This window comes from Mya arenaria, chromosome 13, assembly GCF_026914265.1.
Source record: "Mya arenaria isolate MELC-2E11 chromosome 13, ASM2691426v1".
NCBI lineage: Eukaryota > Metazoa > Mollusca > Bivalvia > Myida > Myidae > Mya > Mya arenaria.
This window is the reverse complement of record NC_069134.1, coordinates 53185308-53257396: the sequence shown is the minus strand read 5'-3', so window position 1 is coordinate 53257396 and position 72089 is coordinate 53185308. Positions and strand designations below refer to the sequence as shown.

The 72089-nt window shown below is 35.3% G+C and overlaps 3 protein-coding genes and 1 pseudogene across 3 annotated transcripts in view; 3 read left to right on the top strand and 1 right to left on the bottom strand.

Annotated features, from left to right (window-relative positions):
* The window catches only part of LOC128213314 (uncharacterized), a 10464-nt gene extending 1346 nt beyond the window's left edge, over positions 1-9118 (top strand). The window contains exons 3-11 of the mRNA XM_052918920.1: positions 1-105; positions 796-885; positions 1708-1758; positions 2702-3316; positions 4121-4265; positions 5681-5770; positions 6357-6527; positions 7168-7346; positions 8395-9118. The exon at positions 1-105 is cut by the window's left edge and continues 18 nt beyond it. Of these exons, the coding sequence (XP_052774880.1) occupies positions 1-105; positions 796-885; positions 1708-1758; positions 2702-3316; positions 4121-4265; positions 5681-5770; positions 6357-6527; positions 7168-7346; positions 8395-8611 (1663 nt within the window). The 3' untranslated portion in view covers positions 8612-9118. The remainder of the gene's footprint in view (positions 106-795; positions 886-1707; positions 1759-2701; positions 3317-4120; positions 4266-5680; positions 5771-6356; positions 6528-7167; positions 7347-8394) is intronic.
* An 8424-nt stretch (positions 9119-17542) lies between these two features.
* Positions 17543-35829, top strand: LOC128215368 (uncharacterized). Its single transcript, XM_052922057.1, has 6 exons — positions 17543-17737; positions 19901-20203; positions 20669-21319; positions 27200-27340; positions 34595-34897; positions 35077-35829. Exons 1-6 carry the CDS (start codon positions 17543-17545, stop codon positions 35827-35829), a joined length of 2346 nt encoding a protein of 781 aa, XP_052778017.1.
* Positions 35830-41578: 5749 nt separating this feature from the next.
* On the bottom strand, positions 41579-57378 carry LOC128215367 (furin-1-like; annotated as a pseudogene).
* Positions 57379-68885: 11507 nt separating this feature from the next.
* On the top strand, positions 68886-70009 carry LOC128215366 (neuronal acetylcholine receptor subunit beta-4-like). The gene is made up of 2 exons (XM_052922056.1): positions 68886-69077; positions 69257-70009. Exons 1-2 carry the CDS (start codon positions 68886-68888, stop codon positions 70007-70009), a joined length of 945 nt encoding a protein of 314 aa, XP_052778016.1.
* The last annotated feature ends 2080 nt before the right edge of the window (positions 70010-72089 follow it).

The window sequence follows — 72089 nt, the reverse complement described above, 5'->3', positions numbered from 1 at the left end:
CGGGAAGAAACCAGCTTTAGTCAAGTCAGCTGCACCTGCCAATACGAAATCTGCTTTTCCAGTTCCTGTGAAATCTGCTACAACTGGCAGGACTAGCTTGTTGAGGTGAGGCTAATTGATACTTTTTTTCAACTCAATTGTGTCAAAAGCTGAATCACACTAGGGTATGTTTACTGTGTAGAAACCACTGGTGTCCATTGTTCCTTTATGGGGATCAAACCTACAATATCTAATCATGAGAGGCTGAAACCTGTAACTCTAGTCCATTTTCAGCAACTCTAATGTGTGGTTGATTTCGCTTTCTCTGCTTCAAAAGAGACCATGTATATTGTAGATATTCCTTCCCCTGTTCTTAGAAATAATATGAAATTAAATGATTCTCAGAGTTCATTGGCTATAAACTGAGGTGTTTTATCTCCCAATTGCAAAATTAGCATAAGAAAAAACAATGAATAATATAATTATGTATACATATGAAAATAGCTTGAGAAGGGGCTTTTAGCATTCCTTGTATTAAATTCTGATTAAAGTACACCAGCGATGTGAGGGATTTAACTTAACTCCATAAAAAAAACAATGTTATAAAAATGCTGGATAAAATATTTTTCCAAATACATGTAAAATGGTGAAGAATTGGAATAAACTATTGTTCTTAACTTTGAAAGATCATAGTTTTCTCAGCCAGATAAAAATTGCCCTTTTCGCCCTTAGCACCCGTCCTTTTGAAAACCTTGCTAAACCCCCAATTTTCACTACTTGTATCAAATAGAAACATCACTTTTTTCTAAATTTCAGTCAGACAAGAAAAAGCAAGGTTCATCCTGAGGTAAAACAGTCCCGAAAACCTGTCACCAAAAGAACATCAGAGGATACAAATGCTTTACTGTAAGATCGGCATTTGCATATTCATTGTTATTTCAAACTGTCTCAATTTCTTGATCTACATTATATTTATAGTCAGGTTAGATTTTTATGTGGCTAATATATATATTTATAAGCGCTTCTGTAATAAATTCAAATTAAGAGGCACATCCAACTTATAAAGCTATAATAAGCCTTTTTTATTTTATTTTTTTACATTATGAAAGCATTTTAAAGTAAATATAACATGACAAATATGAAGCACATTTTTAAGAAGCTTATCTTAATACAGAATTATCAAGTCTCTATATATAGTTCACATGCTACCACTTATGTTAAAGTTTGCGTACCACCTCAAATATTTTCAAAGTCCATTAATATATGGCTTTGAAACTTTGCACACTTGTTCACCATCATGCCCCCAACCTGTACGCAGGAGGAAGTCACTGTATCAAGCATTTTGACAGAATAATGCCCCTTTTTCTACTTAGAATTTACGTTTAAGTTTGCGTACCACCTAAAATATTTTCCAATTCAATTGTCATCTGGCTTTGAAACTATGCACACTTGTTCACCATCATGCCCCCAACCTGTAAACAGGAGGAGGTAACTCTATCAAGCCTTTTGACAGAATTGTGCCCCCTTTTTTTCTTAGGATTTACGTTAAAGTTTGGGTACCACCTCAGATAATTTCAAAGTCCATCGACATATCATATGCCATATATTATGGCTTTGAAACATTGCACACTTGCCCTATATTATTAGACTTAAAAATTCTGGTTAAAATTTTGCAAATCTTTATATATATTTGCCATGCAAATCATGTATTGTGAATTGGTTTTGCAGTGAACGGCTAGCTAAATGGAAAGAAGAAAAAGGAAGAAGTGTCAAGAAAGAGTGAGTGTTTGTGGTTTTTCTATATATATTATAATCATTATAATAATTGATTGTTGCAATAGAAGGGTCATGAAGCACTAGTTGTATGTGCAATTGGTTGTTACAATATAAAGGTCATGAAGCACTTATTGTATGTGCAATTGGTTGTTACAATATAAAGGTCATGAAGCACTAGTTGTATGTGCAATTGGTTGTTACAATATAAAGGTCATGAAGCACTAGTTGTATGTGCAATTGGTTGTTACAATATAAAGGTTATGAAACACTTATTGTATGTGCAATTGGTTGTTACAATAGAAAGTCTTGAAGCACTATGTGCACAACTTCTGCAAATATCAGTTCAAGGGGTGAAAATGGTCTAGTGGTATAGGTGTCTGCCTCTCACACAAGAGGTCGAGGGTTCCATCTATAACTTGGCAAAGTCACAGACTTTGATTATAATAATTCATTTTACTTCAAGACTGTTTGAAATTTTGAGCATAAAAGTAATATTCACACAAGGTTTTGATATTTTGAACTTCCAAGCTTTAAACTTTGGAAGTTTTCTTCAAATTATAGAAGTTTTTGTACTTCCAAGGAATCAATTTTGGAAGTACTTGGGAGTAATATACTTCCAAACTTCCTAATCCTTTAGTGGTATATACTAAAATAAAAAGTTTGCATCTAGAGCTTTTAAACCCCTGTGCAACTTGCACATGTACTCGTATCTAGTTGTACATGTAAACATACAAGTTCATGGATGTGTCTTAATGTGCAACCTCTATATAATGTGGACTTTTTCAGTATGAAATCCATAGGCTAGCTTGTTAAGTACACATAAAACTAGTGTTGGGAATCGGTTCCAGTTTGACTATCAATAATTGGTTCCACTTTCTTTTTGTTAAAATGTGGACAATCTACATGCTTGTAACCAATTGTCAATAAAACTTTTTTCATTATTCAGACAACCCAGCTCACACAAGCTGTTAGCAACCAGCACCAGTGCTAAACCAGAAGAGAATAGCAAGAAATTAAAGCCAGTCAAATCTAGACTCTTCGATTACCAAACAAAACAGAAACCCACCGGCCCAAATAAGGAAAATAAACTATCACATATGAAAGACACAAAACTTGATTCAAAAAGACCTTCAAATCACCATGTTATTAAACCTAAACCCGATTTAAAAAGGAAGTCAAGAGATGTTCACACATCTGTACCCGCCAAAAGACGATATTCCGAGGCTCTGAGTAAACATGAAAAATCAAAGCCATTTAGTGGAATTCTGAAGAGAAAATCTTGTGTCGGTTCATTTAACTTTACTGGAGGAGATGCTGCAAAGGCCATAATAACACAGGGGAACGATGAAGGTGATTCCCAAGGTGTGGAAAGCAGACGCCTATCATACACAGTTACACCGGGTAAAGATGATACAGCGAGGAAAACGTTTCCAGTTGCTGCTGTGACCCCTGGCGTGTCTTCTCGCAATGTTCGTTTTCGCACGCCACCTAATAACGGCCTTGGGCAGGAGAAAATGAAGATGAAGAAGACTCCCAAGCCCGCTAATGAATCTGAAAGAAGGTATTAAATCTTTGGTTCTAAGAGTTAAAAAAAAGATATTGTCCAATTGTCTTTCCATTCCTTTACTCTCCATTTCTAGAGATTCATGGATTGGAATTGGTTATGAGTTACTTTTGGATGAACAAGCATGAACACTAGCACAAGCGCTTGGCATCAAATTCTTAACAAGCCCAATTATATAAGATAATGAATTTGAGGAAGACCATGAGAGCTTATTACATCAGTGCAGGGCTTGCCGGTCTGTGCTTAATTTGACCACAGGGTCACACCTCAGTTACCTGGTGATCTGTCGATAAAAAATTGCTAGCATGCTTTCATATACATGTAGTTACATTGGCCCTCTGACAGACGTTCAGCTGTGACTTTTTTATCATTGTTAAATTGATATGTAAAAACAAATGCCTTTTTGTATCTCTTGTATCTTGTATTTAGTTAAAGTGTTAGAAAAGAAAAATTAATTTTGGAAAAGTACCATAAATTTGATAAAACTATATGCCCAATGATCATGATGTACCTTTCTCTCCCGGTTGATTTTCATCTCTATCTATACAATAACATACTGTAATATCAGCATCATTCATGATTCATGTACCAATAAAGTTGAAATCTGGTTTGCATTCGTAATCACAAAAATGAACAAGTCCACAATGTTACTCTTTTCCCATCAGGGAGGCCCTGAACTGGTGCCTGAAGTCTAAAAACATTACTCCAACCCACTTCTTCCACTTGATGTACTTGTACTGACAACTTGTCAGACCTCCTGCATTCCTTTATACATTATTAATGTCACCTTTTATCTATCAGGGAGGCCCTTAACGCGTGGCTCAAGTCTAAAAACAAGACTCCCAGCAAGTTCCGCCACCTGATGTGCTTCCATGCAAAACAGGAAGACAGATCATTAGACCCGCTTACCAAGACCAGCCTCTCAGTAAAGGAACTGTCTTCCCAGGTATATATATGTGTATTAAGTTTGAATACATTGGATGCTATGTGGCGGCAACCTACCCACCTCATGGTGCTGAAATAGAAGCAATATTGCATTGCCTCATGCTGTTCAAACCCAGTGCTCCAGCTAGGCCTAAATAGTCCTGCTTTCCTTTTCCAGCACCATGCTGCCTTTTTACTACACTTTTACTTTTGTTTGACAGTCATTTTTTTTCAAAAATAAACTGGTATAAAAATATTACATATATATAGTTTTGACACTCAAGTAAAAAATAATAGCTAAGGGCTATTCCATTTAAACATATGACCTCCGGGGGGAAGGCACTTAGATATAAATAACTAAAATATACCACCCCCCTACAGAAGCAAATTTACTCTTTCAGCGTCCAAATTAGCAGTAAAAGACACCCACCCATATACTATTTAAATAATTGCCTTCCCCCTTGGGTTATATGTTTTACTGAAATAGCCCTAAGGTATTCATAACAAACTAATAGTATTAAAAGTAGTGACAACCCGAACACAATAAGATTTGAACACTGGCCCTTGCAGGTCCCTATTAAGGCTCATTCAATGCACATCAAATTTAGTGCCCTGTCTGACCTAGCAGCCTGCCCTTTTCAAATCCTGTCTGGAGCACTTTTCAGAACCCAATGTGTTTTATAGGCAATAATTAATGTAAAATATTACAAGTATTGTGAATTCATATATTACTTAGCGTTTATCTTGAATTTATGTTTGTATTAAATAAGCAAGATTTTAAAAAGGCCAGAAGCTGAAGGACAGGGTTCTAAGGGAGAACATTGTATCCAGATGTGAAGAGCTTGAACATTTTTGACAGAAAATGTTTTTGTTCAATAGTGTTGGTCATGTTCTATGCATTTCTTATTGAAATGCCTTTTAGAAGGGTTTGGTTGTCTGATAAAAACTACTTTGATTAATGCCCTTGCCAAGGGTCCTCTGGCTAGATTCCCAGACTGGGTGCAAGTGAATTTGGTTTGTGATCTTTAAGTCAGACAAGTTTGTTTCCTCAGGGTACTCCAATTATCCCCAACAAAACAAGACCACACTCAAGCTTAACATCATGCCAAGAGGTTGATGGAAATTATGTGGAAATAACTTGTTTCACAATCGTTGTAAAATATATAGGTTTAAACTACACTGAATGGCCTTGCACAGTGCAAAAATGAGTTTGGTGGGAGGCCAAAATATGAAATGTTTCAAAAGCTCATGTTTCATATAGTTCTGAGGAATAATGTTTCTCAGGAATAAAACATGTATTATTATGCTTGGTAAATATTGAACTAAATAAAAAATGAAATTCTGAAACATTTTGTATTTTTGTCATTTTTGCACTGTGGGCCTTTGTAAATGTTCCAAATAAAATGGCACTTGTTTTACACACATCTCTTGTTGTAGTTAGATGTAATGGAACGTGAACAAATGATGGCGGCCATGACAGAGCAGATGAATGCTATGCTGGATGAGTGTATGCTACTGTTTGAGGCTGTAAGTTTTATTGGAGTTAAGGATTAAGTTTTATATTGATAAGGTGTTAAAAAGATAATTGTTTCTGGTTCCCCAGCCTTCACTATTTTTTTGCCCGGACCCTTAACCTTTTTTTTATTGCCTTGTTTGCATGTTTGACATTATCTTTTAAAAATTAAAAATGAAGAGGTTGTGGCTTTTAACAATATAAGTGATGCTAAGACTGATTATTTATATGGAGATGTTTTTAAGCATAATAATTATTGAAATTGATAGCTTTTGGTAACAAAAAAATCTTAAGAAACAATTTGCCTAAAAAATAAGATTTTCGGAGTTAGCTTCCCAAATTTTTAGGACATGAAACAAATATATCATTATTTTATGCCTATGGTGATGGATGCTTTTTGCTGTCAACATATTTATTTTCTGCAACATTTGTGGTATTTAATATTTTTTTTTTATAAAAACGAAAATTGTATATAATATCTACTAATTCTAACATGCCAAGAGAATGTTTCCCTGGTGGGGATTGAACCTGTCACCTCTTGGTTGTAAATTGGACACATTTATCACCTGGTCTATCTCAATCTCTTTCTGTGTGTTGCAGGGATGTCCATCAGAGAGCATCCTGTCCTGGCTGAAAAGCATTGAAGAAACGATCCCATTTGCCTGCTCCTCAGCACGATTCTACACATGCAAGGCTGCTGTAGTAAAGGACAGTTTGGACCTGGATATGGTGCTTCAGGTTTTTGAGGAAGCAACCATCAACAATGCGCAGGTGAGAGGATTGGGTTTGGGCATTGGATTTGGTAGGGTGACGGGGTAGTGCTTGTTCTGGCATTCAAGGACAGACAATTTAGATACAGCGCTTCCGAAGGCAAACAGTTAAAATGCACATGTGTGTGTAAATTACCTTGCCTTGGAGGATATTGGGGCCTTGGGTAGGGGCTGATCCTTTTTTATGTACAGTGCTTCAAAAGGCAAACATTGAGAATCAATACATAGGTGCTTGTAAAGTGATGGGCCACAGTTGATGTGGGAGCCTTGGTAGAGGTTGATCCTATTAGCCAAAGGCTGTGGTGCTCTAGAAAAGTGTGCATTTTGACACAGTGCTTCAGGTTTTTTAAGAAGGCAACAAATAAGTAATAAAAATGTTGATGGAATATGGGTGGAGTTATATAAAAGAAAAAGGAGGAAGTATAAGTTCAAGCTAACATTTTATAAGGGTTGTGAGCCGTGTCTAACTGCTTTGTGGTTATATAACACATATGTACTGGTATGTGTCAGTGTCAGAAACTGTAGTCTATTATCTTAAGTTGCTTTGTGAATAAACTCAAATTACTCAAAAAATATATTGCAGTTTATTATATCAGATCTTTTATAATCATTAAGTAACACTGCTTCTTATTTCATATTAGCCAAAAGAGGATATCGCCAAGTGTCTGCGGGAGACCCTGAAGTATGTCACAGAGAGAAAAATACAGGAAGCATCCAGACGAGGTCGTACACCTCGCAGGTCGGAGGTGCAGGCAGAGAATGTGTTCAAATCTTCCAAGGTCGTGTACACAGTGTCTGATGTCACACCATTCAGCGAAGGGTATGGACACCAATTGTAGTTAACACTTTTTAGTTTATGCTTTTCAGTCAGGGCTTCCATTAAGAATTTAACACTGAAAGTATATTGGATTTTTTTTTTAATGAAATGAGAAACCTATAATCTGCTTCCCTATTTTTTAACTATTATGTTAAAATTCAAATAATTTGCAACAATAACTTACCAACTCCACAAATTAATATTATTATAATTCATATCACCTTGACCTTCAAATCTGATTAAAAATATGACCATAAAAGGAACATTGACAACAGGTTTTGATATTTTGAAATGCCAAGCAATCAACTCTGAAAGTTCTCTCCAAAATGTTGGTATAGTTTTGGTACTTCCAAGAAATCAATTTTGAAAGTTTCAGCCCATTTCTAGAGAGTACTATACTTCCAAACTTCCTTTAAAGGAACCACTGTTTCATTGATTAATCATTGATTTCAAACAGTGAATTGTCAAAATTTTGGTGTTTTTCACTGTTTTGAAATTTGGGCCCGCTCTATCAAAATCTGCACACACAGGACTGGGACACAATTTCATCGCTGTGGTTTTGAAAAAAAACAAATTTATATTTACATACAATTTGGCACACTTTTGTGAAACACTTTAATATACTGTCATTTTGTCAAACTGCAATGCTTTTCACAACTTGAACGCCTAAAGCAAATATTCTTGGAGCTTTTGGTGCTCACACAGTGAAATATATTAAGATCTTACCTGTAAACATATAGTTATCCTCTATGTAAACTGAAGGTAGTTAGGTTGTCAAAAGAGGACTGAAGTGGTGGTCATTGCTTGTTTTATGATTGGTTTTCACTATAGAATAGGATTTACATGGTGAAAACTATCAATATAAAAACTTTTGTCTTTTGAGTTGGTCAGTTTCTTTGAAGAAAGGTATTTTTATAGTCTGCATTGTTGTTTATGTCTGCATGATGTTTTAGCATTGAGAATGGGTCACTGAAATGGTATCAAAAAGGTAAAAATAACACAATACTGCTTTGGTTCGAAAATTAACATGTTTCTTCCACCTTCATTTCAGTAAAAAGCGCCGTCGTTCCGCCTCCCAGACGCCCTGCCAGGTGGTAACCCCTGTGCGCAGATCCACGCGACGGAGTCTTCAAAATATGCCAGACTCGCTAAAGGATAGAAAGGCCAGCTATACAAGCATAGAGGAGGTTGGCAGTAAAGATGACATACTGTTCCAGCCCAATGTAGCCCTTGATACCATTTTGGCAGGAGTTGAAGACGATGATTGAACATTTTATTATTATATTGTCTGCAAAATTGGTGAATGGCCTATGCTTCAATGAAATGCTTTTTTCCTGGGGTTGAGTTATATGATTTTAATGAAATATACATGGATTTGTTCCAGATGTTATTTTTCAAGTCAAAATTGCTGGGGTACATGTAATTTAAAATATCCAATAAGGGAAAATAATATTGTTGATTTTTATTTCATTTTTTATCATTTTTCAATTTCTTAAAAATTGTTAGTTGAAATTTTATCAAACACAGACTTTTTATTAGACTCTTGTTAATTGATAGGTTTTTGTTTTATGCTTTGTAACCTCCTTTACATAAAATATATATTATATCACTATCCGGCAATGTAAAAGTATGCTACACTTTGTAACTGCTTAAAGGGGCATTATCGGCTTTGGCATGATTTTTGAACTTTTCAGATTTTTTTTTAAATAAATAAAAGCCCAAACTTATATGCTTTTAAACAATCATTAAGCAAATAAATAAATTGAGGTAACTTGTTTTCAAACTACTTGTTCTTTTACCCTTCCAGTTTTATGATACATTTATGCATAACATGTATGATATACACATATTCTGTATTATAATAATTGGGTTTTAGCCAGATTAGCCAGGAATTGGGTCCTGCAAGAAGAAAAAATATTGAAATATGAAGTAGCCTTCTCACACATTTCTATCAAATCTGCCCTAAATCTTAATACAAAATTATTATTTCTGATTTGGGTTATTTTATGAAAGGCTTTATTAGTTTGGGTTCCAAGTTTACTATATCCAAGATGGCTTCCAAGATGTCCGCCAAAGATTGTGATATGAGAAATTATAAAATAATGGCTGTAATGATATTTTGAAAGTAGTTATTAAACCCAAAACACCTTTAAATATAAATGAACACTAAACAGTGTTCAGATTCAAGGTTACATATATTTTATTTTATTTTTACATAAGGTCAAGGTCATTTTAGAGGGCAAAAGGTTAATTTTGCAGATAAACACACTGCTGGACTTCTATTTATTTTTTCAAAAATTATAACTTGTACAAAATGAACTGATATGTGTGTGCTTTGGTAATTATTTTGAATGCACCCTATATGCTGGTACCATGGAGATATTCAAAATGGCGTACAAACAGTCAATTTTCAGAATAAGCTAAAAATGATAATAACAGATGGCTGCCATGAATTACCAATTCATTATAAATGTAAGGGTAAATATTTTCATGGATATTACTTCTCTCAAAATGTTCTTCAAATTGACTAACAACCTTAAGGCCTAGTTTAAGGAATGATTGGCATGATTATTCCCTGCTGTGCTTCCCTTGTTTATTGCCCTGGTGTCCCAGCAGGGGTCAATTTCCTGTCTTTTTTGTTTATTGACTCGGGCCATTTAGAGTTGGCATTTTTCGAAAAGATAATCACATTCTCGCTTACACGTAACCAATTGTTGTAGATGCAATCTGCATAGCGAATGTATTTATTAATTTGACTGATGGGAAATCAGTAAAAATCAAATAAGATTTAGAAGCGTTTTAATACTTATATAAAGGATATATTTAAATCCACTTCAAATACATAGTCACCATTGTAATACATGTATCTAAATTGTGAATCATCATGGTTAAACATATCAATGGGCTAGTATATATAACATTTAACAGTACTGTTATTCTTATTCTAAAGCATTGTAATAACAATTGTATTGTTATTTGAAAAAGTAAACAAAAAACTATAATACAAGACCATTTGTTTATTTCTATGACAAAACTTCCAGAACTGCACAGCAGGACACTCAGATCTGAAGTCTCATAAAAAGCAGACAACAATTGAGATTGAGATCATTACACAGAACTTGTGTTCAATACACAGATTTTGGATTGGGGGTCACTTAAAGAAGGCTTAAATTAGGCATTGAGCTACTTCAAGGTCAATTTCAGTTCAAGGTCAAATAATGAAATTTCTCTGAAAATTTGGATTTTCCTGTTATACGTTTTTTTTCTCTATATATTTATGTGTTGTTTGATTCAAAAATTAGTGGCAGAATTGCAAATTGAATGTTCTTTCATTTTATACCATAACGTTTTATACAATTAAAGAGTAGCAAAGGTGGTCTCAGTGTTGATATTGCTGTTAAGAGTCTAAATAACATGGACAATCGTGCAAGTGTAACTGTATGCATCTAAGACAAAAGTATATATCTCAATGCACTGCTTGCATCTTTTTCATAATGTGTTTAATGTTTACGGGCATGAATTATCTCTTCAGTGTCAAGGTCATGTTTGTTTCAAGGTCAAAATACAAAAAGATGGGAAATGTCGTCTATGTTTTCTCTTTAAAGTTTACTATGGCATGTTCATTTACAACATGATTGCAGAACTGGTTATCATGAATATAAAAAATAATTTATATAAAGATCAGTTTTCAGAGAAAAGTGTCAGAGTTTCTTAAAAATGTTTGGTGCCATACCACTACACGTTGGCTTTTGAAGTGTAGAAATTGGCGCTCCCATGAAGTTTTCCTGTTTAATTGTTGACTATATACACATGTCGAAATACAAGCAGTTTTTCTATTTTGTAATAAAATTACAAAGTAACCCATAAAACAGACTGCATACAAGCCAAGTTCAGAGTAAAAGGTGGAATTCACTAAAATTGTAATGAATGTAGTAAGAAAACACTATTTTTTTCATGTTTTGCCTGACCGTACAAAAGAAATGCATAATGGACACACTTAAAAAGGATAGAAGAACCAGATGAATCCTAGACACTGGAAATGAAAGATATGGCCGGCATGACAACACAATGTACGGTTCATAGGAACCAGATATGTGTAACCAAGCAATAAAGGTTATCTAAATTGAAAACCCACTCAGGGCTATAAATACCTATCTGCCAACAGTGTAGTAACTTGCACCCAACAGTGCGGTGATTCAATACTGGCAAGTAGGAAAAAACAATGAGATGCTGTACAAATCCGATTGAAAAATGTTTATTTGACACAAAGTGGACTTGAGAAATATTGTCTGAAAGATTTGGGTTCGAAACAGCCAAAATGCGATAAAATAATCCCTGGTTTGGCTTTCTTTGAGTACGTCTCGGGTTTGTTTGATAATGAATGGGCTTGTCTGTTACCATCATTTTTGAGCTCTTTAGAAACCCCTCTGCATTAAGAAAGGTACAAATTGGCTTTATTGCAATTATTCAGAGGGCTGTTGGGGTCCTTTGTGTTATTTGGAATTTGCTTAGAAGGGCACAATTTGAGCCCGTATGTGTTTTGCGGGCATACAGTGAGCTAATATAAAATCACTTTATGGCTTGCTAAGCAGGTATTACACTTAGGACGAACTGAATTTGGGTTGCTTGATACTAAAATATCGAAACGTTAGGTTAGTATAACACTTGATGGACTTAAATAGCATTATTTCAAACTTGATGTGCTAACATATGACTCACAAGAATGGATGTTATGTAGCTGGTTAAATCTACATTGGCTTTATAAGGGACAATTTGTAGTTAACTTTTAATATGGGAAATATATGAAATATGGTTTAAACTGTTTGGTATTTGTAGTGCATTGACTTTCTTTCAAATACAATATAACTGATTTAATAACACAGTCGATATTGAATTTATTTGTATTTCGATATTTAAAAGAGTAAGACCTTGAAGTGAAAAGCTTAGTTTTGTACCGATATTGAAGTCCCTTGGAAACAACACTTTGTGGTGACCGCCATTGGTAACATGTATTGGGACGACACCTAGTTGTTTCCATGACATCTTTAATAATATGCTCTTAAAAGTAGCTGAAAAGAGATTAAAAACAAAGGAAAATATCACGCAGTACTAGTACTAAAACCTTTGCGGTGATCGTTTAACTACACCCTAAACGAGGACAATTATAATTTACAAATCTGTCAACGCTTTTAGAAACATACTTAACGTAAATAAATTTGAAATACCGGAAAAAAACATTAGTTGGGGTATTTTCTTGACCTTGAAATGAACATGATCTTGAAATGAGCTTGAACTTGACATTGTCAGTGCAACACTAGCACAATTTGCCATAAAACGCTTACAGCAATAGTAATATATGGACCCGTCGGCCATTTGTTGAAGTATAAAAAACCTTGGCGTTTTCAACAAATATAAAAGCTGTACCGTAAAATATTTTTTTTTAAGAAAGGAAAACATAATTTCCAATTCTGCCACCACTTTTTGAACCAGACGATACATTAGTGAATTATAAAAGAAGAAAAGTAAACAATCACTTTTTAGTGAGTTATCATAATTTGACATTGAAATGACCTTGACCTTGAAGTGCTTAATGTTATATCTCAATATAAAGTACATTATTATAGAATTAAAGTCAATGCGAATGTTTAGTATTAATTGTGTCGTGAAAATAGCTATATTCGAACATAGTATGTTTGTTGGAAGGGCAATTTATGGCGGCCATCTTGGGCGCCATATTGGATTTTTCCTTTTCGCAAGAGTCGCCAAGTGACCAAACACATTTTTCATAATTTCCAGACTTTACCCCACAATATGATATAAAGATACTTTGTATAGCAGGGGGTGAAGTAAATATCCTTATTTTTCACATTTTTAGCCTTGAAGCCCAGACAATGTAGTGAACAAGAGGTAGCCATTTCCAGTCTGTGCCAGGCCCGATAATGAAATGGTAAGGGCAGGTAACCCAGGCTAAACAAGAGGCAGTTAATTCAGATTAACAGCACAAACTAGAGGGTTGTATATATAACGTCCTAATTAACCAGCAGTTTCGCTCTTTAATATGTCTTCTGACATATTAGAAACTTTCAAATACTCTAAAAATATGGAAAATATGATCCTGGTTGTGATGGGTTTACAGTGTATTTTTATTAGACGTCATCGAATACAATTGGTTGTTTTGTAGTTTAAGCAATGAACCTGCAATGATTGTAGAAACGGCGACATTGCCGAGGAACCAACGTGCATACATGGAATCAGTAATAACAGGAGATCATCTTGCACCTATCCTCGTAAAAACATTTCAGTTTCTCGATTACAATGAACTTTAACGAATGTTTTACCGCTGGTCTTCTTTTCCACAAGAAACTAGCGTTATTCCACCACTAACCAAATGTAACCACCACTTCACCTCGAAATGATTGGACATGGTCGTGCCATTGCTTGATAAATGGCCATCTTCAAGTCCCATTGTTATGAGTCACTTTAGGTCAAATATCATGCCACGGCAATGCGCGTTAAGGGAATTATTTTTAACATTTGGAAATTTATAGAGTGCCCAAAACAAAAACCAAAAACTTTAAAGGACTGATGGCGGTTATTTACAGGGACTAGTTAGCCAATCATCATGAAACAATCCAAGTCCCCCATGCATTAATTTCAACACATTTTCATTAAATATTTTCATTAAATCATATGCGCCAGCACTGATTGCGTCGATGAAATGTCCGAAACATCACGTATTTTTGAAAGTTATTAAGTTCGTATGTAACGAACATTATGTTTGGTACCAGAGATTATATTCGGTCTTCCCTTTAAATCTAATGAAATATATTTCGTTACGGACTAACATAAAAACGGGTCGATACATATGGATTTGTTTTCGGTCGGCGGAAAAACACTGGCAATCGGGGAAAGCGAAACTAATCTATTTTTATTGGGCCTTATTTCATAGTTAGTATTTTACTCAACAAACCACTTAATTCATATAAATGCGTTGCTATATGACAACATCAAATTGTCTCTTTACAAATATTTGAACTGGTGTTTACACTACTGACCAGTTATGATAGCAATTAGTATTTTGTCAATGATTAATGATCGGTTAAACGGATGGACAAAAGATATTATTTTAAGTTTTAATAACTTGATTGTTCTTGTTATCTACGAAAAAAAAACACGATTTCCAATTACAAGCACCCGGAATCAATGGGGCCACAATATCTGTAACGCGTTGAAAATGTTTCAACTTTTGTCGTTTAAACAATCTACTGTGTCGTTTTTGCTCGATACGTAAGTTACTAAATCGTGTTAACGATACCATCTGTCATCATCAAATTGTTTCTTTACATTTTTGAGAAACTGCGTAGTATTATTATAATAAGACTATAATTGAATATATACTTCTTCAAATTCTGGAGGACGCTTCGCAAAACACGCTTTGTTAATGTAGGTTTTCGCTTTTAAGCTGTGTTTTTTTAATATTTATCAGTTTAACGTTTGTAAGTATAACTCTATTTTATCTATATGCATTGGAGAAAATCAATATTGATTTATTGGTGCATGAGAAGAGGAGTGTGAAGTTGGCGCGTAGCTCGTATATCGTACATAAAAATAAAAATAAATAAATTGGTAGACCATGATCGTAGATCGTAGATCGACAATGCATGATTTTTTTTATTCTTATAAATGTCAGAATGATCATATCTCGAATTCCAAACGAACGAAGCAAAAAAGCAACAATTTCATGACAGCAGACATGGTTAACTCCTACACGATGACGATGTCGGTCAATACATGTTCGGATGGTATCGGAAGGGTTTGAAACCTTTGCCATTTTTTCCCGATCGGGAAACAAAACGACCATTTTTCATATTCCTAAGTAAAATTCTCCTGTGCATAAGGATATTTAGTCAACGGAAAATCTACAACTATCAGTGTACTAAACTAATAGATGTTAAATCCTACCAATCAGCTTATTTTGCTATCCATAACTCAATTAACGTTCATGATATATAGATGAAACGTTTCACACTTAGTTTCAGTTTCATTTAATTGGCAATCTCAGCAAAGACATGCTTAGGCAAAAATTAAAATTAAATGCCACAAAAAAAGAAAAGAGAAAATTATCAACATACAAACATATAAGTATTTGATAACTAGAATTTTAAGCTACTCATGATTACACACACATGCTAACGTTCACACATATAAAATACACAAATATATTTATACAATCAAAATGCTACTGTATGTAACTTTTTAAGAAATCAAGAGACAACGGCAGCAAGTACATCGTTTTGTTTGGACATGGCAATAAATACAAATACCGCTGGGTTCCTGATAGTCCTAAAATATAGCTAGATGAGGTCGATACAAATTTTTCAATAGTGTTAAACGATCTGTTTATGTTATATAACTTTCTAAGGTCCATATATAAAGGACAAATACATAAAAAGTGATATTCTGATTCAACCATATTGATATTACATTGTTTACATTTTCTATCTTCTCTAATAATGTTATTGCGTCTTCAAGTTTCAATCTCTAAGGAATCGGCACTCAGTCAAAATCTTGGTACAGCAATTCGATGATTTTTTTTGTCGATGGTATCGATATATTTTACAAATGTAAATTCTTTTTTAAACTTAACATAATATTCTAATTTGCTCGGTGGATTCACAATATCGAACCATGTTTTAACATATCGATCACGTAGCCTTTGTTTTAGCAATGGAAAAAAATCGTAGTTAAGATGAAGAAAATATAATTAAACCCAAGTTCATTAAGTAGATGTTCAACCGCTTTAAAGCTGCACGCTCACAGATATACCGTTTTATAAACTTTTTTATTTGTTGTCTTGGAAAGAGCAAATTTTGCGTAAATATCCGCAAACCAATGATATAAGATTGCTGACAAAAAATCAGATAGTTGATTTTCATATTTCCTTTCGAAAATTAATGATTTATGGCTTAAACCGTTATTAACGGTTAAAGTAAAATGCATAAATCCTAAATTTTTGAATTAAAATATAAAAATCTGCAAACTGTCAGCAGTCTTATATAACTGGTGTCCATTGATTTTCGCAAAAATTGGCTCGTTCCAAGACATAAAAAAGTTGTAAAAACGTTCAATCTGTGAGAGTGCAGCTTTAATCCAACTGAGTTTAATATTCATATTTAAGTATACAATGTCTCGGACATTCGAATAATAAACAGGTCTTATAATAGAGTTTGGGGAAATTATAACCTTACACCAAAATTTAAACGCTCTCTCTTTGCATAAAACAGATTGTGTAGAACAACCAAGCTCATCAAGAACAGCCGCGTTAGGCCTAAAAAAATGTTTGGTTAGGGTAACATCCTTAAAAAAATAGGTAGGGTAGGTAGGCTTTTTATTTTTTTTATTTATTTTTTTATTAGGTTTTATATAAGAATATAATTTTCATCATTGGAGAATGGTGTTAAAGCTATCTTCTTATGTACAAGCATTTAAGGTTTAAACTTAATATTAAAAAGCAATTAAAAAAAAACGAAATATTTTTTTTTTCTTTTTTTTTTTAGTTTTTCATATTTTTTTTTTCAAACTGACTATAAAAACGGTAGGGTCGGCGCCTATTCCGTAGGTAGGGTCGGGTAACCCGAACCAAATGTATTTTTTTAGGCCTTAGAGGTCTGTTGTCGGACACCCTTAGTGTAGTAATTTAAAGATCGCTTTATAATCAGATTATAATCATATTCTGCGGTGTAATCTGTTATTTTGAAAGAATCCTTACAGTTGAAAAATGACTTGAATAGTACGCCAATAGTGTACATAATACTTGTATTGTGTTTGCTATTAGCGTTTGATCATGTCAGTCGTGACCCGTCGCAGCCAGTTCATCCTATTATGCAATTGCTATTTAAGGGCTTGAATTGATTGCTTCTTGCAAATGATAGCCACTCATAGAAAATCATATAGCCAATAATCAGTAGTTCATGTTTGCACTCCCAATTATTATCCGTTTAGTTTTGGACAAATATTAAGTTCAACATATGACCTTTAAAGCATAAGCCTAACGCGCTTGCGAAATACGTTAGCTATTGTTAACGTTTTTAAGGGAAAGAACGTTGACTAATTTGAATTGTATCTTAAATAGTTTATACCCTGAACCGAGAAAGACGCATTAATAAATGTGTTGGATCTTTCAAAAATAAATAAAAACAATGATTTTTAAACTTTGCTGCGTATGGTTTGTTTTCACGCTGTGTTCCCGAGAGGGTTACAATGCGTACACACTGACGGACGTTGATAATTTGTGGACCAATATAACAAATGGCTACAACAAGAACCACCGGCCGATTCAAGACCAATCTCAGTCCATTGATGTGAGCATCAACTTCGCGCTTTACAGCATTCAGGTAAGACTATATGATTCTGCAATATATGTTATAATATATATATAATTATATGATTATAAAACAGAACATCCGAAATAGGCAATATAACTTAACCTTAATAAAGACAAAAAGTATCACGAATATTGCAATACTTGCTAATTAAGTTCACACTTTTTTTCGGATTTTCGATTAAAATAAAATTGTATTCAGTATTTGCGATATTGTACAATTTACTACTATAAAGTAATATTGTTTCCTTCAGAGAATTGTTTAAACTATTACTGTGTGCCTTCATGTATTCCATTGTAAATATTTGTAAATAATGTGTTTGTCCTCATGGGCCGTATGGCCTATTGGATATGAAATAAACAATCTTCTTTTAACGTAAAAGAATATCTTTTGTAAATCAACAAGTGAAATCGCATCGTTATCGAACCCTTACTTTGCACGCATTCATTTTAAGTATATTTTCTCTTGTATATTTAACGCAATATTATTTATGTTCAGTTTTAATTTACCATGATGACATTTAACAATATATATATTTTGTGTAACGATGCTTAAATTTATGGATGTAATTAATATAATGAACAAGAGTTTGATATTCCTGATCCATATTCGATTTGTAAAACGCAGAGCGAATTTAAATTTGACCGTTCATCATTTTCATGCATATGCTTATAATAGGTTTAATAGAAAGGTTTCTAAAGTAACGCTTGGTGTTTGAAATGTGATTTCTTGCATACCGGACCTGTGTTTACGGTCATGTGACCAGTGCTGGAAAAACCCCATCTTGCATAACCCATGTAAGATGAGTCACGTGCAACAACGTGCCACTTCTTAAATCATTTATTGTATGGTTTATGGAAAATATATTATGCCATTTCAATAAAGCGCAATCAAAAATATATGTTTGCAAGACTTATAATTAAAATTGAAAATAAATAATCGTATAAAACGCTATTTTTAGTTATTAAAAATTACTGCGCTCTATGACTTCAGTAAACAACGTCGCACGCGCTATTTGGTGTAATCGTACAAAAGTTCGTTTTCATCGTCGTTTTTCCACAAATTGATAAATTTAGATATGCAAGAAAAAATATCAATCATGTTTTTCCGGTTACCGGCTTCCGCGCGTGCTCTCGGGTCGGATTTTTTCTATCCGTACCGGAAACACATGATAGATACTTATAATCTATATTTTGATCTCGATATATGAAAATATTTCAAAATAGACATACAACACCTTATCAACTTTTACTAATGTCACACGACACGAGTGTAAGTTCTATAAGAACTTATATTACCCGTCATAATCAAATGAATACATGTACATTTTTACTAAATACTAAATAGTACCATAGTTTAAATTTTAGAAAGTTTTACATTAATTGATTATGTTCGCATTTTCAACACGTGACTATATCCATTCTGGACCAGAACATGAATGTTTAAACATATACGTTATCAAAATATCGCCGTGGACCATCTCAACGTCATCTCCGCGGGTCGTTGCCAACGTACGTCGCCGGGAAATAAGTACTCTTGTATGTTACGACTATTTAACACTATGGAATCGCACAACCGAAACATTTACTGAGCAACCGACTTTTCATTTTCAAACACAAGGGCATTATGTGTCTCTAGGGTAACCGACTCATCCTTCTTCTACGATGTATATTGTGTGTCTCTTCCACCGTCGAAACATTTACTTTGCAAGCCATTGATTTTTCCACCTTTCTTTGAATGTTAAAGAATTGTGAAAATGGCGACAAAATTCCTATACTATGAATTTGCGATAGTATATTTCAAGGGAACAAAGTAAATGCAATTTAAGCTACATAACTTGAAGAATATGAAGTTTGAATTGAATTGAATCTTTATTTCCTCCAATATATGAAAACTTAGTAAAAAAAAAGGAAACACTGGCAACCGACCTTACATTTTGGAGACACATGGACATTATGTGTCTTTTGGGCTGGGTCATATGGTTGAATCGTGGTTGAATCGAAAAATGTTTCAATTTAATTTTCTAGTTAAGTGTTTATCTCAATATTTCTTTCCATGTTAATCGCAGAGACACACGAACTTAGATACCCCTTATTGACAGGCATATCTGTCTAAATCTCACCACTATGTTTAAAACTTCAATTAAGCACCATTCCCAATCTATTGTTTTTTAAGGAAATCAACGAACTTTCTGGGAAAGTTTCGGTAACTGGCACATTGGAGTTAATATGGAAAGACGAGGAGCTTGTCTGGAAACCGGTTGATTACAACTACATTTATTCAATAATGGTTCCCGTCTCCGAGGTTTGGTATCCGCCCCTGATCATTGGCAACCCAGATACCACCTCAACAGCTATTAAAGTTGAGGACAGGAGCTATGTTTGGCTTGGGGCAGACGGCACAATCATGTTTTACCCTTCCGGTGTATATTCAGTCAATAGCCCATTGGATTCGAAATATTACCCCTTTGATAAACAGGTTGGTATAGTGTGTAAATTCATTTAAGTTTGCAAAGCGTGTGTATGTAAGTTTTTTTTGTTTTTCAAATGTTTTACCAATTTTATTTACATTCGTCGTCAAGCTTAATATTATTACATTAATTATTTACAATAATTTGAAGGAAACGAATAATAATCATTTGTATTACATGCTCTATAAACACACTTTTCGTGATTAGACGAAGAGCAGTTTACGAAAGATAGATTAAAAGCCATTTTGACCTGTGTATATAAAGACCGAAAATATTTTACCATATGGTGTCATAATATATTATGCGGTATAATGAAATAAAACAGTTACTTAATTATAAGCTGTAAAATATGCAATGCATATTGACCGCAAAATCATTGTTGACTCGGTCAATAATGATTTTTGGTCGATTTGAAAGCATGCTGCCCAGCCAATAAGTAAATAATTGTAATATATTTATTGCACTCGTTTCAGACTTTCAACATTCAATTTGTTCTCAATGGCTTCACGAACACACAAGTGAACCTAATAGAAGGAAAAACGAATATTGTATCGTCATTCGAAGGAAATGGCGAATGGTCCCTGTTAAATTCGACCAGGAATGTAATAGTATTGAACCAATATACACCAGTTGCTCAGTTCACTGTCAGCTTAGAGAGAAAGTCGACGTTTATGGTTGTTAACATCATTCTGCCAATAGTGTTTCTGGCTGTAATCAACCTTCTTGTGTTCGTGCTACCGCCCGATGCCGGGGAACGGGTATCATTCTCCGTGACTCTACTCCTGTCGTTAGCTGTTTTTATGACATTGGTTGGAGATAACCTGCCGAAAACGTCCGACCCACTTCCCGTGCTTAGCTATTACCTGCTAGCAACACTGACCCTCAGCACACTCATGTGTGTTATGGCCATGCTGAATCTTTCAATCTACCATAAAAATGAGCAGTCTCGACCACCAAAGTGCATTGCTGTTGTAGCTGCTGCCGTCCTTTGCCGAAATAGATTTCACAAGTCTCAGAAAGTTAAAGACATTGCCGAAACCGACACCAACCCGACGATGGAGAAACAAGGTGAAACAATGAAGGTGGCATTCGAAGACAAGGAAGTAACGCTCAGCTGGAAGGATGTTAGTTACGCTGTTGATATTATGTGCTTAGTGGCATTTATTTTTGTTATGTTTGTTATTAATATCTACTACCTTGTACAGTTAACATCACAATAGGCACCGAAGTATTGTTGCTTATGCACACCTAAGCACGATTTGAAAGCAGCAGATACAAAAAAATATTAAGAATAACTCTCCCTTGTGGTTTACAACTTTTTAATTGCAATTTATTAAACAGCATGTTTTAATAGCCAACCACATCACGATCGAAAGTCATTGTTAATTATCTCAGTTCTATAAATCTTCATTATAAGGTCATGGACGTCAATGTCAAACTGTCATTGGTCAAAACTGATTGTTTCATAATTTACAATGGAGGGGAAAGATAAAATGCAAAAAGTTAAAAAGCATAAATATAGTGGCCAATAAACACTTTTTATGACAGAAGTGGGGGAAGAAAATGACTAAAACTAGTTTGTCCAATAATAATATTTTTGCTGTGTTTTCCATTTATAAGTTCTGCATAAAAGTGCTCCAAAATCGTAAAAAAGTTTTTTTTCCAAATGGTAGGCACTAACAAAGTTGAAAAACATTAAAGTGTCGTCGTATTTCGGCTCTGAAATTAGACGGTCGCTAGAAATCTATTTTACCTCACACTACCTGAGCGCAGAGTTGTATCTCCTCTATGCATATAAATTCTAGTTATTACCTACATCGCCAGTTAGGCCGCCCGGTTAGCTCAATCGGTAGAGCGTTGGACTGTGAATCGAACAACCCGGGTAGATTCCCGGGCAGACCAGGTCACTTCTGTTGTGATTGGTTATTAAATCATTTCTACGACCATTCGCACTGTACCACTGACCCTAGCATATACAAAAGTAATCAGTTCCTTGCAGGGGAGAAGTCACCTAGTACTGGTTAACTGACAGATAGTCTGCCCAGGATAGGTTTGCGGTGGTCCCTTTAATGTGCTCACGCCGGGACCCGAAGTATAAAATACTAACACCACCACCTACATCGCCAGTTATTGAAATTATACACGAAAGCTTCGCCACATTAGTTTTTTAGGATATTATCTTGCAAAAAAATCGCTGAAACGGTCATTAATGTTTGACACTCTAGGTTGACATTTTAATAGTTCACCACTATCTTCACCACCCTCTTCTTATTCATACCCCGCCTTCTCTTTCCCATTCTTCTGCGCTCAACCCCTCCCTACCTCCCTTTACCTCACCACAATCTCTCTAGTCCCTCACCCAGCTTTATAATCTCCCCTCTCTTTACCCACATTTTCTCTTTATTTTTCCTTCCTCTCGTCATCAAATGTAAGAAAAATATATCATTGTTTCTTTTGTGTGTGTTTTTTTGTTGTTGTTTGTTGTGTAATATTAATATCCTTACACAGTTAGCCACAAAGTTGTATGTACCACGCAACATGAACCTTGTGGCTGTATTAATCAACTATATATTCACCGAAATCATTCCCTTTTCATATTATACCTCTATATCGATAAGGCCACAACAAATTGATCATTTGTTCGTCGGATTTGCCGCTCCTAAAATTCGAAAAACGAAAAATAAATAAAAAAAAAACTTTTTTTTGCGCCCGCACATACTATTTGACCGCGCATATTATTATTTTTTTACTTCTGAGTTTCCTCTATTTTCTGAAGTTTTTTTACTTAAAATTTAAACCTGCAACGTCAACTTCGCCCTTTTTTGAAGGTATTTCCATGCTTTCATTCCCCGCGAGCAAACTTTCCTCGCGTCAGGACAAAATCAGGTCCGGGTAACCGCAAAACAGCCGATATTTGTTGACAGTCTTTTTTGTCGGGAATATTTTGCATGACGCACCGTTGTTATTTATTTCCGGTATTAATTTGCAGGATACTTTCAGTTTTTGTAAATGTAAAGTACACATTTTTAATTGAAAATCAGTGTCATAGTCAATGGATTATAGTCTTCAGTAAACAACAACAGTTTCACAGCGTCGAAGGCAATAATTATTTATGTGTGTTTTAAGTAATTCATTGTTTTGTACTCAAAATTTAGACTTGAGTGCAAAACTTATATTAAAATACACGGACACTCGACTTACAACAAATGTTTCCGTGAGTTATTTTTTAAATTCTAAAATGCATTTCTCAGTTTTTAATTCTCAATGTCAAAGTCACTACAACCTTATCATTTGCTTCAAGAGGTTCAAATATAGACCTGACCCAATTTTTGGAAATGCTCAAATGATGAATTACTCTTACTAGTCTAAAAAAAATCTTTTGTGATAGTATTAAGTTACGGGATGAATACAATAGTTTTCTTTTTGGTCTTCGAATAATTGCACGTTACTATGAGGAATGTTGTCTTTACAATATATCCAAGCTTAAATTGAAGTTAATAGTAAAGCACTGGTTCTTATTGCCATTTTTTATATATTGAGACAGATTTTCATGTGATACAATCAAAACCTTTTAATTTATATTTAAACTAAGAACCTATGTTTGCAATTAAAAAGCATTTCTTGACATATTGCATGATATATTTGGTAAGAAATAAACTTTTTATATATTTTTTTAATTTTTCGCCTTGCGCTCGCCTCTGAATTGCCTGAAATTTAAAAAAAAGTATTTTTTTTTTTCGCTCGCTCGCTCCTACTTTTTTTGGGCAAAATCCGTAGAACAAATGATCAATTTGTTGTGGCCTAACAGTCTTGTTATTGTTATACACACTCTCATATTTATATCAAACTAATGATTGCTTTATTAATAGAACTTATGTTATAATTGTCACAAGCCATGTTTTTTTGTTTATATACATAGTATTCTTGTGACGATGAGCTTTTTATGCTTAAGTCGAATAACATTTCTGTTCTGTTTTGTTCTGTTCAATCCTCTCAACCTGTCATACCAATTACCTTTTGCCGTAATGTAACATCAATTATATAGCTTATTGTGTTAACACGAATTTGATATTCTGTATGAATGGCCACTTATCTTTATATTTAGTCGAAACTCGTTATGAAACTCGTTATGTCGACTTTGTCGGGACCTCGGAAAAAAAAAAATGGACATTCGACAAATTACAAAAAAATATCATCAATCCCAACATATTTGAGTTCGATTTATATCCGATGTTCACATCCGCATTTGAACGGTCTTGTTACATATCACCGTCGTGAAAACAGCAAACGTATTTTTGAAAAATCAATTGAATTATTTGTGTCAAATTGATTAATTCACGTTTATGAACTACGTTTATGAACTACACAAAACAGATAATAAACCACAATCACATACACCTGTACATTGTAAGAAAACGATATAACACAGTATTACAAAGCCAGGTATTTCAACTTGATCTGCTCTTTAGTTTTGAGCCAGGTTGATGGTGTGTTTGAGGGGACGCCGTATTCTGAGGGGAAGCCGTATTCTGTTGATATCTGCTTCGTTGTCTTGCTACCCTTCTCGACTTCGATGATGGCTTAGTACTTCTCGTTGTAAGATTTTGATGACAATTTTCGTTTATAACCCTTACTCCATATGGCCGATCAAGATATCCCCCAGGATTTTATACCGGGTCCTAATTTCTCTACAAATATTAGAGCAATGCTTTATTCCATTGATCAGTAACTTGACAGTAGTTAATGGCATTTTATAGAAATGGACAGACAAATGATTGATGAAAATATTGTTGTAAAATATTGATTGGCTTTTAAATAAATGAGTGGTTCTTTGTCGTAAGCTACGTAACCAGTTTGTCATAGAAAGTGACCCACACACTGAATCAATATAACATGACGCAGATATCAAATTTTATGTGTGTTTTGTTTTCTTTTAATAAACAATGTGGATTGTTTGTTATGTACTTAACATATCACCTAGATCGTGCTATCCCCTGTACGCAATACTTTCTATGTGCCATGGATGGGTCGAGTACTTACCATCCATTAACAACAGTTAATTTGCGAGGTAAATGTGTGTCTGCGTGACGTCAGCGATAATACCATGTTATACGTTCTTTCCTGCAGCATCGTTTACAATGTTGATCTTCACATTGTCAGCAACAGTATTAATTCGTGACTTTTTTGTGGACAAGTTGTTGGTATTTTGTACAACAGTTAAACAATTAAGCTTTCGCATGTGTTGATAATCATTCGTATCAAAGGTACGTTAGTATGTATAATTATGAAAAGTCTAGGGTAAAATACAATACAAACTATGCGTAAGATTAAAAGGACAAATTGTTGGAAGCTGGTGATCACTATCAAAACAATATTCAGTGCAAAAGCTTACAAATATAGTTCTTTGCACAATAGTAAAAGCTTAATTGAAAAGAATAGTAGAGCATACAATACTCATTTTAGCGAACCAAACGATGTCATCACGGTGAAACAAGATATGAAAAAACACACCAAATTTTTAATAATATAAATGTCAACAACTTGTTGCTTTTGACATATAAGAGGAATCCTGTAACATTTAGGTACTTTCTCCTCTTTTTCTAAACAAGTAAATCCATCCAAATGAATCAATAACAAATCTCAGTTTTAAAACAACTGAACGACTATCAGCGAGCGACACTAATTTTGCACCAAAATAACACGTGACTACACGGCGACTTAAACGTAGGGTTTTAGTCAGTGGAATCAGTGCCTTTTTCAATTGAGGGGAAAGACACTCTAGCCCTTTTTCTGTTTTCTGGGAAATTCTCCGAGTACTTTTATTTAACATTAACAACGGTAGTGAAATATTTCTCAGTTTATGGTCATCTTAACGTCCTGATTGCTTGTCTTCGTCCAGGAAAACATGATGTATCATCTTTATTGATGCGTTCATCGATGACAGTCAAAGCACTGGCACCGGATTTTCAAACTTAATCATTTTTTTTTAAAAATAAAAAAAAAATCTTATAATTCCTTACTAAAATTATAATACCGAATATGTGAAAAAATATTGAAAAATATATTTTTTTAATATGCACTTTGTACTGTATAATATACTAACGTTGCTTTTTTTTGTTTTGAGAAAAAAATATCCTTTTTTGTTCCCATTCGGTAAACTGTAAAACGATCTAACACTTGTACAAACAATATTCTCTAAGTCATTAACGTTTCCTTTGTTACTTAAAAGACGATTTACCGTATCAGTTATGAAGTGGTTATTTTTTCACGTTATTATGACGTTATAAAAATATTGTGGCATATGTCTTTGCTTATGGCTGGGTCGTTATTTGACAGAATGGGTGAGAAAGAATTACAGTAAGATTTTCTTAAATGGAACTGTGTTTCTTTAACCATTTTTTGAAAGTTATAATCTAATCTTTGTGTAAAGATCAGTAACGAATTGCGTGATTTGTGTGTTTATCGGTGATATAAACGCAGCTTGGCTGGACTAAGTACGCCTGGAGATTTACGTTTTTTAACTGCGTCCATATACCAACAATGACATCAATACATTATTGACCATGTCCACTTTTCATCAATACAAAGTAAATCCTTTGTTAAGCTCGCGAATTAATTAGTGTATTATAGGGTTATTTCGAATATGATCCTCTTATAAAATTCAATTGGACTCACCGCCATAAGTTCATTTCAATTGTGATCGGCTTATTTTATTACAAATATTTATTGAGTTAATATATGACCTCTCAAATTAATACCAAAGCACCACGCGCTTGAGAAATTAAGTCAGACTTGTAAACGTTTATAAGGGAATGAAAGGAGCGTTGCTTAATTCGATTTGAATCTATTATGATTAATATCATGTGATGGTAATCACTCAAGTTACAAAATATTTGAGTTGATTTTTAAAAATAATAAATTCTTAAAATAATAAGAAGAAGAAAAAGAAAATGATTTTTAAATTTTCCTGGGTTTGGTTTGTTTTCACGCTGTTTCTCCAAGAGGGGTGTGAAGCATATACACTAACGGACGTTGATACTCTGTGGACCAATATAACAAATGGCTACAACAAGAACCACCGGCCAATCCAAGACCAATCTCAGCGCATTGATGTGAGCATCAACTTCGCACTTTACAGCATTCAGGTAAAAATGAATAAGTTTATAAGTTTACAATTTATGTCATCTGATATACATACATGTAACTGTCTGATTATAGAATAAAATGCACGGAATATACAAAATGACATAACTTATATATATTTACACACACAAGGACACCACAAACCTTTCTTGATAATTAAGTCATCAATTTCGTTCGATCTTTTTTTCCTACGCAAGTGCAGCTATTCAAGTCGTATCGTTATTGAATACCTAACTTTTCACGCATTCATCTATTTAATATGATAATCTCTATATTTAACTTTCAATTAAGATGAAAACTTAAAGCAAAGTATATGTTTTGTTAATTTGTAATGCTTAACGTATACGTTATCCATATGGTTACGCATTTTAACTAATGACTATACCCGTTCAGGACAACAGCAAACATATTTTAAAAGCGTATACGTTATCAATATATTTACGCATTTTTAACTAATGACTATACCCGTTCAGGACAACAGCATACATATTTCTAAAACGTATACGTTATCTATATAGTTACGCCGTTTACCGTCTCCCTGGCCTTGTGGTTAAGGCGTCCGCCTACGGAGCGGGAGGTCGTGGGTTCGATCCCGGGCCGCGTCATACCGAAAGACGTTAAAAGCTGGTACAAGTAGCTCCCTTGCCTGGCGCTTGGCATTTAAAGGGTAGTGCTTGGAAAAGTGGTGTACTCAGTATTGGTTCAACCCAGGAAAGTTGTATCCCGTGTATCGGTGCTTTACACCGAGCACGTTAAAGAACCAAAAGGTCTCTTCGCAAAGAGCTAGGGTATCGCACCGGATCTCTTGTATCTCACTCTGTTTCTTCAAGTCTTCCAATGTCTGTTTTTGACTGCGAATTGCTGTCACTTCTATCTCATGTCACGTATGGCATTTACACACAATTTAAGTCGTGATGGCGTCACGGCGGGGTCAAGCCATAAATGCAGACAATGGGCGCGGGCAGACCTTGATCAACTCAAATAAACAAACAAACTAATGACTTTACCCGTTCAGGATAACAGCATACATAAACTTATCAAGTGTCGATGCGCACCATCTCAAAGTAATCTCCGCGGGCCGGTACCAATGTACCTCGTTAGGAAATATATTACCTTTGAAGGGATTTAACAAAAGGCCCAAGTTTCTCGAAAGTCCCTTGTTACAGGATAAAGCTAATCTCACTATTTTTCTTTGTCTGTAATTCGCATACTAATACTGATATCAACTTCAATAAGAGTTATTAGACTTTAAATAGGAATTGCTGTTATGGTTATCACAAATAATCCATTTTTTATTTACCAAAATCACATTTTAGTATGTGTTTTGTGACATTGAAATAGGCTACTTAAGCCTATTAAGCTTAAGAAGTTTCGAGAAATTGGGGCCAGATGGCCTCAGAATCGGCAAACATTTTATATCCTTAAACAGGCCTTGAATTGTCAATAAGATCATTTTACACAACTATCTGTCGGTCTGCACACAGTCTTAGCTGTGAATTCCCCTTTATAAATAGCGCGAAATTGGTACCCGTTTAGATAAGTGCGGAATGATTTTTGCGAACACATTGCAAGTAACGTGATGGTTTCACACACTTACCTGTCAATAAGCGGTCAAGCCAACTCGCTGTAATTGCAAGCAGTGTAACTCTTTTCCAAAAGTCTACATCGATCACGTTCATCACTGATGTCACAGGGTCATACGGTTAAAGCAAACGGCTCTCGAATCTTGTAGGAGATTTAGCGCGAACCTCTGCGTTTTGTACGAGTCATACTATTTGTATCCCTAAGCAGTACGCACGATTCGTCAAGATTCGCGAAGACGCCGTCACGTATGTGCCAACGACTCGATACGTTTCAATAACGTTCTGTGACCCGAGGACGATCGTGGCCACCACGATTCTTCAAAGTTAATTGGCTTTGCGGCAAAAAACTTAAACATGAACAACGATAGTAAAATATTACACTGCTAATGGTCATCAAAACGTCCCGATTGCTTTTCGTCGTCAAGGAAAATCTCATCTCTTCGATGCGTTTAACGATTACTGTCAAAGGTACCGCCGCTAAGAATTGGGCGATATGGTGTGCCATTGCATATGCCATGAACATTTAAAAATATATTAGATTTTAGTTATATTTAGCAGAACCAGTATTACTCTGGTTCAAAGGAGTCTTTGTTGAAACTGGTAGACATTTATTTAAAAAACATCAATATAACACAAACTTCCTCTTTCCTCTATCTCTCACGGGTTTCACTGTAAACAAGCAAAAATTTGCAATGATAAGTGTCCGCAAACACACCGAACACCAACTAAAATCTAAGGGTGAAGTATAAAATGTAATGCTGATAACTTGACAATATGCACGCTCGCGTCCAGACGCTGATCGTATACTAAAAGTTAATATATTGCGAAACAGGAATAATTTTTAACCATAAGTAAAATCACAATTAATAATTAATTTCAAATGTCCCATTAAATAAGCAGTTTTTTCCACTCTATATTTGCACTTCTACTGATAAGTTGAAGTGTATGTAAGAGTTTAATCATTTCAGTATTTCTACCATTGTAGTCCATTTGAGACAGATTAAAGGGGATTTATTAACTAAGGTTGATGCAAAACAATTTTTTACTTTAATTATTACGTTTACTAATTTGACATGAATGATCAAAATAAAAAAAATCATATAATTTATGTACAGATAAAAAATATATATTACCGATATTTTTACTTGAAAATGTGTGTTCACTGCGCTATTAATTAAAAAAAAATCTCTTTATTCAGGCTAATATTTGTTATCGATACACAAATCATATGTTTTTTATATTTTTATAACTTAACTCAAATGTTTGTATTAACCTATATTGTGCCCATTTAAGTTGGCACTTTTAGCATTATTAATAGAATGGCAGATTTCCAAATCACTATTATATTACTTATACGTAATCGAAATAGCTCTTGGCAAAATTTCAACGTACTGAACTTGAATCTTCCATGTTTTCGTAAATTGGTTTTTGTAGCATACATTGTTTTACGAAATAAATAATAATGAAGATGTAGCGAGTCGACTTAAAAAAACACACACAAAAAACAAGAACATAACAGAACAGAAATATGATTTATTTGGACTTAAACATATTGTTTCCACTCCATACACATAATTATAACACAAAATGTAAATGAACAAAGACAAATAATACAGAATAAAACACATAGTAAGGCTTATACATGAAGTTAATGAATGATATTAATAAATGAGTTTCTATAATTGCAATAGCTTTAGTTATATAAGTACACAAATTATTTACACGATTTTTTTCAAGACAGCAATACAAGAAACTTCCACATTTTTAATATTATATTAAAAAAGGAATAATAACGTTTTCTTATCTTTTTTTAACAATCACATTTTTAACAAAGTGGAGCTCTTCAAAAAAAGGCTCGTGTAGTATTCACACATAATAAACACTGTCTTTATTTTTCTGTTGGCACGTTGTGATCCGTACCATCCAGTTTCGACACGTAGTTTATGATCAGATAGAAGCATCCTCGTCAGACTTCTAGTAACGCGTCGATTATTTTGTTACTATATCTAGAAATTGTATATACAGTTAACACACCACCCTCTCGCCACATGAAACCGTCCATCTTTCTCTGTTTGAACATTGGTATAAATTTGATTTCTGTCGAACATGGCAGAATTATTCCATACAAAACTGGAACCTATAAGTATCTCCCATGGTCGAGAGTGTAAGACAGGTTCATCCCGACCCAAGCGTAGGGTGTTTTGCGGAAACGAGGTTTACCGAGTTTCCGCAAAACACCCTGCACGGGGGTCGGGATAAACCTATCTTACACGAGCGGCTATGGTAGATGCTATTTCTCCCACCTCAGTTAAACAAAATTGTGTAAAAATGTATTTTCTGCTGGAACTATTTTGTGCGTAGTGAAAATAAATGCGTATGGATATTTGATAATTCGTGGCTGTCATGGATATGCTCGCAGTGATTCAGATTATGTTACTAGTCAAATCGGTCTTTAATTAGTTCGGAGGAAAGTAGAGCATTATTTCTTGAAATATGCGTGAAAACTTTTTTTATGGTGACATTTGAAGCGAGAAATATTTAATTAGCATTCTAAATATCGCCACAAGACAAAGTTTCTATGATTCTACAGACGACTGTCTTCAACAAGGGAGGTAATTACAATGTGGCGAAAATTAAAAAGGAGTCCCTTACGGGCATTTTATCTTCACCCTTTGGCAAGATTATAAGTATCTTCCATGGCCGAGAGTGTAATATAGGTTCGTTCCGACCCGAGCGTAGGGTGTTTTGCTGAAACGAGGTTTACCGAGTTTCCGCAAAACACCCTGCGCAAGGGTCGGGATGAAACTATCTTACACGAGCGGCTATGGTAGTTGCTTTTTCTCCCACCTAAGTTAAACAAAATTAATTAAAAATGTATTTTTTGCTTGAACTCTTTTGTGCTGAGTGAAAATAATTGCGTACGGATATGCGATAGCATGTGGTTGTCATGGATACGCGCGCAGTGATCCAGTTAATGTTAATAGTCAAATCGGTTTTTTTAAATAGTTCTAAGGAAGATGAAGCATTATTTCTTGAATGGTGCGTGAAAATTGTTTTATGGTGACATTTGAAGCGAGAAATAATTAATTAGCGTTCTAAATATTACCATACGACAAGATTTCCTTGATGCTACTGACGACAGTCTACAACAAGGGAGGTTATTATAATGTGGTGACCGTTAAAAAGGTGTTCCATACAGGCATTTTATATTCGCCCGTGGGCAAGATAAGAATATCTAGCATGGTTAAATTATTGGATCTACTTATCTGAGGTGGGAGAAAAGAATTTCTAGCATGGTTAAATTATTGGATCTACTTATCTGAGGTGGGAGAAAAATATATCTTCTTAACATTACTCCACCAATTATGTTTGCCGTTGTGTTGATTATGCCTACGTATGCATCAGCGTTTCAGACAATAATTATAGAAAACTCTGAAAAGTTCATTTTTTCTGACTCATCATGAAGGACCATGTCAATGACATGTAACACATAACCTTTTCAATTACCTACTTTCCGTATAAGATTATGCACCACCATTTTTTCCAATATTAAAACAAGTTTATATATCAAATCATACAGATAAAGTCGATATTCATTGTTATCAATTGTGAAACGGTGATTTATCCGCCTAACCATTCCGTAGAAAGCCTATTCCTAGATTTTGTAAACATACCTTAGTGTAAAACAGTATGATCGCTTTTCTACAACAATATGTAGAATTTCCTCAAAACAAACCTAGAAGTGTCAAATGCATAAATGCAACAATCGCTTCGTCTCAATCCCTGTTTAATTTTTGATTCCTCGTTAATTTAAGCTCAGTTTTCCAAACACCTTGCAAAATACGTGAGCGTTTCACACACTCACTTCTTTAAAAGTTTTAGCCAACGCGCTGTCATTTTCAGCAGTGGTTATCTCTTTCGATCAATTGTAAATCCATGTAAATTTGTCGTGCTCCGTGTCTTGCTGCACTTCCCGCTTCATTGCACAGTCCATCCTTTTAGGGAGCCGTGTTGTCTGTACATCTAGCATGTGAAAGTCATGTGATGAGTGTACATATGTATTTCTTCTAATTTACTGGGTATATATATATATTTAGAATTGAACAATAAGCAAAAACTGCGAAAGGTACATGCGTCGTTAGCGACGAGGTGCATCAGTAAGTAAAATTCCATGCGTTGTACACAACGATATTAATTTTGTGTAAGCTTTTGACAGTTTTCTTGTTTTGCAATTGTTTCATCTGTCGTCTCGTCCCTTTAAGCGTACTTTTATGATTTGACTCTGAGACATTAATTTCAAAATCTAAAGGAAAACAACTAATTATGTTTCCCAATGCTTTGTGAAATATTCATATAATATTTTATTTCAGAGTTCTGCTATATTTTTAGAAACTCCCGCTAAACCTTAAGAAAAATTCTGGGTGCTGTCCATCTGTCCTTCCATAATTCACATTCTTCTTGTTGGAGCCATATCTTGGTAGGGTTCGGCCAGATAATATTTAAAAGTGGTCAAAATGTTTTCCTATCAAATCTACACCGCCTGTAAAAGTGGTTTTCGTGGGGTGAAATCTTTGTAACAAAGAAGAGACATTATATTTATTCCAATATTATTCAGAATATTTCCCTTGATGAACTCAAGGAAATGTTTAAAATTTGGTCACATGTGATCAAAGATAAGATCACGAAGCTGAATCTAAGATTTTTTTGTCTAGAACCATGTCTTTGTAGGGGTTGGTTAGATTATGTTTAGATTTTGTTAAGTCAGAATGTTCCCATTGATCACCTCTCAACCACATGTAAAGGTTGATCTCATGGGGTCATAAACAAGGCCACAAGGTCGTATATTGGAAAAATAGTTTTAACACACTCTTTTGGAATTGAATTTAGTCCATCACATATGAAACCTTATCAAAATATTTTCTTTGATAAAATCATTGATAAATTTAAAAGTGGGTCATATGAAACTAGGTTATTAGGTCAAATTATTGAAAATTAATCATGTCCGCAATCACATAGTGGTATTGACTGGTAAGACTTTGTTCAAACTGTGGTCAGAATGTTCACCTTGTCTTTAAAAGTGGTTCAAATGGGGTCATACGGTCAAATGTTAGAGAGATCTTGAGAACAATCAAAGGCAATACATCCGCTTCATAAAACTTAATCAAAATATTAACCTCTATCGAATCTTTGATTAGTTTCAAACTTAATAACATGTGGTGTGCCAAATGCAAGAAAAATAGAAGCTATATTTTTGCAATATTTCTTGTCCAATCTTTATGAACCTTAATAAGAATGTTTGCCTTCATAATATAGAGTAAAACCACTATGTTACGACATGTATGTGAGATCTATATGCTACACTACATACAATATCCATTAATTTCAAATAATTGTAAACAAGCTATTATCTCATATCAAACTTTCAAAAGTCCATCACTCTATAAGGTCAAATCAACTACATGTTTTTCTTGGACTATTTCACCTACACTTGATTTCCATTCCATCTACTTTACCTAATCAGGCAGAGAATATAATTAACAAATTTGCTTGTTTCCATGTTAATCGCAGTTGACGAACTTAAAAAGCCCTTATTGAAACAAAAAAATAAATTACATTTCGTCTACATGTTTAAAACATCAATTAAGCACCATTGATAACCAATTGTTTTTTTAGGAAATTAACGAGCTAACTGGGAAGGTATCGGTAACTGGCACATTGGAATTAATATGGAAAGACGAGGAGCTTGTCTGGAAACCGGATGATTACAACTACATTTATTCAATGATGGTTCCCATCTCCGAGGTTTGGTACCCGCCCCTGTTCATTGGCAACCCGGATACCACCGCAACAGCTTTTAAAGTTGAGGACAGGAGCTATGTTCGGCTTTCGTCAGACGGCACAATCTCGTTCTATCCTTCCGGTGTATATTCAATCAATAGTCCGCTGGATTCGAAATATTACCCATTTGATAAGCAGGTTGGTCATTTTAGATTTTGAAGCGAGTGAAAGTTAATTCATTGTAATTCAAATGTAAATAAATGTTAAACAAATTTGTCCTACTTTTTGAAATGCAAATGATTGTAAAAACATTGTTTAATAAAAAGAATGAAACGAAACCAATTCTAAAAATGTATATTTATTTTACTTGTTTTCAGACGTTCGGCATTCAATTTATTGTCCCAGGTTTCATAAACACAGAAGTAAACCTCATCGAAGGAACTGTAACGTATATCGCATCGTCGTTCGAAGGAGACGGCGGATGGTCCCTGTTAAATCTGACAAGAGCGGTGACACTAGTCAGCCAATATACATCAGCAGCTATATTCACTGTCAGCTTAGAGAGAAAGTCGACGTTTATGGTTGTAAACATCATTCTGCCAATAGTGTTTCTGGCTGTAATCAACCTGCTAGTGTTTGTACTGCCGCCCGATGCCGGGGAACGGGTATCATACTCCGTGACTCTACTCCTGTCGTTAGCAGTGTTTATGACATTGCTTGGAGATAACCTGCCGAAAACGTCAGACCCGCTCCCCGTGCTTAGCTATTATCTGTTAGCAACACTGACCCTCAGCACGCTCATGTGTGTTATGGCCATCCTGAATCTTTCAATCTACCATAAAAATGAGCAATCTCGACCACCAAAGTGCATTTCAATCGTAGCTGGTGCAGTACTTTGCCGAAATACATTTCTCAAGTCTCAGAAAGTTGAAGACATTGCCGAAACCGACATTAAACCGACAATGGAGAAACAAGGTGCAAACATGAAGGTAACATTCGAAGACAACAAGGAAGTAACGCTCAGCTGGAAGGATGTTAGTTACGCTGTTGATATTCTGTGCTTAGTGGCATTTATAATTGTTATATTTGTTATCAATATCTACTACCTTGTACAGTTAACATCACAATAGGTACCGAAATAGTTTTGCTTCGAACGACTTTTGAACGCAGCAGAAACGTTTTCTTATTTTATATAATTAGAATTGGCCTATTAAAGGATATTTAACGTTTTAAATGTCATTATTTAAAAATTAAGTTTGAATTTTCTACAAAATATCGTTATCAAATTATTAATATTTAATCTCATTTAAAGAAAAAAAAACACATTAAGAATTATTTTCTTCAAGTCGATATGTCATTGGCCAAAACCGAATGATTCATATTTTTTATTGAAAGAGAAAGATAAAATGCAAAACGTTGGAAAACATATACATGATGTATAAATGCCTATAAATAGAATTAAGGCATTAAAGGAACTAGTTTTACCAATTTGAATATCTTAACCAAAATTTCGAGTTACAATAAATTCACCATAAAAAGATAGACAATTATTTATTTTCGAAATTGAAGAAGATATTGTAACAAAGTTGTAATACATAATGTGCCGTCCTTCTTTCGATCCAAAAATGGACAGTCGTCTGACAACACCTATATTTGCTTCCTGCTATACCAGTGTGTGTATACCACGTGGTTATTGCGTGTACCTTGTAGTTATCTTTGATTCAAATCTTCATTTTAAGCAACCTATTGCCTTCTGACATAACATATATGGCGTAATTTATTACGTAGTATACAAACACAATGTATACACCACCTGAGCGCAGTGTGTTATTGAAAGTATCACTATTAATATGTGTCGTACGGTAAAATTTACGACCTCGCTCAACAAATGTCATAAAAGCAAGACCAAATGTTACAGGACTATTTTCCGGTAAGAAACCATTGTTCGTTGTATGTAACCTCCATTGTTAGTTCCTTCCCTTTGTTATTAAACAGCTTTTAAAGACTAATGGGTATTTCTCTTCTTAGTCTCTTTGGTTAAAAATAAGATAGCAGAAATATTAATAACATCCTTAAATCAGCAATTAAAGATTCGGTTTATTTCATTTCAGGGGATTCAAATGTCTGATTTCTGTGCTTATTAAAACGTCAGATGTTGTGGAATAGTTAATTGTTTTGGGTTTTTTGATAATAGGGAAAAATGGTAAAATTTTATTTTTGAGAATATTTTAGGTTTAAAAGTGTTATACTTATATGGAAACAGAAATACAGTAATTAGCAAGTTTGTAAACCTGAAGTTAATAGGTGATACCTCTAAGATAGTGTTTAAATAAGCTTGTCCTTACTTATAAAATTGGATATTTTACTTAGAGTTGTAAGTCTGAATTGGGACTCGGAAGGAGCAGCTGAAATCAGTTAATCAACATATTTACGACAAAGGTAACTAGTGGTATTCAGGGACCACCCTCTATCATTGCAACAGTACATGGTCTCTATGATGAAACTAGTTAATGACGCGAATACCTTGGGCTTAAGGGCGGGTAACAGGATGTCATTGCCTGGTAGCCTCAATCATTGCCATATGTATTTACTAAGCAATGGTATAAACTACTGGAACTGGCCCCAATTTCTCGAAACCTCTTAAGCTTAATAGGTTTAAGTACATTATTTCAAATCGACAAAACACATTATTAAAATAATGTGGTTTTAGTAAATTAAATATGATCATGTTGATATTCATAAAAGAAATTCATATCTTAGGTTGAATAACTCATAATGAAGTTAGTATTACGCAAATTATAGACAAAGAGAAATAGTGAGATTAGCTTAATCCTGTTATAAGGGACTTAAGAAGTTTCGAGAAATTGGGGCCTGGTCGTCGTGATGCCCCGTGCTGAGTAAATGTTGTGTTACTGTTTTGGTGTAGTAAAACTGAGGGTCATTTTCAAAAAAATGGGTTTGAAATTCAGCAATTTATGATATTATGATAAAAAGTTGAAATTAACTTAGTTAAAACAATTAATGTGAACTTGTAATTTTATTCTGTTTATCGGATGGACTCTAGAAAAAAACTCGCTGTGCCACTGTGCTGGGTTGAAATACTCTAGCTATGTAAATTAAGTTTATGAATGATTAGATAATTGATTTAAGATTTTAAAGAAAAAATATGGTTCGAATTGATTTAAAGGCAATGAATTAGTTCAAAGTTGTTTGAGAAAATCACTTATCATTACGTTGGTGATTTAATGAGCTATTTATTGTTTTTAAATACGATTATTTGAGTAATCATTTTAATAATCAGAGGACAAGAAATTCTAGTGAAAAATTATATCTGTACTAGCTGCTTGATTTATAAAAGACCCCTGGGAAAACATTTAAAAGGATAGACAGTTCGATTAGAAGGTTCAAAACCGCTCGGATTGACTTTTCATATCTTCTGTTGTAGTTTATCAGTATAGTTGACATAAACTGATTTAATTTAGAAGAGAAAAAAAAACGCTACATAGTTTTGTGGTACCGTCGGGATTGTTTAAGTGGTTGGAAGAACTTTGTAACAGCCGGCAGCCAGACATGGTACGTAAAGAGAGGTCATACCATAAAGGTGAACCATTCAGCTTTCTTGTTAAAAACAATTTTGAGGCAAGAGCACTTTCTTGGAGTTCAAAATAAATGTGCAAACATGACTGTTTGTGTATATTACCAAGATGGGCATTTCGTTGCATTCCGGTGGACCTGAATATTGCAACAAGCACAACCCGAGTTACTAATAGTGTGATCCGAACGAAAACAAAATACTTGTTTATTCATAATTGTTGGACCTTTTATAAAGATGTCTTGACAAACATGTCACTTCGTACTTAACGTCCCGGCAACTCCGAATGGTACGTAAATAGAGAACATACTGTACATCCACAAAGTACAGTAAGCTGTCTTGTGCATTTTGGTGTTTAAGCTGGAATATGTTCTAAATGTTTAAACACGACTGTTTCAATAAAATATACAAACATGTATATCAAAGATCGGAATTTCGTTGCGTTCCGGAAAATATGCATGACTCGTTTAAGTCTTCTAGAATATGGTCAATTTTCGGCAAAGGTTTAATGGATGTATTGCGCAGGAGCATTTTCATGCGTCTGCTAACGTCCTGGGTGGCCGAACCACAAAGAAGGGCGAAATCCATGACATAGGACATTTACTCACCCGATGTCATTATTATCAGTTATATCTTGAACCGTTTCTTGTTCATATTTAAACTCTAAATGTTATACCTCTTGGTTGTGCGTCAGGTGCAAAGTTTCTGTATATGAGTGTTTCAAACTTAAAAACATTTAGTTTTCATCCAAACGTACACATTTTTTTTTTTGATTTTTCGTTCGACCCCATACTGCTAATATTGTTTTTATTCAAATATTGGTCGCTCGTTCTACCCCATATTGCTAATAGATTTCCGGGAGGGGATTGTCAAACGGTGTCCCGTGTGTCAGCGCTATACACTGAAACATGGGTAATGTTTCTTCCCTAGTTAGCTCGGGCACGCTTCCTTAAATTAAACTATAAACCTTTTTTTAGACTGCCTTGTCCCAAAAATGTATTAATCAGTAATATATACACTTGATTATCAATGATTGCTTACAAAATTAAGTGATTGGAAATAATTATTATGGTTCAAGAAACAAATGAACAATGTTTCCCCGCATATTTACGTGATGATCTTTCATCGACTTCGAGACACGAAGTTACTATTCCTAGGCCTTTCGGTGTCTTTATATAAACGTAACGTTACCAAAACGGAATGTTCCATTTTGACAACTCTCTTGGATGAACCTGTTATATATAAACTACATTACAAATTAGGGGTGTCAGGTTCATTAATCTTTTAAGAAGTAAACCATAATGACTTAATGATTCCGGGAACATTACACATGTTCGGGGAAGAAGAAAACAGGGTTATAAACCATACCTTGCACGACTGATATTCTCAGTGGATCTGAACACTATTGATAGGAAAGAACGCATAGTAAATAAATGTACATGTATTAACCTGGGATTGAAGATACGTTTTTTTAAAATCACACAGTATCATGATGGCGTCAATAAACAACACGGTTAAAATTTCATCTTTATTTTATAAAGTAACAAAATCTCAAACAGTGTATATTTGAAATGCACCTTCTTAAACAGCAAAGGCGTCCTTCTTAAACAACAAAGGCGTCCTTCTTAAACAACAAAGGCGTCCTTCTTAAACAACAAAGGCGTCCTTCTTACTTAAACAACAAAGGCGTCCTTCTTACTTAAACAACAAAGTCGTCCTTCTTAAACAACAAAGGCGTCATTCTTAAACAACAAAGGCGTTCTTCTTACTTAAACAACAAAGTCGTCCTTCTTAAACAACAACGGCGTCCTTCTTACTTAAACAACAAAGGCGTCCTTCTTAAACAACAAAGGCGTCCTTCTTACTTAAACAACAAAGGCGTCCTTCTTAAACAACAAAGGCGTCCTTCTTACTTAAACAACAAAGTCGTCCTTCTTAAACAACAAAGGCGTCCTTCTTAAACAACAAAGGCGTCCTTCTTACTTAAACAACAATGGCGTCCTTCTTACCTAAACAACAAAGGCGTCCTTCTTACTTAAACGACAAAGGCGTCCTTCTTAAACAACAAAGGCGTCCTTCTTACTTAAACAACAAAGGCGTCCTTCTTACTTAAACAACAAAGGCGTCCTTCTTACCTAAACAACAAAGGCGTCCTTCTTACTTAAACGACAAAGGCGTCCTTCTTAAACAACAAAGGCGTCCTTCTTACTTAAACAACAAAGGCGTCCTTCTTAAACAACAAAGGCGTCCTTCTTTCTTAAACAACAAAGGCGTCCTTCTTACTTAAACAACAAAGTCGTCCTTCTTAAACAACAAAGGCGTCCTTCTTAAACAACAAAGGCGTCCTTCTTACTTAAACAACAAAGGCGTCCTTCTTACTTAAACAACAAAGGCGTCCTTCTTAAACAACAAAGGCGTCCTTCTTACTTAAACAACAAAGGCGTCCTTCTTACTTAAACAACAAAGGCGTCCTTCTTACTTAAACAACAAAGGCGTCCTTCTTAAACAACAAAGGCGTCCTTCTTAAACAACAAAGGCGTCCTTCTTAAACGACAAAGGCGTCCTTCTTACTTAAACAACAAAGGCGTCCTTCTTACTTAAACAACAAAGGCGTCCTTCTTACTTAAACAACAAAGGCGTCCTTCTTAAACAACAGAGGCGTCCTTCTTAAACGACAAAGGCGTCCTTCTTTAACGACAATGGCGTTTAAGAAGGAAATATCACAGTATTAAAATTGGACGGAAGTTCAATATCATTTGAGCAACGGTTGGCACATTTTAATCCCTTTGGCATTTAGACAGAGACACTTTCAATCATTACCATTACACGGAGGATAGCAACGCATCAGCGATAATAATTATCATTATAATTAAACGGAAATTTCAACGCATCGGTCACCAAATTTATATCGTTCCAAAATGGCGTCTATTTTCCGATTCCGATGAATATTCTGATGAATAATTGAAACTTTTAAACATGTTAACATATTGTCGACGTGATATATACGTTACGGGGTTAGGGGTGACCTGATATGGGATATACGTGGCGCAGGAAACCATATTCGGTATGGTTTTCTTTGCCCCGTATATCCCATATCGGGTCACCTACGAACGCCGTAACTTATAATTCTGCAACAAACTGCAACATACTTATCACAACATAATATAAACACAATACGCTTTAATAACAGTAAAATAAATGTATAGCACATGTAACGTGTCTTGTTTCCGTTCTTGCTGCCAGCAGTGAATGTCCTGTTAGCCAACGTCAGTGTTCTGACCACCATACTAGCTGTAAGCGGGGTTTGTGTAAGCGTTCGTGTCTGCTGAGGAAAAGAAACATAACATAAACATATTTTTTTCTTTAACTTTCTGAATTATAAACTACATCTAACATTGAAGTACGATTATTTAATCCTTTTTTATTATTATTCTAGTAATGAAAATGCACACTCATAGACATGCATGCAAATTATACAAATACAAATAAAAGATTTTGTTCTCTCAGTGATAAGTTAGCATTTATATAAACGCCCTTCAATAAAAGCATTGCAATACCAAAAAAATGGTACGTTACAATTTCAAATTCGATACATTATCCACTGGGTAAAAACGATTTGTTTGTTTATAGCTATTGCTAGTGGGTATATCAAACAAACAATCAATCATTATTTTGGTAACGGGACTGGCTAATGTCTGTGGTTCAACAAGTCAAGAAAAATAGAAAACCGACGCCTTCTCCGCTAGGGCACCGGGACTTATGCAAATATGTTGGATATTTTAACATTTTAACAATACATTGATAACATCGTGTGCACATGTCAATCAACCAATCACGCAACAACAACGCCGTAAGTGACCATAAGCGTTATAAACGCTAATGAAATTGTGGTCATCAAAGACAATATTTGAGCAAATATAATCATTTGCTGAAGGGTTCCAGCTTTTGGTATCTTACTTTTAACAGTCTCAATGATTTGCCACACTTGATTTCGTCAAACCAAAACAAGTGCATTTTACAAAAACATGAGCGAGTTACACCTTTAATATAATGATCAAAGCTAAAGATTTAACCACTTGCATATATGTGCCGTAATCTGCGAAATCCAGGCAACAGGCGGAATGACATACTGCAAGAAATCCACTTCTTTTAACAGCGTCACATTGGCTTTTTTTAGATGTCTTGTCTGTAGATAACTTGCAGTGAAAATAAATCCACTGTCACGCTTAAAAAGCCAGCTAGTTGACGAAGGATGATTTCTTGCGTTAAGTTACTTTAACTTGTGGCCGAGTTTTCACAGATTGCGTCACATATGCTATTGAATGGCAATAAGTTTGGCTTAAAAAAAACTGCTTATTGAACTAACCTGGAGGAACTGAAAATTCTGGCGCCACTGAGGCAGACGCTTTGGCGGCCTTGACCTTCATGTAGACGGCTATCGATATGACAACGACGATGATAACAACAGCAACAACGCCTAAGACTATCCCTACTATCAGCAATGTATTGTCATCTTCTGCAAGAAAAGAAAGGGGCTTACTTCAGGTATAGAGAATTGATAGTTTCGACTGTTTTAGTTGTTAACTGGCTATCTTATGGCTAAACCAGGCACACCAAGAGAACGGTCATTTCCCCAGTCGAAATTGTTGAGGAAAGCAAAATCGATAGACATATAATGAATCGATATGATATCATTAACGTAATATTGCCGCATTACTTATTCATGAGCTAAAGATGGATACCAGTATGCAGCATAATGTCAACCATTAACGGTTTTGGAAAGCCTACACTAAGAACTTATTGTCCATATTCAAAACTAAACTAGAATACAAATCTAAAAAATGTGTATAGTTAAATACGTTTCCTATTAATACTTTTGATTTTAGTGTTAAGATCAACAGTTTTAAACATGTATCATATAAATCGAACGTAAATACCTGACGTCTCCCCACACCTGCCGTCCACACATTCTAGGTCACCGGAAAAGGAGCGGCACGGGGTGCTGTCGTCACAGTAGCCGTTAAGCCGTCCGTCTATCAAGATATAGGCGTATGACATTTACATCAAAATTTTGTAAAATTCATTTTAGTAAATAAAAGTATAATTATGTTTTAAAGCTGCACTCTCACAGATGTACTTTTTTTACAACTTTTTTATTTTTTGTCTTGGAAAGAGCATTTTTGCGTAAATATCTGCAAACCAATGCTATAAGATTGCTGACAAAAAATCAGATCGCAGATTCTCATATTTCCGTTCGAAAATTAATGTTTTATGGCTTAAACTGTTTACCAACGGTTTAAGAAAAATGCATAAAACATCAATATTTGAACTTAAATATCCATGCATTTTCGCAAAAATAGGCTCGTTTCAAGACAAAACAATTAAAAAGTTGTCAAAAGGTTCAATCTGTGAGAGTACAGCAATAAACCTCTCATTCATATTATTGTTGTCTATTGAACACTGATAATGTGCTGTAATGTATAAGATGCTGAAACTCGTTTTACGATAGTATGACATGGTATGATATTGCACAGAAAAAAATATCACTTCAAACCAATTTGATTAAAACCCAAGATATCCAGATATACGTTCTGCTTAAAGATCTCACGACGAACCATAGAGAGTCACATTCTGACGACCTGTCCGTCAGCCAATCAGAGTCTTTCTTTTGAATTGTTGACATCTGGGTGTTAGATAGCATAAACAGCTCTGAAGAAGACATGAAGACATAAAGAGCGAAAAGAAATTGTGAACAATTTTAGAAATTATAACGAGTTACCTTGGTAACAATATGAGCTGTAAATATGGTAGCCTGTCGAGCAGCTGACGCAGACGTTGTCCGGATTTGAGCACGCAGCTTTCGAGTAACCGGAACAGGATACAGTGCCATTACATGCGCCACCTAGCGACCCGGCTGAAAATTAAGGGAGCAATAGTTTCAATAAAGACATTTTTAATTCAAATTGGTATTCAATGAATCTAAGAACGATGTAGCTAATCGGATTACTCAATATAAGTAACGGACCTTTAAAGTGAAGGAATTCAATGATGTATGACCATAAGAGTTAAGTCGTTTATTTAATACAAGGCACCTATGTGTGTTAGGTCGATTTAAGAGACAGCGAAAATCTGACTAAATTACTAGGTACCGAGTAGCTAGCGCTTGTACCATTTCGTTAAAACCCTGATGGTGTTTGAACCTGTCCACATCTTAGTTGCTGTGTTTTTCATATTTCATAAGTCGAAAAATGAGCAGAACTCAACAAGGGGTCATTATGCACCAGTCAATTGTAACCACGCCCCCAGGTCCGGGGGTATATCGGGGATAGCCGGGGAAATGGGCCGTGTTTTTACCTTCCAGGTGGCCCCGCAGTGCCGGGTGAATGCGGTGGTTTTGTCCTCGCGCCAAAAACAGCGAGGAATCGGCCTAACCTAGGGTCCCTGTGGTGCGGGGGCACTTGGCGGGGATTTTACCAGCAGTTCGTTCACGCAGGTTGGGGATTTTACCCGGGGTAATGGCTAAACCGAAAGTCAAAGTCCCCGCTAATCCCCGGACCTGGGAGGGGGGCGAGGTTACAATTCTTGAGGCTAGTTTGCATGTTTAAATCATTTTGATTTGCTAATAGTATTTTTTAAATTAATATTGACCTATCAACAAACAGTTTTGGTAATATTTTACCAAACAAGAAGTTAACCAGTTATTTATAAGTGGATACAGCACGCGATTAGCATTAATTAGGTCATACCACTTGGTGCTCCTGCGGTCGGGTCTGTGACGGTGCCGTACACAGTCAGCTGCCAGGAATACAGCTTCATGTTCCCTGAAATACGATTTCATACATACATATCATTTATTCAACATTAAATGTTACAATATTCATATCCATGAGACATCACATATGACATAAATCATGTACAAAACATCGTGAAGAGCAAATACATGGTCAATAGAGAAGTAGATTATTTAGTATCAAAAATATTCTTCACATTATTAAGTTTTCGATCGTAACAAAAATGCGTGAAACCAAAATTAACAAACACTTTGCACAGTTTCTTGCTGTCTGATGATAAAAGTGTAATGAACTTTTGCTGTGTTGGCCATTGGCAAAATATGTGTTGAAGTATTCTTTGCAAGGTTGCTCGTTAATATGATCGTTTCATATGATTTATTTAATATGTTTTGCATTTTGGCTATAGATTATATGTCATTTAATGCTGAATAAACGTTATGTTATGTTATGTTATGAACAGATGTTAAAAGGAAGTAAAAAAAAATGAACATTCACTGTAACAGTGTGTGTATACCACGTGATAAATTACGTCATATATGCTACACCAGAAGGCAACATTTTGCTTAAAATGAAGACTTAAATCAAATATATTTTTTCTTTTACAAAACCATTTTAATTGAAACAAGAATGCACTTAAAGAGCCCCGCCTTCGTTTAATTACCGGAGTTTGATAACGTCATAAGGTGTGTATACCACGTGATATATTGCGTCATAAATGCTACGTCGGAAGGCAATATTTTGACTTTAAACAAAGATAACTTCACTATCTCTTCAACATTTCAAATGAAATATAGCGCAGTCTACACCGCTTACGGAGGCCCGCCTTCGGTCTTTTACCAGAGTTTGATTGAGAGTTTAGTTTTCTTAAACACTTCGACAAACCTTTTCACAATACAGCCGTCTGACGGAGCACTGTCAAAACAATATTTTGGAAAAAGGTTTGTCGAAGTGTTTGACGAAACTAATCACCTTATCAAACCTCTGTAATAACACGAAGGCGAGGCTCTGTAAGCGGCATAGACTGCCCTTTGTTTTATTTAAATTGGTGTAGGTAATAAAAAGTTGTCTTTGATTTAAATCTTTATTTTAGGAAAAATGTTGCCTTCCGACGTAGCATATATGACGCAATTTACGACATGGTATACACACACTGTTCCCTATTTGTTTGGAAATGAAATCGAAACCCTAGTTAAAAAGTAAAAAATCCATTATCTTAATATCATTAAAACGAACAGAAACTAAAATAGCAATTTGCAAACAAAAACTGACAACAAAGTAACAATTGGCAACTTTCTTTAAGATATAGACATGTCCCAAACCGATATCCATACTCTTCGGATTACTTTATTATAAGGCTTGCAGACTTACAACCAGCGTTATATGTGGCGTTAAGGGCTAAAGTCCAGTCCCCTACCGGATCTTCCCCCCACAGGTGGACGGTCATAAACTGGTGGTTCGTCTCCTCCTCCGCATAGTCCCAGTACCGCGCGCTAAAAAATACATGAATAAAATTTTATGACTTTTGTATACTTGCGTAACTGACATTGGGTAGATTATTCCAAACTTTGTTAACGGTAACAACCTGTCATTAACGTCATCGTTGTTAACTTTCAAATCTTTGTTATTCTTGAAGTATAATGGTTACAATTGTGTTCTGCACATTTTCTAAGACCATTTGAGACAATAACCGATGTTTATATACAAGAAAAATATCATAGACTCAAATAATTCACGCTTAAAAGTTAACTTCAGTCGAACCCCGTTGGCTCGAACTCGCTTGGCTCGATTGTCTCGTTGGCTCGAACTGGATGTATCGGACCGATTCTTTACTATTGAATGTATGAATTCACGCTTGGCTCGACTTTTCCGAGGCTCGAGGTATTTTCGCCAGCCCCTGTGAGATCGAGTCAAAGGGGTTCGATTGTATAATGTAGTCAATCACTTGTGTACTCTTTGAAACGGAAATTGCAGAAAGAATACACTTAAAGTATAAAACTATATTCGGTTTTTGTGGGGTGCGAACCCACGCTGGTACAGTCAAGGACAAATTAGAAAACTGACAACAAAACCTCACGCCCACAAGGACTCATACACAAACATATGGATAAATTAACTTTTAAGACTTTTGTTGAGCCGATTTACTAACGCTATACAAATCGTGGACTTCAAAAACAGTATTTGAATATATGTCAAACTTTTTCGAAGGGTTCCAGCCTTCAGTATCTTAATTATAACACTCCAAATGAATTGTCACACTGTATTTCGTCATACAGATAGTGCATTTTACATACACATGAGCGCAACCCCTTTTATACCAGACTAAAATACATTTTTCAGTTTAATTCTGTCAATGAGAAGAATTCAAACGTATTTCAATAAGAGTTTCGTGATTTGGTATATATGTCCGAATTGTCATGGTTATTATGTGTACTAAATTTCAAGTGAATATCTTGCATAGACGCCGACATATAATGACATTTTGACAATGCCAAAATGAAAATGAGAGAGAGAGAGAGAGCAGCTATTACAATCAAAGCGCTTTAAGCGTTGAAAGGCTGTAGACGCGACATGCGGGATTTTACGTTTTCCATTCAGTTCAAAGGCAATAACGATCGAACCCGATTTTTTATCTTGAGTGGCACCAGACTGTAGCTGATGAGTGCCTGTCATTACCTAAGAGTAGGTAAAGTGATGATTTTTATACAATTAGCTAGTTTTGTAATATAAACTGATAAATCATTGCAAGTTTATTGTTTGTGTAAAGTTAATCAAACTATGCCCGATTTTGGCTAAGAAGTTTTGACTATTTGAAGTTCGTTATTTAAGGCAGAGTATTTTAGTCAACACATTTCCATCTACATTTCTGTGAATTATCTATAACTATCTATTCCTTCGATTCCTCACTAAAATTTGTTTAAGATATTAACTTTGCAATCTTAAAACGTGCACTTTTAAATCGCACTATTTCAATACGCATTACATTATTCGTCTGATTTTGTAACCAAGGGGCATTAATTATTTTAAGATGTCATGTCAAGAAGTAGATCTGACGATTAATGATTTCGTTTTGAATCATAAGAAAATAAAACGGTACTGATTATAAATAAGTGGTCAATATCATATTTTGATTCTCAAGTTTGCCCAAACATTCAATTCAGTAAATCAGCAGCTAGTCGTTATCGATTTAATCAGTGAAGCGGTAGAAAAAAACAGTGGCTGTACCAAGTTATCGGGTAGTTTAAATAGTATAATGTAGACCACTAAAATCTTAAAGATGTAAATCTTTGACCATTAATGAACGGCACAGCAAAAACCAAGCTGCAGGTGCACCTGAATAAAGTCACCTCCGTCCCTCCCGGAGAGTAAAGTCCCAATTGTACATTCCCGCGCCATTCAGGTGTGTAGCGAACCTTTACGGTCACGTGTTCAATGTAGGCCACCTGGCACGCCGTCATCGAGAGTGTGTCTGTAATAGCTTCCGTGTCAGACCTGAAAACGATTATGGTAAACGAAACATGTTATACTTATACAGTCGAACCCCGTTGGCTCAAAATCGCTTGGCTCGATTCCCTCGTTGCCTCGAACTGGATGTAAAGGACCGATGTTTTTCTGCTGAAAGAAAGCATTCACGCATAGCTCGAATTTCCTGAGGCTCGAGGTATTTTTGCCGGTCCCTGGGAGTTCGAGCCAACGGGGTTCGACTGTTTAAGAAAAAAATGGAAATATTGAAATATAACCCACATTTCTATCTACCATTACAACCGCGATGTTAACTTTTCGATTTGGACCAGGAATGGTATTCAATACACAACTTAAGTCAATCTTACGTTCATACATCAGTGATTGCATTCACTGTATGGGCCCGCTATTTATAACATGTACTCCGATTAGCTACATCGTTCTGATATCCAAGTAAGACTAATATTGAATAACACCCCTTGTAGTTAACTGTTTCATCTTAAACAGCTATGGGTGAAATGGGCTTTCATGACATGCGTAAAATATTTACAATGAGATCTTACTAAAAATATTATCATTTATCAAAAGTGTTTCATTTTATATATTACAAAGATTTATATGGATTTATAAATGAAATAAAATTAATATTTCACTGCTTTAAACAGTGAAGCAACAATTTGATATTTTTTTACATTTCAAATTGTAGCCCAATCCCCTTTAAGCCATGATAGAAGCGTAGTAATATTTGGGTACGATTTTGTCCGTACCTTAATTAATTTGTCCGTACCCTATATTAGTGGAAAACTCGTAACAGGAGAGAACGTCAGGCACAGTCAGCCATGAGGGTGCTGCGTCCACCATAGCCTCCGCATCCAGCAGTCCGAAACCAAAATAATAACTCACTGAAGCATGACGATTAAATAAGTTTGACATGTGAACATGTTGCTATATATAGTTGAAGTATTGGTTGAGTGAAAAAATGGTGGATCTGTGACGACATCGGCGATTAAAACTGTTATGTGACAGACGCCTACGTAGCGAAGGGATACAAAAAAAATATACAAATTATGTCTTTCTTTTCTATGACACTTGTTAAATAAAATACGATCTTACACTAAAACGAATACATAATTATCCTCTATTTCATTTTTGTCGAATGTCTGAATGGAATTTGACTAAAGACAACATTTACGGCCATTTGACAACAGCTTTACACGACGTTTTATAGATGGATATTTATGATAAATTGACATCAGCAGTATATGAATGAACCTTAGCGTAGAAAGATGCTTTCGCGATTACACAGACCTTACCTTATATGTTTACTATTATGGATACTTAAATCAGTCATTTTACAGCAAAGTTAGTATTAAAAGACGCGTTTTCGAGTAAACCACGTAACATTGGTACTCAACATTAATGGTCAATTGATACGAGCTTTACTTACCTTCTTTTCCAGCAGCATTAGTGTAGACGGAAGCGTTCGAGTGTAACCCGGTATTATTGGCCGTTTCTACAATCAAGTGATGCATATCTCGCCATGTTAGGTCCGGACTGAAAAAAAAACAAGAGTGGATTATTTTTCGACTTGCACATAAATACATGGCCATGCTAAGGAAAATGACCAAGCTTTAAATACTAAGGCGTTAGAGTATGAACGTCAATATTCGTTTGCAAAATCTGGTGTATAAATTGATTGGCAATGTAAAGGATATATGTTCTTCCATCTAACCAGCAATTCTACTGGGTACGAGTAGTCCATTTAACAAATTTATTTTCAGAAGGGAAAACTGCATTGATTTAATTATTTATTGTATCTGGGTTCTCTCCCCTGTACTAGATTATTCTTCGTTATATATAGAATTAGTATGTAATATAGTTCCAATTAGGTTTAAGTCAGAACTGCCAGAAGTTTTCCAGTTCATTGGAGTTTTCCCTTCCATATCCGTATTTTAAAGTTTGTTAATTGTTAATATATCCAAATCATCACACATTCTTACTCCTGAATAAACATGAAACTAGTTTGAAAAACCAAACACTATTCCAGGTATGTTTAAAAAAAAACTGATTTGTATTGAATTCTGGAAATCTCGCGTATGATTTTAAAATTCAAATGGACTCTGTTGTATTTTCTGGTCTATTACAAAAGTCTTGAGCCAAAACTCAAGTTTAACCATAGGTTAACATTTTGTGTGTTTTAATATAATGTTTATCTTTTATTGTTTATTTTGTATTCTCTGATTACTGCGTTTGCCAGACATTGTCCCATAGTAGCACGTGTCATAAACTGCATGACGTAGGTATCACGAGATCGGAGAGTAGTGAAAATGCAGATGTATTATATATAATAATAAAAAAAAACTATTACTAATGCACCAGTCAATTGTAACCAAGGCCCCCTCAGGTCCGGCAAAATAGTGGGGACTTTGACTTTCGGTCCAGCCAAGCCCGGGTAAGAACTCCGCCCTGCGAGGACGATTTATTGGTTAAATCTCCGCCAAATGCCCCCGCTCCCAGGGACCCTAGTTAAGGCCCATTCCCGGCCGTTTTTTGCGCAAGACAAAACCACCGCATTCACCCGGCACTGGGGGCCACCTAGAAAGTAAAAACACGGCCAATTTCCCCGGGTATCCCCGATATACCCCCGGACCTGGGGGGCCGTGGTTGCAATTAACTTGTGCATAAATATATTATTAAAAAACGTGCCAACTGTATACACGCATACTTTGCCTCGAGCGTCAACGCAAATATCCCGGCAGCCAGAGGGCAGGCGGCAGAAGTCCCGGAAAAATCACTCACGCAGTCGTCGTTGGGTCCCGTCGTATACTGAAGCACATTGTTTATGAATTAAAGATTTTGGGTCATTTCGTTGGGCCTCCCAACAGGGTTTTTATCTTTTATCTTTTTTTTCACTACTGAGCTTTTCCCTGTAGTTTTCTATGTATTTCGTTCTATGACTAAGCATATATTAACTGTAACAAACACTGTTTGACTTATTAATACTTTTAAATTCTTGTAACTGTTTTCCAAATTTTCTTTACTTAAAGTTTCACATAGATTTAGGAGAAAATCAAAACATTTTCTAGAACAATTTTCCGGAAGTTTTAGTGTATTCGATAACAAAGCAATCCTCAGGTGAAAAAGAACCAATTGGAGGTCAGCTTGGCTTGGCTTGGCTCGAATTTTCGTTCACTCAAATTTTTCTCGACGACTCCGTCGATTTCGAGCGAACGGGTTTCGACTGTATTTATGGCAAATTCTAAAACGTAACCTACTATGTCCGGGTTAGAATCGTCTCCGCTGTACGTTCCGGCCATGGCGGAAGTACACCACTCGGCGTAGTACGTGGGCGCCCCGGTCTGAGAGACTGCGTTAATACCGATCGTATAAATACTGCTCGCGTAACCGTCTGCGTTGCAATCGTCTTCGTCCTCCCCGCCATTTCCGGAAGCCCAAACATAAATGGCGCCCTTGCCTGACCGACCCTACAAAGATAACCGAGCGTCATGATAAGGGAGGTGAAGATTATAAGTTTCCTCCATAACCGAGAGTATAAGAGAGGTTCATCCCGATCCGAGCGTAGGGTGTTTTGCGGAAACGAGGTTTACCGAGTTTCCGCAAAACACCCTGCTCGAGGATTTGGATGAACCTATCCTACACGAGCGGCTATGGTGAGATGCTTTTTTTTCCACCTCAGTTAAACAAACTAAAGTAAAAATGTATTTTTTTGCATCAACTCTTTTGTGCGTAGTGAAAATAAATGCGTTTGGATATGTGATATTTCGTGGTTGTCACGGATATGCGCGCAGTGATTAAGATTATGTTAATAGTCAAAACGGTCTTAAAATAGTTCTGCGGAGAGTGCAGCATTATTTCTTGAATGGTGCGTGAAAACTTTTTAATGGTGCCATTTGAAGCGAGAAATAATTAATTAGCATTCTAAATATTGCCACAAGACAAGGTTTCCATAATGCTACAGACGACGTTCTTCAACAAGGGAGGTAATTGTGTGATGACCATTAAAATGGAGTTCCATCCGGGTACTTGTTTTATCTTTGCCCATGGGCAAGATTATAAGTATCTTCCATGGACGAGAGTGTAAGATAGGTTCATTCCGACCCGAGCGTAGCGTGTTTTGCCAGTTTCCGCAAAATACCCTGCGCCAGGGTCGGGATGAACCTATCTTACACGAGCGGCTATGGTAGATGGTTTTTCTCCCACCTAAGTTAAACAAAATTAAGAAAAAGGTATTTTTTTGCTGGAACTCTTTTGTGCTTAGTGAAAATAATTGCGCACGGATATGCGATAATTCGTGGTTGTCATGGATAATTGCGCAGTGATTCAGAGTATATAAATGGTGTGATCGGTCTTTAAATAGTTCTAAGAAGAGTGAAGCATTATTTCTTGAAAGGTGCGTGAAAACTGTTTTCTGGTGACATTTGAAGCGAGAAATAATTAAATAGCATTCTAAATATTGCCGCAAGACAAGGTTTCCATGATGCGCTACAGACGACAGTCTTCAACAAGGGAGGTAATTAAAATGTGGTGACCGTTAAAAGAAGTTCCATACGGGCATTTTATCTTCGCCCGTGGGCAAGATAAGAATTTCTAGCAAGGTTAAATTAATGGATCTACTTATCTGAGGTGGGAGAATAGAATTTCTAGCATGGTTAAATGTTTGGATCTACTTATCTGAGGTGGGAAAAATACGGCACCTTGCACATGTCAATGTAAAATTCCAAATACATATTACTTGCCCAAGACCACAGTTATCTGTCCGGATATTACTACGCACAAAATAGTGCCTATGTTTGGGTCATGATTTTTGAATAAAATAGTGCATGTAATATTTTCTAGTTGAAAGGGCGTAGACGAATATAAATATGAAGAGATGTATTGAATTCTAATGTCTGTTTCATAAAGTCTGGATGTAAAAAAAGATTTTAAGTAGTGCTAGGGGTTGTTTATCGTAGCCGAAAGTGTAACAATAGATGACCGGTCTTGGTACTTCTTTTTTCTCTTAAACAGGGTGAGGAATCACGTCACTTACAGGGTTCAAATATGTTTAATATCAAATATTTTAGATTTGCTCATAATCTAATTATGCAATATTTGGCTAAAATTACAACTTTACGGAATTTTGTAGAACGATGCAAAGCTGAAATAATGGCCAAGGATTGCATAATTAAAATACGAGCAAATCTAAAATATTTTACACGTGGTAGAAGCAGAAAGTAGCATAGTCTTTAATAGGCTTAAAAATATATTCATATAATTTTCGTTAAAAAAGCAATTTAGAAATTAACGTCACGCACTTGTATTGTTACATCGGTTGTGACCCGTGTTGACCCGTGTTAGAACCCCTTTAAGTCACGTGATCCTCACCCTGCTACAGATAAATGCACATACTTTATCAAAGACTCATTCAATAGTCAGCAGTAATCTGTATATTCTAATAGTTCACTTACATCAGTGACACCAGTTTTTAACGCCTCTTCTAAGACATCCGAAAGTGGCGAGTTCTCCATCGTCCACCGGGCCCCAGCTGTTACTATAAATATCCACGTAGTCGAGTTTGTGGGTTAGAGCGAGCGCTTCCATGCTTGAGGTTGCCCCGATGTAAGAGTCAAGTAATCGTACGACTTGAATTGAAAAATAAGTCATGAATGTTGATATTGCTTATGCTTTTTATATCGATAATTCAGATAGGCAGACAGACGGACAGACGGACGGACGGATGAGAAAAACAAAAGACAAACAACATATACAGCAGATAGACAGCATACAGACAGGCAGCATACAGACAGACAGACAAGACAGACAGACAGCATGCAGACATACAGACAGACAAATTATTTCCGACGTGGACAATGTACATCGTCCATTTCACAATCAACATATATCACGAAATATGTCAACGTGTATGTGCATCGTAACAAAAGAATAAACACATAAGAAAGCAAACACAAAAGAAAACATAAAGCACAAATAAAGAAAACATATTACGCTTTATAGGGAAACATTACTTTAATAATTTCCCCTTTTGCAGGATACAGAAAAGCTTGTCTTTTAATTAAAACATTTCCAATTTTTCATGTAAAGCGATTTTTTTCTCAAAATGGCATATTTCGCGACCTAATTTTTCCCAAAATGATTAGAAAAAGGCCTGCGTACCTACCTGCAATGTTAGCGTTATACGCTACGCCTATTACGCACACCGAATTCTTTAAGGCTGCAGCCACGCCCGCGCAATTTGTACCGTGTCTGGAAAATAGGAGAACAAATGCTCAATAAATAATAATATCAAAATTGGATAAGTAAATACCGACCCCATGTGGGATTAAACACCTGTATCTGGAATAGCCTCCCAGTTGCAATTTATCGCGCAAATAATTAAAGATGCACTAGTACTCCCAAATAAGATTTACCATAATTAATAATATTCTCTTTTTTTTTTTTAAAAAAGGGTGAATAAATGCCGAAAACAATGGTTCTTATGAAATATACCAAGTTTAATTTGAAAGCACAAAACACGGGATTTCTACCTTATGAGACTATAGTAGATCACAGTAAATCTTTTAGCATTCACCAATCATTAAAAAATGCGCTTTCTTCTATTTAGTACATGGTTACGTTACAACCTTCTTATCGGTAATTAGTATTTTCCATAAATGCATTATTAAGTAAGTTGTTAAAGGTTTATGAAACAAAATTTATGTTTGTTATACATTTGTATGTATTGAATTTGAATAAGTGTGTCACTTTAATGGTAAAAGCATTTTTATCTAACGCAATCGATTTATTATTACGCTATAAAAAAATTCAGGTCAGAGATAAAAAGGAGGGAAAACGATTTAAAGCTGCACTCTCACTGATTGAACGTTTTGACAACTTTTTTTTATTTTTTATGTTAATATTAAAAAAAAATGATGTTTTATGCATTTTTCTTAAACCGTTAGTTTAGGCCATAAAACATTAATTTTCGAACGGAAATATGAAAATCTACGCTCTGATCTTTTGTCAGCAATCTTATATCATTGATTTGCAGATAATTAGGCAAACATTTGCTCTTTCCAAGACAAAAAATAAAAAAGTTGTAAAAATGGTCAATCTGTGAGAGTGCAGCTTTAACGAAAAACGTACCGACTAAGTTTGAATTCACTCAACAGATTAAAGCAAAGGAATCTGGACGGGCATAAAAAACAATTGGGCTATGAGATCCTAGAAAACAATCACGATTATCAATGTAAACCGAGGTCTTACCCGTCCGATGCATCCACGTGGGCCGGATCCATTACGTCATAAGCGTAGTCGTAACTCAGGGACGCGTCCTGTAATATAAGGAAGGTAGAAGGTTTTACTGCATTGGTCATAGACTACGACTTGACTCGTGCCACTCAAACATATTGGCCGATAATACAGAGGTTGGGAAGTATTACATATACAGACATTCGGAATTACTTGGCCATTTTCCAATGAAAACAACCTCAGATGTATATGGACGGATAACAATGTCAGCAATATTAACATTTATCTACGCTCCAAGTAGATCGCGTAGTAATATCAGTTTAGCATTCTCCAGCCTACTATAACGTTTGTAGCAGCTACACGACCATGGTCACGTTCACGTCGTGGAGCTGTGTCTCGCAACCTGGTCTTCTACCGATGTTTCTGTTGGCACGTATATTTTGTTTTCATTCTGACGTATAATTAGCGTGTTAAAAGAAGTTCAACGCAGGGAACCACCAGCGTATCCTGAGAGAGAGAGAGAGAGCCGGTAATGTGTATTATTACATAAAGAAATACGATTCCCTAGTGTAAAGTCATTACTTTTAACTGCAAAATTGAAATTTCTATGCGATCTACTTGCAGCTAAGTTAAATGTCAAGATTTCTGACATTGTAAACCGCCATTCATATCCGAGTGTGTTTTCGGTGGAAAATGGCTGAGGTGTTCCGAAGTGCACCCACTGCCAAAGTCAAATCCTGGTATAACCCCCGATAATGTTGACTACATAAATAACATCACACGCACGCGCATGTGCCTATTAAAGCGAACAGGTTGACAAATGATGCATAAAAATGTTTTTAAAAAATACGTTACATCAAACTTTAGTAGTATTTGCAAAATATAAATATACCGCTCCCCTAGCGGTAAAGCCATATTACATAGCTGAGATCCGAATGTGATGTATCTATGCCGTCATCAACAATGGCGATCGTGACGTCATTTCCGGTATATCCTTTGTCCCAGCTCTCGTACACGTACATGCTTGGTGTCTGACCGTTCTGTGTAAAATGGGGATTGATTATTAAGTATTAATAAAATCATTTAAAATTTATAACTGAATTTAAATTAAAAAAAAATTCAGAATCAGTTTTCGTTTTAAAAATACCATTTTTAAATACAATAATGTATAAATATGTTTGGGTTTTTTTAAATTGACAGTCCTTGGTCAAAGTATGATACCAACATCAAACAAATGATAATAACGCCTGCTTTTTTCAGTTCTCACGCATAATATGCAAAACAAGTGGGCATGTACGTTTATTTATACTCGCACTCGGGCAAGGCCTCTTCGGTGAGTGCTCCGATAAGATTGTTAGTCATTTTATGTCTTTGGAGCAAAGTGCACAGACAGACTAAAACCATGTTTAGAGCAACTATGGTTCTTTAAAGTGCACTGTCTAGTTTATACCACGGTCACCCGGGACCCCCCATTTAACGTCCCTCCAGGAATACGATTAGTATTTTGTTGAGTTGTGCGGCGGGGAATCGAACCTGCGACCCCTGGATTGACAGACAAGTGTGTTACCACTAGATCGGGGATCTGCCATTGTGTTCAAAACATTTTAAACAAGCTAAAACGCGTTATTTCGTACTTGCTAAGCTCTTACTCCAAACAAAACACTTGTTTTGATATTGCCCATTTATCTAACTAATCAAAATGCTTTTATTTCGGTTTTAGACAAGATGTCTACATTTGGATAGATCTTAGTCTCATATTAACTCTATTATCGTATATAAGAACCACAAAATACTAACTTAAGGGTTCTCTACCCCCGCCCCCCATCCCCGGTATTAATGTAAGTAAACTAATCTCACTTATGAACGTATCACAAATCAATATTTATGCGTATTTAAACAAATTTTTCCCTAACTACTAGTATTCACAGTTCATTGCCTACAAAAGACAGACATATCGAATAGTTCAATGTTTAATACAGTAAAAACTCGCTATGTCGAAGTCGTTGCGACCTCGGGAAATACTTTGGGATAACGAACATTCGACATAACTGAAAAACAAAACATGACTAAATGAATCCAAAATATTTGAAAAAGTTAAACATAAAAACCGGAACATAAAGTTCGACATAGCGAGTTTCGACTAAGTTAATTGCAATGTAGCGCTTGTACAATGCTGAAACAAACACACAAACATGCAACACCAACATTCAACAATCCATTCTTATCCAAGAAGAATGCAGTATGTATTTGCAGTATGTATTTGCATCAAATGCCACTTCATGATTGAATATCTCTGATTTTGTCTGGCATATTTATAACGGTTAGCGCAGTGGTTCGCCAAGGCGACACGGGTTCGATTCCCGGCCTGGGCGCATTTGAGTTTGGTTAGTGGTCACCAAACCGGACAAGTGGGTTTTCTCAGGGTACTCCGGTTTCCCCCACAAAACAAGACGACACTCTCGCGCAACATCGTGCCAACGAGAGTGATTAATATAAGTTGCAATAGCTTGTTTCACAATCGTTGTAAAATTAAATACGTTTAAACTAACGAAAGTCCAACGCTAAATGACCCATATAAATCAATATACATGTATATGTATTGACTGACAACTGGTCAGCTGACAAACAAGTTTGTAATGACCAAAAACACTTTCATACGGAACAAATCATTTCCCGTCTTATTCATTACATTCCTTTCCCTTCCAACATCGGGAAATACATATTTCGAAACTAAGAGCTTTACTGGTCAGTTAAGGCGAGACTTTCAATACAAATGGTGACGATGTTACGATTTTTCTTTGTACGCTCGTTAATAAATGTGTCCGTTTTGAACCGGGTTTTAAAAATAACAGGGTTCTGCATTAAAGGGAAAGGGTGCTGAGGGAGAAAATAGCACTATCGGGCTGTGAGAACTCGAACATGATGAATCTCGCATAAAGTGTTAGCAATTAAATTTAATTGAAATAATATAAGGTTTCAACTGCCAATTATGTTAAGTTTGTATGAATTTATATTCATATTCAGTTTTAATCAATTTTCTTTTATTCTATGAAGGCAGAAGGGGGATACGAAACAAGTACAGGGTGAATCACCAGGGGCGGATCAAGGAGTTGTCGATAGAGGGGGTGTACATTAGGGGCAATATAAATACGCCTGCTAGGTACTAAATTTTACCAGGTGAAAATACCTTTATGAAACACCGACGTTTTGATAAATAATCGTTTCAAATGGCAGCATTCAAAAATGATACTTAGACATTAATAGAATAATATTTTGTCAACATATAATTCTATTCTTTTCTCAACATAATTAATTCAAGAATGTCCATATATGTTACGTTGGTTTATGAAACTAAACATGATGGTAATGTTAGCACACTCAAACTAAAATTTAATATATTGGATACTCAACAATACTACTTAATTAAAAAATAACTCTGTTTCCCTCAACGCCCACTTTTACTGTACTGCCCCTGTGTATAGTCTCCGTTGATACGGACGTTTGATAGCAGTCAATAGTTTGGTCACTGTTAGATGGTAATTTGAGATCCCAAATTTTTATCTATAAAGCATTGAAAGCAAATTTTGGCATTTTCTGTTTTTAAAAATATTATATGCTATTGTTTCTGCTGAACAGGTAATATTTTGCTACTGTTTCTTTTATTTTGGGCATTTTTTTCGAAAGTGGTGGACACACCCTCGAATTCAAATCTGCGCCTAGGCTTCAAACCTGTTGTCTGCTTGCCGGTCGTACGCAGTATTCTCCCTTGAAAAGCAGAATGAACATCTGCATATGGCTGGAACTGAACTATAATCATTTTTGATTGCCTTTTCTTAACTTTTCTTTTTTAGGACTTTTGACCAAAGTGCAATTATCCTTAGGATTTTTATAAAAAGAACAACAAAAAACAATAAACAATTTACTAAAATTATTTTTTCTATGCTGACGGGATTTGCATATTGTATGCTAAAACACATTAGAATGCACAAAGAAATATTGACATCCTTAATGGGCTGAAACCAGAGTTTTCTCAGCACAGTGGCCTATGTGAGGTTGAAGTGTTTCCAAATGCCTACCACCCTGGCATAGTGGCGATACCCATGATTGTTTCACGTGCACGTGTCAATGCCTCGAACATGACCCATAGCAGCCTATTTAGCGATGCATAAAGCAATGTTCACGTGCTTAATGCTCCCAAGCCCATTTGCGACACCCATGATTGTTTCACGTGCACCTCTCACGGCAGGCAACATTGGCTTCATAAGCTGCACGTTGCATCCTATTTTCTACACATAGCTACATAGGGTAAATCGGCTACATGGGCTAACTTCACAGACATACACAAAACAGATAATAAACCACAATCACATACACCTGTACATTGTAAGAAAACGATATAACACAGTATTACAAAGCAAGGTATTTCAACTTGATCTGCTCTTTTGTTTTGAGCCAGGTTGATAGTGTGTTTGAGGGGACGCCGTATTCTGAGGGGAAGCCGTATTCTGTTGCTATCTGCTTCGTTGTCTTGCTACCCTTCTCGACTTCGATGATGGCTTAGTACTTCTCGTTGTAAGATTTTGATGACAATTTTCGTTTAGAACCCTTACTCCATATGGCCGATCCAGATATCCCCCAGGATTTTATACCGCGTCCTTCTCTGAATTGGTTGACCAGAGCAGTGGAACATGCACCAAACCGTCATGATTATTGTTTCACATACAACTCGATCTACAGTTCGACATAAAGAAAATGTGTGAAATTCGACCACAGGGACTGAAATATGAGGTTGACATAGCGAAAAAATCGAGATAGAAAAATCGACACCAACAGATTGATTTAATATAGAATAAGAAGGAATGGGACCGGGGGGGGGGGGGGGGGGGGGTTGACACAACCGGAAAGTCGAAATATCGTGGTCGACATAGCGAGCTTCGACTGTATTTAAATATACCTTCGAGCGAAAAATCTGGAAAAAATGACATATCCCCGAGTTCGTTATTTGCTGTCATTATCAAATAATTTCTCTACAAATATTAGAGCAATGCTTTATTCCATTGATCAGTAACTTGACAGCAGCTCATGACCTTTTATAGGAGTGGACAGACAAATGACTGATGAAAATATTGTTGTAAAATATTGGTTGGCTTTTAAATAAATGAGTGGTTCTTTGTCGTAAGCTACGTAACCAGTTTGTCATAGAAAGTGACCCACACACTGAATCAATATTAGTGTATTATAGGGCTATTTCGAATATGATCCTCTTATGAAATTCAATTGGACTCACCGCCATAAGTTCATTTAAATTGTGATCGGCTTGTTTTATTACAAATATTTATTGAGTTAATATATGACCTCTCAAATTAATGCCAAAGCCCCTAGCGCTTGGGAAATTAAGTCAGACTTGTAAACGTTTATAAGGGAAGGAAAGGAGCGTTGCTTAATTCGATTTGAATCTATTATGATTAATATCATGTGATGGTAATCACTCAAGTTACAAAATATATGAGTTGGTTTTTAAAAATAATAAATTCTTAAAATAATAAGAAGAAAAAGAAAATGATTTTTAAATTTTCCTGCGTTTGGTTTGTTTTCACGCTGTTTCTCCAAGAGGGGTGTGAAGCATATACACTAACGGACGTTGATACTCTGTGGACCAATATAACAAATGGCTACAACAAGAACCACCGGCCAATCCAAGACCAATCCCAGCGCATTGATGTGAGCATCAACTTCGCACTTTACAGCATTCAGGTAAAAATGAATAAGTTTATAAGTTTACAATTTATGTCATCTGATATACATACATGTAACTGTCTGATTATAGAACAAAATGCACGGAATAAGCAAAATGACATAACTTATATATTTATATATATATACACACACAAGGACACCACAAACCTTTCTTGATAATTAAGTCATCAATTTCGTTCGATCTTTTTTTCCCACGCAAATGCACCTATTCAAGTCGTATCATTATTGAATACCTAACTTTTCACGCATTCATCTATTTAACATGATAATCTATATATATAACTTTCAATTAAGATGAAAACTTAAAGCAAAGTATATGTTTTGTTAATTTGTAATGCTTAACGTATACGTTATCCATATGGTTACGCATTTTAACTAATGACTATACCCGTTCAGGACAACGCATACATATCTTAAAAGCGTAAACGTTATCAATATATTTACGCATTTTTAACTAATGACTATACCCGTTCAGGACAACAGCATACATATTTCTAAAACGTATACGTTATCTATATAGTTACGCCGTTTACCGTCTCCGTGACCTTGTGGTAAAGGCGTCCGCCTACGGAGCGGGAGGTCGTGGGTTCGATCCCGGGCCGCGTCATACCGAAAGACGTTAAAAGCTGGTACAAGTAGCTCCCTTGCCTGGCGCTTGGCATTTAAAGGGTAGTGCTTGGAAAAGTGGTGTACTCAGTACTGGTTCAACCCAGGAAAGTTGTATCCCGTGTATCGGTGCTTTACACCGAGCACGTTAAAGAACCAAAAGGTCTCTTCGCAAAGAGCTAGGGTATCGCACTCTGTTTCTTCAAGTCTTCCAATGTCTGTATTTGACTGCGAGTTGCTGTCACTTCTATCTCATGTCACGTATGGCATTTACACACAATTTAAGTCGTGATGGCGTCACGGCGGGGTCAAGCCATAAATGCAGCCAATGGGCGCGGGCAGACCTTGATCAACTCAAATAAACAAACAAACTAATGATTTTACCCGTTCAGGATAACAGCATACATAAACGTTAACGTTATCAAGTGTCGATGCGCACCATCTCAAAGTAATCTCCGCGGGCCGGTACCAATGTACCTCGCTAGGAAATATATTACCTTTGAAGGGATTTAACAAAAGGCCCAAGTTTCTCGAAAGTCCCTTGTTACAGGATAAAGCTAATCTCACTATTTCCTTGTCTGTAATTCGCATACTAATACTGATATCAACTTCAATAAGAGTTATTAGACTTTAAATAGGAATTGCTGTTATGGTTATCACAATAATCCATATTTTATTTACCAAAATCACATTTTAGTATGTGTTTTGTAACATTGAAATAAGCTACTTAAGCCTATTAAGCTTAAGAAGTTTCGAGAAATTGGGGCCAGATGGCCTCAGAATCGGCAAACATTGTATATCCTTAAACAGGCCTTGAATTGTCAATAAGATCATTTTACACAACTATCTGTCGGTCTGCACACAGTCTTAGCTGTGAATTCCCCTTTATAAATAGCGCGAAATTGGTACCCGTTTAGGTAAGTGCGGAATGATTTTTGCGAACACATTGCAAGTAACGTGATGGTTTCACACACTTACCTGTCAATAAGCGGTCAAGCCAACTCGCTGTAATTGCAAGCAGTGTAACTTTTTTCCAAAAGTCTACATCGATATCGTTCATCACTGATGTCACAGGGTCATACGGTTAAAGCAAACGGCTCTCGAATCTTGTAGGAGATTTAGCGCGAACCTCGGCGTTTTGTACGAGTCATACTATTTGTATCCCTAAGCAGTACGCACGATTCGTCAAGATTCGCGAAGACGCCGTCACGTATGTGCCAACGACTCGATACGTTTCAATAACGTTCTGTGACCCGAGGACGATCGTGGCCACCACGATTCTTCAAAGTTAATTGGCTTTGCGGCAAAAAACTTAAACATGAACAACGATAGTAAAATATTACACTGCCAATTGTCATCAAAACGTCCCGATTGCTTTTCGTCGTCAAGGAAAATCTCATCTTTTCGATGCGTTTAACGATTACTGTCAAAGGTACCGCCGCTAAGAATTGGGCGATATGGTGTGCCATTGCATAATTATGCCATGAACATTTAAAAATATATTAGATTTTAGTTATATTTAGCAGAACCAGTATTACTCTGGTTCAAAGCCGTCTTTGTTGAACCTGGTAGACATTTATTTAAAAAACATCAATATAACACAAACTTCCTCTTTCCTCTATCTCTCACGGGTTTCACTGTAAACAAGCAAAGATTTCCAATGATAAGTGTCCGCAAACACACCGAACACCAACTAAAATCTAAGGGTGAAGTATAAAATGTAATGCTGATAACTTGACAATATGCACGCTCGCTTCCAGACGCTGATCGCATACTAAAAGTTAATATATTGCGAAACAGGAATAATTTTTAACCATAAGTAAAATCACAATTAATAATTAATTTCAAATGTCCCATTAAAAAAGCCACAACAAGTTTTTCCACTCTATATTTGCACTTCTATTGATAAGTTGAAGTGTATGTAAGAGTTTAATCATTTCAGTATTTCTACCATTGTAGTCCATTTGAGACAGATTAAAGGGGATTTATTAAGGTTGATGCAAAACTATTTTTTACTTTAATCATCATGTTTACTAATTTGACATAAATGATCAAAATAAAAAAAATCATATAATTTATGTACAGATAAAAAATATATATTACCGATATTTTTACTTCAAAATGTGTGTTCACTGCGCTATTAATTAAAAAAAAATCTCTTTATTAAGGCTAATATTTGTTATCGATACACAAATCATATGTTTTTTTTATATTTTTATAGCTTAACTCAAATGTTTGTATTAACCTATATTGTGCCCATTTAAGTTGGCACTTTTAGCATTATTAATAGAATGGCAGATTTCCAAATCACTATTATATTACTTATACGTAATCGAAATAGCTCTTGGCAAAATTTCAACGTACTGAACTTGAATCTTCCATGTTTTTGTAAATTGGTTTTTGTAGCATACATTGTTTTACGAAATAAATAATAATGAAGATGTAGCGAGTCGACTTAAAAAAACACACACAAAAAACAAGAACATAACAGAACAGAAATATGATTTATTTGGACTTAAACATAATGTTTCCACTCCATACACATAATTATAACACAAAATGTAAATGAACAAAGACAAATAATACAGAATAAAACACTTAGTAAGGCATAGACATGAAGTTAATGAATGATATTAATAAATGAGTTTATATAATTGCAATAGCTTTAGTTATATAAGTACACAAATTATTTACACGATTTTTTTAAGACAGCAATACAAGAAACTTCCACATTTTTTAATATACTAGTAACATTTTCTTATCTTTTTTTAACAATCACATTTTTAACAAAGTGGAGCTCTTCAAAGAAAGGCTCGTGTAGTATTTACACAAAATAAACACTGTCTTTATTTTTCTGTTGGCACGTTGTGATCCGTACCATCCAGTTTCGACACGAAGTTTATGATCAGATAGAAGCATCCTCGTCAGACTTCTAGTAACGCGTCGATTATTTTGTTACTATATCTAGAAATTGCATATACAGTTAACACACCACCCTCTCGCCACATGAAACCATCCATCATTTTCTGTTTGAACATTGGTATAAATTTGATTTCTGTCGACCATGGCAGGATTATTCCATACAAAACTGGAACCTATAAGTATCTCCCATGGCCGAGAGTGTAAGACAGGTTCATCCCGACCCAAGCGTAGGGTGTTTTGCGGAAACGAGCTTTACCGAGTTTCCGCAAAACACCCTGCGCGAGGGTCGGGATAAACCTATCTTACACGAGCGGCTATGGTAGATGCTATTTCGCCCACCTCTGTTAAACAAAATTGTGTAAAAATGGATTTTTTGCTGGAACTCTTTTGTGCGTAGTGAAAATAAATGCGTATGGATATTTGATAATTCGTGGTTGTCATGGATATGCTCGCAGTGATTCAGATTATGTTAATAGTCAAATCGGTCTTTAAATAGTTCGGAGGAAAGTGGAGCATTATTTCTTGAAATATACGTGAATTTTTTTATGGTGACATTTGAAGCGAGAAATAGTTAATTAGCATTCCAAATATCGCCACAAGACAAGGTTTCTGTGATGCCACAGACGACTGTCTTCAACAAGGGAGGTAATTACAATGTGGCGAAAATTAAAAAGGAGTCCCTTACGGGCATTTTATCTTCACCCGTTGGCAAGATTATAAGTATCTTCCATGGCCAAGAGTGTAAGATAGGTTCATTCCGACCCGAGCGTAGGGTGTTTTGCGGAAACGAGGTTTACCGAGTTTCCGCAAAACACCCTGCGCGATGGTCGGGATGAAACTCTCTTACACGAGCGGCTATGGTAGATACTTTTTCTCCCACCTCAGTTAAAGAAAATTAATTAAAAATGTATATTTTGCTGGAACTTTTTTGTGCATAGTGAAAAAAATTGCGTATGGATATGCGATAGCACATGGTAATCATGGATACGCGCGCAATGATCCAGTTAATGTTAATAGTCAAATTTTTTTTTTTTAAATAGTTCTAAGGAAGATGAAGCATTATTTCTTGAATGGTGCGTGAAAACTGTTTTATGGTGACATTTGAAGCGAGAAATAATTAATTAGCGTTCTAAATATTACCATACGACAAGATTTCCTTGATGCTACTGACGGGGGGTTATTATAATGTGGTGACCGTTAAAAAGGAGTTCCATACTGGCATTTTATATTCGCCCTTGGGCAAGATAAGAATATCTAGCATGGTTAAATTATTGGATCTACTTATCTGAGGTGGGAGAAAAGAATTTCTAGCATGGTTAAATTATTGGATCTACTTAGGTGGGAGAAAATATATCTTCTTAACATTACTGCACCAATTATGTTTGCCGTTGTGTTGATTATGCCTACGTATGCATCAGCATTTCAGACAATAATTATAGAAAACTCTGAAAAGTTCATTTTTTTCTGACTCATAATGAAGGACCATGTCAATGACATGTAACACATAACCTTTTTCAATTACCTACTTTCCGTATAAGATTATGCACCACCATGTTTTTCCAATATTAAAACAAGTTTATATATCAAATCATACAGATAAAGTCGATATGCATTGTTATCAATTGTGAAACGGTGATTTATCCGCCTAACCATTCCGTAGAAAGCCTATTCCTAGATTTTGTAAACATACCTTAGTGTAAAACAGTATGATCGCTTTTCTACAACAATATGTAGAATTTCCTCAAAACAAACCTAGAAGTGTCAAATGCATAAATGCAACAATCGCTTCGTCTCAATCCCTGTTTAATTTTTGATTCCTCGTTAATTTAAGCTCAGTTTTCCAAACACCTTGCAAAATACGAGAGCGTTTCACACACTCACTTCTTTAAAAGTTTTAGCCAACGCGCTGTCATTTTCAGCAGTGGTTATCTCTTTCGATCAATTGTAAATCCATGTAAATTTGTCGTGCTCCGTGTCTTGCTGCACTTCCCGCTTCATTGCACAGTCCATCCGTTTAGGGAGCCGTGTTGTCTGTTCATCTGGCATGTGAAAGTCATGTGATGAGTGTACATATGTATTTCTTTTAATTTACTGGGTATATATATATATATTTAGAATTGAACAATAAGCAAAAACTGCGAAAGGTACATGCGTCGTTAGCGACGAGGTGCATCAGTAAGAAAAATTCCATGCGTTGTACACAACGATATTAATTTTGTGTAAGCTTTTGACAGTTTTCTTGTTTTGCAATTGTTTCATCTGTCGTCTCGTCCCTTTAAGCGTACTTTTATGATTTTGACTCTGAGACATAAATTTCAAAATCTAAGGGAAAACAACTAATTATGTTTCCCAATGCTTTGTGAAATATTCATATAATATTTTATTTCAGAGTTCTGCTATATTTTTAGAAACCCCCGCTAAACCTTAAGAAAAATTCTGGGTGCTGTCCATCTGTCCTTCCATAATTCACATTCTTCTTGTTGGAGCCATATCTTGGTAGGGTTCGGCCACATAATATTTAAAAGTGGTCAAAATGTTTTCCTATCAAATCTACACCGCCTGTAAAAGTGGTTTTCGTGGGGTGAAATCTTTGTAACAAAGAAGAGACATTATATTTATTCCAATATTAATCAATATTATTCAGAATATTTCCCTTGATGAACTCAAGGAAATGTTTAAAATTTGGTCAGATGTTATCAAAGATAAGATCACGAAGCTGAATCTAAGATTTTTTGTCTAGAACCATGTCTTTGTAGGGGTTGGTTAGATTATGTTTAGATTTTGTTAAGTCAGAATGTTCCCATTGATCACCTCTCAACCACACGTAAAGGTTGATCTCATGGGGTCATAAACAAGGCCACAAGGTCGTATATTGGAAAAATAGTTTTAACACACTCTTTTGGAATTGAATTTAGTCCATCACATATGAAACCTTATCAAAATATTTTCTTTGATAAAATCATTGATAAATTTAAAAGTGGGTCATATGAAACTAGGTCATTAGGTCAAATTATTGAAAATTAATCATGTCCGCAATCACATAGTGGTATTGACTGGTAAGACTTTGTTCAAACTGTGGTCAGAATGTTCACCTTGTCTTTAAAAGTGGTTCAAATGGGGTCATACGTTTAAATGTTAGAGAGATCTTGAGAACAATCAAAGGCAATATATCCGCTTCATAAAACTTAATCAAAATATTAACCTCTATCGAATCTTTGATTAGTTTCAAACTTAATAACATGTGGTGTGCCAAATGTAAGAAAATTAGAAGCTATATTTTTGCATTATTTCTTGTCCAATCTTTATGAACCTTTATAAGAATGTTTGCCTTCATAATATAGAGTAAAACCAGTATGTTACGACATGTATGTGAGATCTATATGCTACACTACATACAATATCCATTAATTTCAAATAATTGTAAACAAGCTATTATCTCATATCAAACTTTCAAAAGTCCATCACTCTATAAGGTCAAATCAACTACATGTTTTGCTTGGACTATTTCACCTACACTTGATTTCCATTCCATCTACTTTACCTAATCAGGCAGAGAATATGATTTAACAAATTTGCTTGTTTCCATGTTAATCGCAGTTGACGAACTTAAAGAGCCCTTATTAAAACAAAAAATAATTTACATTTCGTCTACATGTTTAAAACATCAATTAAGCACCATTGATAACCAATTGTTTGTTAGGAAATTAACGAGCTAACTGGGAAGGTATCGGTAACTGGCACATTGGAATTAATATGGAAAGACGAGGAGCTTGTCTGGAAACCGGATGATTACAACTACATTTATTCAATGATGGTTCCCATCTCCGACGTTTGGTACCCGCCCCTGTTCATTGGCAACCCGGATACCACCGCAACAGCTTTTAAAGTTGAGGACAGGAGCTATGTTCGGCTTTCGTCAGACGGCACAATGTCGTTCTATCCTTCCGGTGTATATTCAGTCAATAGTCCGCTGGATTCGAAATATTACCCATTTGATAAGCAGGTTGGTCATTTTAGATTTTGAAGCGAGTGAAAGTTAATTCATTGTAATTCAAATGTAAATAAATGTTAAACAAATTTGTCCTTCTTTTTGAAATGCAAATGATTGTAAAAACATTGTTTAATAAAAAGAATGAAACGAAACCAATTCTAAAAATGTATATTTATTTTACTTGTTTTCAGACGTTCGGCATTCAATTTATTGTCCCAGGTTTCATAAACACAGAAGTAAACCTCATCGAAGGAACTGTAACGTATATCGCATCGTCGTTCGAAGGAGACGGCGGATGGTCCCTGTTAAATCTGACAAGAGCGGTGACACTAGTCAGCCAATATACATCAGCAGCTACATTCACTGTCAGCTTAGAGAGAAAGTCGACGTTTATGGTTGTAAACATCATTCTGCCAATAGTGTTTCTGGCTGTAATCAACCTGCTAGTGTTTGTACTGCCGCCCGATGCCGGGGAACGGGTATCATACTCCGTGACTCTACTCCTGTCGTTAGCAGTGTTTATGACATTGCTTGGAGATAACCTGCCGAAAACGTCAGACCCGCTCCCCGTGCTTAGCTATTATCTGTTAGCAACCCTAACCCTCAGCACGCTCATGTGTGTTATGGCCATCCTGAATCTTTCAATCTACCATAAAAATGAGCAATCTCGACCACCAAAGTGCATTTCAGTCGTAGCTGGTGCAGTACTTTGCCGAACTACATTTCTCAAGTCTCAGAAAGTTGAAGACATTGCCGAAACCGACATTAAACCGACAATGGAGAAACAAGGTGCAAACATGAAGGTAGCATTCGAAGACAACAAGGAAGTAACGCTCAGCTGGAAGGATGTTAGTTACGCTGTTGATATTCTGTGCTTAGTGGCATTTATAATTGTTATGTTTGTTATCAATATCTACTACCTTGTACAGTTAACATCACAATAGGTACCGAAATAGTTTTGCTTCGAACGACTTTTGAACGCAGCAGAAACGCTTTCTTATTTTATATAATTAGAATTGGCCTATTAAAGGATATTTAACGTTTTAAATGTCATTATTTTAAAATTAAGTTTGAATTTTCTACAATATAGCGTTATCAAATTATTATTATTTAATCTCATTTAAAAAAAACACACATTAAGAATGATTTTCTTCAAGTCGATATGTCATTGGCCAAAACCGAATGATTTATGTTTTTATTGATATATAAATGCCTATAAATAGAATTAAGGCATTAAAGGGACTAGTTTTACCAATTTGAATATCTTAACCAAAATTTCGAGTTACAATAAGTTCACCAAAAAATATAGACAATTATTTATTTTCGAAATTGAAGAAGATATTGTAACGAAGTTGTAATACATAATGTGCCGTCCTTCTTTCGATCCAAAAATGGACAGTAGTCTGACAACACCTATTTTTGCTTCCAGCTATACCAGTGTGTGTATACCACGTGGTTATTGCGTGTACCTTGTAGTTATCATTGATTTAAATCTTCATTTTAAGCAAACTATTGCCTTCTGACATAACATATATGGCGTAATTTATTACGTAGTATACAAACACAATGTATACACCACCTGAGCGCAGTGTGTTATTGAAAGTATCACTATTAATATGTGTCGTACGGTAAAATTTACGACCTCGCTCAACAAATGTCATAAAAGCAAGACCAAATGTTACAGGACTATTTTCCGGTAAGAAACCATTGTTCGTTGTATGTAACCTCCATTGTTATTTTCTTCGCTTTGTTATTAAACAGCTTTTAAAGACTTATGGGTATTTTTCTTCTTAGTCTCTTTGGTTAAAAATAAGATAGCAGAAATATTAATAACATCCTTAAATCAGCAATTAAAGATTCAGTTTATTTCATTTCAGAGCATTCAAATGTCTGATTTCTGTGCTTATTAAAACGTCAGATGTTGTGGAATAGTTAATTGTTTTGGGTTTTTTGATAATAGGGAAAAATGGTAAAATTTTATTTTTGAGAATATTTTAGGTTTAAAAGTGTTATACTTATATGGAAACAGAAATACAGTAATTAGCAAGTTTGTAAACCTGAAGTTAATAGGTGATACCCCTAAGATAGTGTTTAAATAAGCTTGTCCTTACTTATAAAATTGGATATTTTACTTAGAGTTGTAAGTCTGAATTGGGACTCGGAAGGAGCAGCTGAAATCAGTTAATCAACATATTTACGACAAAGGTAACTAGTGGTATTCAGGGACCACCCTCTATCATTGCAACAGTACATGGTCTCTATGATGAAACTAGTTAATGACGCGAATACCTTGGGCTTAAGGGCGGGTAACAGGATGTCATTGCCTGGTAGCCTCAATCATTGCCATATGTATTTACTAGGCAATGGTATAAACTACTGGAACTGGCCCCAATTTCTCGAAACCTCTTAAGCTTTTAAGTACATTATTTCAAATCGACAAAACACATTATTAAAATAATGTGGTTTTAGTAAATGAAATATGATCATGTTGATATTCATAAAAGAAATTCATATCTTAGGTTGAATAACTCATAATGAAGTTAGTATTACGCAAATTATAGACAAAGAGAAATAGTGAGATTAGCTTAATCCTGTTATAAGGGACTTAAGAAGTTTCGAGAAATTGGGGCCTGGTCGTCGTGATGCCCCGTGCTGAGTAAATTTTGTGTTACTGTTTTGGTGTAGTAATACTGAGGGTCATTTTCAAAAAATGGGTTTGAAATTCAGCAATTTATGATATTATGATAAAAAGTTGAAATTAACTTAGTTAAGACAATTAATGTGAACTTGTAATTTTATTCTGTTTATCGGATGGACTCTAGAAAAAAACTCGCCGTGCCACTGTGCTAGGTTGAAATACTCTAGCTATGTAAATTAAGTTTATGAATGATTAGATAATTGATTTAAGATTTTAAAGAAAAAATATGGTTCGAATTGATTTAAAGGCAATGAATTAGTTCAAAGTTGTTTGAGAAAATCACTTATCATTACGTTGGTGATTTAATGAGCTATTTATTGTTTTTA

Bases quoted from the DNA above. Each gene is read 5' to 3' on its own strand.
- LOC128215368 (XM_052922057.1), top strand. From the start codon at position 17,543: ATGATTTTTAAACTTTGCTGCGTATGGTTTGTTTTCACGCTGTGTTCC. The intron at 20,204-20,668 runs GTTGGTATAGTG...CACTCGTTTCAG, and splicing joins ATTACCCCTTTGATAAACAG to ACTTTCAACATTCAATTTGT. The intron at 27,341-34,594 runs GTAAAAATGAAT...TTGTTTTTTTAG, and splicing joins TCGCACTTTACAGCATTCAG to GAAATTAACGAGCTAACTGG.
- LOC128215366 (XM_052922056.1), top strand. From the start codon at position 68,886: ATGGTTCCCATCTCCGACGTTTGGTACCCGCCCCTGTTCATTGGCAAC. The intron at 69,078-69,256 runs GTTGGTCATTTT...ACTTGTTTTCAG, and splicing joins ATTACCCATTTGATAAGCAG to ACGTTCGGCATTCAATTTAT.